Here is a 65180-nt window from a genome sequence, read left to right on the forward strand (position 1 = left end):
TGAGCCTCAGACAACCCCCAGGACTTAGCAGTATCTACTAGTCATCATCACCCATGGCTAGGAAGTCCCACTTCCTTCCTACTCAAGACTTCCTGAACTGAACTATTTCTTGTCACCTTAGGTGGTCTGACTTGGGCTTCCTGCTCTAGGTGGCATGTTTTTCTTGGGGGCCTCGTCATGGTTGTCTGGTCTCTAGCCTGGACAGGAGAGATAACTCTGAAAGTGTCAGGGTCCTACTCACTCCCAGCTCAAGTATTTGAATACCTCAGGAGACAAAAACTGACATCACTGTCTGTGAGCTGGTTATAATAATCCACTCTCAGCTCCCAGCCTCACCTGCTTCTCAGGTGCACTCTCCATGGTCTTGGACCTCTCCTCAGGCTGCTGACTGACTCTCTGGGTCTTGGCTCACTTTCCTGTGCTTTCCTCTTCTCTCCCTGGATGCTCTTTCTGGGAACCTAAATGTCTTTTCTAGAATTTGTTCTTAGTCTTCTAGATTCATGGATCAAAAAGCAAAGTTTTCAACACTGCCCTGTAAAATGACCCACTCCTGGGGTTTGTAGAGTTTAATGTTGGAAGGTGACCCTCTCCTTTTGGATAGGGGGGAGCAGAGAGCCTTTTAGCCTCCTGTCAGCAATAAAGCAGGAGATGTGCATGTGTATATGTGTATACATGCATTTGTATATGTGCACGTATGTGTCTTTGTATATGTATGTGAGGGCATGTGTATGCGCATCGTGTGTCTGTGTGTATATGTGTATTTGTGTATATGTGTGTGTATGAATGTGTATATGTACATATGTGTGGGGGAGGAGAGGGGAAATCTGTTCTTGACTCAATTGCTTTTTTTGTTTTGCTTGGTGCTGCCAGTCTGGTGAAGCCCATGGACTCCTTCTCAGAATGTTTTAAAATGCGTGCAATAAATAAAGAAGATTAAAAGGAGTAGAGTGAAGTCTTTTGGAAATATGTACATATATATATATATATATATACACACACACACACACACACATTGTATTTTATATTATGCGTGCATGCATATATAAGTTCATAGACACCCACACTAAGAACTCTTTTAGGATAATTCAGAATTTCTTTTCTCAAAGATTTATTCATTAACATTCCAATGAACTAATTGAAAGGTGTCATCATCCAGACAACAGGAACAGATCCAGACACTCAGAACATGCTCTGGAATGAAAACCTTACCATGCATGCCAGGAAGCCCCCAGGGGCCTGGGTTCAAATCCTGGTTTGGCCACTAAACAACTGTGTAACTCTAGTCAAGTTATTGAATTTCTATGAGCCTCCATTTCCTCTTTTTTTTATAACCAGGAGGGGGTGAACTAGGCCATTGTTCTGATACTCTGTGCCTGACAGGCAACTCAGGGTAGTGGAGAGAGCCCTGAACTCAGACCCTACAGTAGCTACGCTCACATCTCGTCTCTTCTAGTTACTGCTGTGTGACCTTGGACAAATTATTTTACCTTTTCCTAATGCATAAATGAAGCTGCAGTTCTTAAGGGCTTATTATGTTCCAAGAAAGAGGCTAAGTGCGAGGCATACCAATACATAAGCAAACTCAGCCCCTGACCTCAATTGGAGATGACCCACATAGGAAAGTGGTGCCCAAGAGAAATATTTACTTTGGCAATTATGAGAATGGCGAGTGCAGCCATAAGAGAGCCAGTTGACTTGCCATGGGAGTCTTGATTGGGTTCTGCAACTGGAATGTGTGGGGAGGGGAATGTTGGGTATGCACTTGGTTGAGATGTTGTCTGGGATGTAGAGTGAGGCATGACTGGGGCTGGCCTAGATTTAGTGGGCAAGGAACTGAAAGGTTCAGGTATTCCAGGCCATGAACTTTGGTGCCATCTTGGCTGCAAGAGGGGGGAAACATGACATGGGAGTTAAATGAGAGGGGTGGACTAAAAGCTCTAAAATCTCTTTCCACCCTGGAATGCTATGATTTTAGGTTCATTCATGTAGACAAGTGCACAATTAACAGCTGCCAAATGGGAAGGCAGGGGGAGTGTGGAGGAAAAAAGCATTTATAAAGTACCTACTATGTGCCAAGTGCTTTACAAATATCTCATTTATTCCTCACAATAACCCTGTGAGGTAGATTCTCATCCCCATTTTACAGATGGGGAAACTGAGGCAGAGATGTGAAGCAGCTTATCCAGGGTTACAGAAATAGTAAGAGCCCGAGGCTAGATTTGAATTAAGATCTTACTTAATGTTCTATCCACTGCACCACCTAGTTGCCACTAAGCAGGAAGAGACTTACAAGAAGATGGAGGTTTGCAGATTCTCTGTGAGTGCCATGAAATCTCTTTGAGAAAATTCGATCTCCTTTTATATATAATGTCCTTTTGTGGTATGAAGTTGTGTGCACTTTCTGTAGTTTAACCTACATCCCTAAGCCCAAGATGGAGCCCCCACACTACTGCAATTCTGGTTAAAAAGTGACTTTTGCAGAGAAGACCCACACTGGGTTCTTGTGATATCAGATGTCTAATTGACTTCCTGTGGTTACATGCTTGTTAGATTAATATCAGGAGCTTATTTCAGTTACACAAGAATTCTTTTCAGGTCCTGTTTTCATTGGATTCATTATCAAATAGCCTATCAACATACAGTTAGGAGTTGTCCACTCTACCAGTCACTGTGTTAGGCTAGGGAGATAGAAAAACAAACAAAACAATGAGAGTTCCTCTCTTCAGGGGGCTTGTATTTTCTCAGAAGAAACAGGACGCACACGTAAAAATAACTGCAAAACAAAAGCCAGGGAAATATGAAGCAGTCTGCAAGGAGACGGCAGCATGAGCAGCTGTGTGGCACCAGACAGGCTTCCTGTAGGAGGTGGCCTTTGAGGGCAGCTAGGGGAGGGTCAGGAGAAGGCACACATCAGCTCGGCTGGTCATTGTCCTTCCTTTTCAGAGAGTCCAGCCCTCAGGAGGCTGCTGGGTGAGATGGAGGTGTCGCGGCTCCACTGATTGGGCTCCACAGGGAGTGCCATGCTGGCCAGGCTCCACCCTGGCCAGGCGCATGCTGGGCATTCCAGGATTCTTTGAGACGACTTAGAGTGGGAAAAAAGAAGGAAGCCTAGACTGGCATGGATGGTGGATGGAAGGATACCTGTGTGCCATGTTGACTCTCATTTCACATGGGGAATCAAAACAATTCAATGTCTGTGAAGCGTTAGATTGCACAGCCCAGATGATGGACAGCTCCACTTACAGATGAACTTTAAGGAAGACTTACAGTTTAAATCATTCCATGAACGGAGCTCTTTACTCCCGAAGTGGACACAGTGTTCATTGTCTTTATCGTTGTTTGGTTCTCCTGCTTTCCAAAACCTAGAGAAAGAAGGAAAGAGAGGGAAGGGGAGGAAGAGGGAGAGGGAGGGAGGGAGAGAGGGAGAGAGGGAGAGAGGGAGAGAGGGAGAGAGAGAGAGAGACAGAGAGAGAGAGAGAGAGAGAGAGAGAGAGAGAGAGAGAGAGAGAGAGAGAGACAGAGAGAGAGAGAGAGACAGAGAGAGACAGAGACAGAGACAGAGAGAGACAGAGACAGAGAGAGAGAGACAGAGAGAGAGAGACAGAGAGAGAGATTGAGAGACAGAAAACTTCTCCCTCTGTCCCTGGAGCCTAGTAGCCTCAAGGTGGCCTGGCCTCAAGTGTTATACCAATATAGCTTCTCAAAAGGGCCTTGAATTCCCAACCCACAGCTAGATCCCGGGAAGTGAGTGGCACAGGAGACCTCTAGGGACATTCTATCCTGAATTCTTTCAGAGACATCCTAAGTGATCCCATGTGCCCCCACCCCTTGCCAGGGCCTTGATAAGCACCTGAAGAACCCCATCACACTCAGGGCTCATGTCTCATTTTTATCTCAGTGTTTCTTGAGGCCAGGAGAGGATCAGACATATGTGGATGCAGACAGAGCCTCCATGTCCACAGAGAGCAGGGTAGAGATAGAGGTCCTTCCTCTGACTTGGCCCTCAACCTGGGCTTCCCCTGAAGAAAGCTCCCTGAGTTTTCAAAGGGCCATTGGCAGATGGGAGACCTAGGGGTGACAGAGTGGGCTGGACTCACTCTTTGGTCTTGGCGTCATCATACAAGGTCCCATCTGTCCAGCTGAATGTCTTTTGGTCTTTTCTTCTATTCAGGCCATTCCAGTGATCAATACCATTAGTTTTCTCAGAAAGAAATTTCTAGAGATTGAGAAGAGAGTGCTTTGAAGGGAGCATAAATGAATGCTGGGGCATAAGTGTGCACCCAAATGTTGATTGTGTTTGTGAGCATTCTGTGTATATGTATGTTTCAGGCACAAATCCGTCCAAACCATTTCCCTCATCAATAAATTTCAATAGCTTTCTCTTACCTCTAGGATCAAAGACAAACTCTGTAGGATCTCAAGCAAGTCACTTAATTTCCCTGGGACTCAGTGTCCTCATTGGTAAAATGAGGGGTTAGTGTTCATGGCCTCTGAGGTGCCTTCCACTTCTAAACCTATGAATTTCTCTTTGGAATTTAAGCCCTTCACCTCCAGACTCCAACCTACTTTTTCAGCCTTATATCCATTACATCTTCATGCATTTTTGGTTTAAAGTTTCATCTTTCTATTCTTCTTTATATATTATGCTACAGTTCCTCTCTCTGAACCTTTGCATTGGCTCTCCCCTGCCTGGAATGCCCTTCCTCCTCACTCCTACCACATAGAATCCTTAATTTCCATATGTACCAAATACATTTAACAAATCCTTTTTGTAGTAGCTCCAAACTTGCAATCAAGGAGGTGCCCACCTATTGGAGAGAGGTTAAACCAATGATTGTATACGAATGTAATATGACATTACTATTCCACAAGAAATGACCAGACAATTTCAGAGGAAACAGGGACAACTTCTATGAACTGATGCAGAGTGAAGTGAACAGAATGAGGACAATCTATAGATTGCAATCCTAGCTCCACTGGAGAGAAAAACAACTTTGAAAAATTTTAGCTCTCTAATTAATACAGTGATAAACCACGATGTTCACGAGATTGAAGGTTAATCATGTCACACACCTCCTGCTAGAGAGATTATGGACTTAAAATACAAAATTACATTTCTGGACTTGGTCAAGTGAGATAGAGGAATGGTTTGGGAGCTCTCTTTTGAACATGTTGGATTTGAGATGTCTTTGGGACATCTAGTTCAAGATGCTCAGTAGGCAGTTGGTGATGCAGGACTAAGGAGATTATGACTAGATACATAGATCGGAGGTTATAGCCCTAGTGATGATAATTACGGGAACTGATGAGGTCCCTGAGAGAGACTGAAGAGAGAGAAAAGGACTCAGGATGGATTTTCGGAGGACACCTATGCTTAGGAGGTGGGACATGGAGGCTAATCCAGTAAAGGAGCAGTCAGACATTTAAAAGGGGAGCCAGTGTCATGAAAATTCAAGGAAGGGAGTGTATACAGGAAGAATAGGTGGTTCAAAGTGTAAAAAACTGCAGAGGATTTTGAAAAGGTCATTGGAGTAGGCAATGAGGAGATCTTTGGTACCATTGGAAAGAGCAGGTTCGGTTGGGAGATGAAGTCAGAAGTAAGGCTATGCGGGGTTGAGACGAGAGAGGATGTGAAATTGAGGCATTAAGTGAATGGCATATGGAGGGTCTCCTTACCAATGCCAAACTCTCCAAGTGTGCTTGAGCTCATCACCACCTGTCTTCAGTACATTGTAAACTCTCATATACTTTCCTTCTTTATTTTTAGTCCCTTCCCATCTATCTGTTTCTTCTCCACTTCCCAAATCTCAGTATCTTTAAAAATCCTTCACTAGATCCCACCATCTCTTCAAGTTGTCATTTTGTATTTTTTTTCCTTTTCTCAGATGAACACTTGGAAAAAGCTGTCTACACTTAATTATTCCAGTGTCTTTCCCCTCACTCCTCCACTCTTGGCAATCCAGCTTCAGAAACTTACTGAAATGGCTCTCATCAAAGTTACCAGTGATCTCTTAATTATCATGTCTGACTAATTTGCTGTATTTGAGACTGGTAAGCATATCTCCTCCTGGATACATTTTTCTTTCTGAGTTTTCATTATGCTACTCTTTCTTGGTTTTCCTATTACATGACTGACCTCTCTACCTCCTTTGTGATCATACCATTCCTAACTATGAATATTCTCCCTAAGCTTTCTGCCTGTCTCTTTCCTTCTCTGTCCCTGTCTCTCCCTCCCTCTGTCCCTTAACCCCCTCCCTCCCTCCCTCCATCTCCACCTCTGTCTCCCTCTGTGTCTCTATCTCTGTCTCTCTGTCTCTATATACAAATGAATCACAGATCTACATATCCATCTTCTTCAGAGCTTTAGTCTTACACCACCAATTGCCCATTGGATATTTTGAATGGTGTGTCCTGGGAACATGATAAATCCAACACATCTAGAACAGAATGCCTTATCTTTCCCTTCTGCCAAAGACACCACTAGTTTTCCAGTCTCTTGTGTTGTGATATTGGTATTATCCTTGACTCCACATATCCAACTCCCCTCTGTGTTCAGACCTTCATACACTGTCTAAAACTATTGCAATTGCCTTCTAATTGGTTTCCACACCTCAAGTATCTCTGACTGCAAGCCACCCTTCTTCCAATGGCCAAAGCAATTTTCCTTAGGCAGAAATATGACCATGTCACTCCCGTACTCAATAAAATCCAGCTCCCTGTTACTTCTAGGATCAAAATAAACCCCTCCGTGCTGAATCTTTCTCTACTGCCTAGATGTGCCAAGATCTACCACATTCTTACAAAATCTTCACTTGACTAACCTTATTGGATGTTCATCCCTCTCCTTCACCTTGTGGTCCAACCACATCCTTTCTCTGTTCCGCTAAGATGACATTCTAGCTCCCATCCTGGTGGGATTTTGCTTTGGTGGTCCCCCATTCCTGGGATGCCCCCCCACCACCCCTCAGCATCATAGAATCCACCATTTGCTTCAAGATGAAGCTTAAGCACCATCTTCTACATGACCACTTTCCTGATGCCCCAAATGCTAAGAAGTTCTCTTCCATGCTATTTTGTAATTAGTAATCTTGCAATTCTTTTTTATTAATTCTTTTTATATGTATTCGCAATATCTGTACCTATATATGGCTCCCCCCCCCATTAGAGCATAAGCTTCTTGAGACCAGGGATTATTTTATTCCTTATATTTTATATATTTACTGCTAAGCAATGGGGACCCATGATTTGGCAGTAAAAAAATGAAGTGGTTTGCTCATGGACACAACTTGCGGAGATCTCTGCTTCCCACTCTTAGTCCCCTCCCTGGCCCCCACAAAGGCACTGACCTGCTCATCCTCTGAGGTCACTGAGGTCAGATGGGAGCCTTTTGACACACAGATCTTCTCAGCCTCAGCCCAGGGCTTTGTCGCACAGGAAAAGTAGTACATATTTCCCTTGTAGATGGTGAAAAACTCTGACAGTCTCTGCATTAGGATTTCTTGGGAAGAAAAGAGGAGTAAAAATGAGTCAGAAACTGAGCATATTTCAGCACCAGCTTCTAGCCTCAAGATGTCTGGAATCAGGGAAATGAGCAAAGTTTGGCATGTGGTTGATCAGAGTTCCCTAGACTTTTTCCTGGGTAGAGAGAGGGCACTCGGTGCCTTAGGAGGGAGGAGTGACCCAACCAGAATGAGGGAGCATCATGAAGACCCCAGCACAGAGATCTGGCAGACCTCCCACTGGGAGAGCTGGAGTGGGAATGAGGGTCAGCATCAAGGTTGAAGGTGCTGGAGAACTCACTGTTTTGGTCCCCCAAGTCTGCAATGGAATTATTGGCTCTCTGCGAATGAGCTTTCCACATTTCCACTTCTGAAGTCATGTCAACAGCTTTCAGTTGGAGATCTAGAACCAAAGGATTAAGGAATTAGAAAGAAGCCTGAGGTATCAGCTCAGCTCTGGTATTTTATGGCTTCTATGACAATATTTCATTTGTACCTCACAAGGACTGAGGGAGGTGGGGATTACAGCTATTATGATACCCATTGTACAGATGAGGATACCAGGTTTGAGTGGTTTGTCCAGAGACACACAACTAAAAGGCATAAAAGGCAGTATTTGAACCAAGACCAATGTTCTTTTCACTGTTCTAGGAACTATGGTTAGATTTTGGAGATGCCCACCTGGTACCAGTGCATACAAATGCCCCCTGCACTCTCTAGTGATCTCTGCTTTGAGCTCCTGTGTCCAAATAAAAATCTTCCTCTTCCTGTTGCGTGAACTTCTCTGGGGATGACCTCCTCCCTCTCCTTCCCCCCTCCCAGACTCATTCGCTAGCCTGGCATCTGGACAGGGGACATACTGTCCCTCATCCAGTCCCATGCAAGGTTCTCCCAGCTTGGAAGCACTTGCCCCACTTTGTGCTGGAGGGATGCAGCCTGGGAGGACTTTGAGTCAACTTTAGAATGCCATGAAACTTTGCAGGAGGACTTCTCCTTTATTTTAGACCAGTGTTTCTTATTTGTATCAGACTCCTTTGTGCTCCTGAAAATCATTGAGGATCCCAAAGAGTTTTTGTTTATGTAGATTACATCCAGTAGAATGCTGAGAAATATTTAACAACTGACTTTCCGGGAGAAAATGTACACATGATGCCCTTTGAAGTTGAATCATCATTATTGACCTTTTCACCATCACTTTCTTAGATCTAGACACCCAACACAACAATCAATTAGCTCGTTTGTAGCATTTGATGACTTCTGAGATATTAACGCTCTCTATGAAAATTTAACAGTTGGTTTTCTCCAGCCTGAATGAAACGGCTCCAGCACTCTCCTGAATATAGCGATCAATATTTACTATTGTGGAAATGAAAACACATTACTATTGTTATTATTATAAAAATTGCCTTCCTGATCTTCAGACCACACTTTGAGAACTGTTGCTCTGGGCTGATGCAAAGGTAGCCAAGGACAATGGTTATAGATACAGCTTCAGAGTCAGGAAGTCCTGTGTTCCAGTCTTGCCTCAGACACACACGGATGTGAGGACCCTGGACAAGTCTCTTGTGGAGGAGGATGGCAGATTTAGAACTGGGATGATCCCAGAGGCCATCTAGTCCAGTCCCCTGGGAGCATGAGCTTTTGTCTTTGCATCTTCAGGATATGTGGAAATGCAAATTAAAAGGACTGAGTTGGAGTGCTCCTCCCCCACTACATAGTTCAACATAATTGGTTTTCTTTATAACCCTATATATTCTATTTTGTACGTGTAAAATATTATTCTTTTTCAAAATGTTATTTATTTTAAATATTCTTTTTTTTTTAAATTTTGAGTTCCAAATTCCTACCCTCTACCTTTCCCCCACCCACTGAGAAGGCAAACAATATATCAATTTGACATGTGAAGTCATGTAAAACATATTTCTACATTGCAATAAAAAACCAAAAGAGTGAGAGAAGCAGACTTTATATCAGACTTCATCAGTTCTCTCTCTGGAGGTAGGTAGCACTTTTTCATCATGAGTTTTAAAATATTACTCTGAGAAGGGGGCCATGGACTTCACCGGACTCTTCAATGGGTCTAGGGCATGCAAAAAGCAAAGAGCCTCTGGTCTAGACTCCAGACTCTTCTCCCTGTCATTTTGCTCTTCTGTTTTCTCCCCATCTGATGAAAGAATGAGGACCAGAGCCCTGTAGGTGCGGGTGGTGGATGGTGAGGGCAGAGTAACTCACACAGGTAAGTCACAGCTGACAGGGCAGCAGCCAGGGCCAGAACCAAAAGGATCAGGGCAGCGTAGATGATCCTTGATCTCCTGTTGGCTGGACAAAGGAAAGAGAGGACAGAGTATTCAGAAAGGCATGGGGAGGGTGTTGTGACGTTCATAAGGGATGCAGAGCACTTTGGAAACATTAACCTTTCATATAAGTGCCAGTTACTTTTGTAATTATTGTCAGCTTCCAGTCTGGGGATAAATTTCATTCCTTGAGTCTTCTACCGAATTCCTGCTGAGCTCTAGCATTGTTTTTAGATCAGTACAGGGGTGTGGTGGTAAATGTTTAACAACCAGGCTCTGGTATTGTTTGGTTTTTTTTGGGGGGGAGGGTGAATTTATATACACACTTTTAAGTTTAATTTAATTCAGATTTTCTTAAGCCCAACCAATCAACAAAACAATCAATTAAGCCTTGATTTGTGGCTCAGCTTGATTAGAGCTGGCTCCAGCATAGGCCAGGGCACAGCCTACCCAGCTTGCATAGGATAGATTCAGGAACAGAAATGTTCTTAGAGGTCAAGGGGACTGACCCTTCCTTTACAGATGAGACAATTGAGTCCAGAAAAGGGGACACACAGGGAGTCACTGAGAGAGGAGGTGTTTGAAGAGATGTTTTATTCAAATCCAGTGTTCTCTCCACTGTATCATCATGTGTCTAGTACTGACGTGAGATCTGGGCCCTGACCCTTCCAAAGGTGTTATGTTTCCTATTTATACTTGTAGCTTTACTTATTTTTATTATAGCATAATCCCATTAAATAAATTTGGTCATGTCCTTGCTCTGCTCAAAATTTTCAGAGGCCCCTGTTGCGTCCTGTGTCAAGACTTTTTGGCATTAATTGCTCTGTCATCTCACCTTTGTATCCTCTCCACCCAGGTCCCTGGCTCTGAAATCTAGCTTTCAGCTTATCTTGTTAGAGCCAAGGCCTCCAGACCTTCCAGAATTGGAATCCACCTTCCACCTCCCAAGTCCCCTTTACTTGTCATGTCTCTGTTTCTTTCTCTATCTCTTTCTTTCTGTCTCTCAATCTTTCTCTGTCTCTCTCCCCTTTCTCCTTCTCTCCCTCTCTATTTCTGTCTCATTCTGTCTCTGTCTCTGTCTTATTCTCTGTCTCTGCCTCATTCTCTATCTCTCTCTTTCTTTCCTTCTCTCTCTTTCTATCTCCTTACCACTCTCTATTCCTTGAAATTAAGGGTCATAAGTCATGGACTAGGTTGTCATCTGTCTCTCCAATGTCATTCCTTTGTAGCCTCAAGGCAGAGAGGCAAAACCAGGCCCAAACCATCAGCTCTGTGGGACTTTCCCCAGGGGAAAGCAAAGGAGATAGGAACAGGTCAGACCCTCAGGGTAGGTCAAGCACCTGACTCCCTAGGTTGCCCTGGGCAAGTCACCCAGGCCTCTAAATCCCTCTGCAACCTCAGTCTATGATCATACCACCTTCTTTCAATAAAGACTATCACAAGGAAAAGAGGTAAATTAAAGTTAGTGGCTAGGGTCAGGCTCTAGGGTCAAAATGAGGTCCATGTTGACCTCACATGCTGTTTACCTGTGTGGCCTTGGGTGAGTCTCTGTGGCCCAGTTCCCTCACCTGTCTGACAAGCGAATTGGATTATATGGCCTCTGAAAAATTCTTCTAACTCTCTGTCTATAGTTAGGAAATCTCCATTAGGACCAGAGCAGCTTGGTGATGTCTCTCTCAGCTGCTCACTAGACTCCATGACTAAGTCCAAAGCCCAGATGAAGGTGAAGGCCAAAGAAGATCCAAACTCTTGCTTCTTTCCCCCAAGAAGCAAGTCTAGAACCCAGCTGCCAGAGTCTGATTCCCTCAGGAGCTCACAGAGTCCGTCCATCCATCCATCCATCCATCCATCCATCCATCCATCCATCCATCCATCCATCGCCTCATTCTCACTTACCCAAAGTATTAGAGATCTGACCTAGTTTGTAGGAGTGCTGGGCTAGACCTGAAGAGAGAAAAAGTACAAATCAGTCAGAGAATTCCTTGATTCAAGCCTCACCTGATTCCAAGGGGCAGCTAGGTGGTGCAGTGAATAGAGCACCAGTGTAGGAGTCAGGAGAACCTGATTTCAAATCTCACCTCAGACACTGGACACTCACTAGCTGTGTGACCTTGGGCAAGTCACTTAACCCCAATTGCCTCATCCTGGGTCATCTTCAGTCATCCTGATGAATATCTGGTCACTGGATTCAGATGGCTCTGGAGGAGAAGTGAGGCTGGTGACCTGCACAGCCCTCCCTCACTCAAAACAAAGTCAAGTACAAGTCATGTCATTATTTCTCTGATGGCATGGTCTTCTTCGGCAACAAAGGACAAACACACACCTGCTTCCAAGAAGAAGCTCTTTCTAGCTTGTATTTGTGCTTCACCTCTGGACAGTTCCCCTTTTTTCTAAAATTCAGCTTTTGAAAGTTTTTGGTTCCCCCTACTTGGTATCATAGAGATTTTCGGTGTATATCTTGTCCACAAGGAAGCAACATCTATGATAATGATAATAACAAGTCATAGTAATGGAGGGACTGGCAAATTCATCAGTTTCCTCACCCCTCAACATGGAGGTTGGACTAGATGGCTTTTGAGAACTCTTGCAGCTCTAGTTCTGTGATGAGGGAACCTCATTTGAATGTATGGAATGGAATGAATGGAATGAAATGGGGGGAGGGATAGGATTAGCATGCTGCCATGGGGCATTATGTATTTTGTGTTTGTGAAATAAATACTCCCTGCTCTGTTGAGGGCCAGGATGGAGTGCAATTGAGAAGTTCAGGATGGACCTTCGGGAAGCTGTTCTTTGAGACTGTGCTCTTTATCATCCAGAATGGCTCTCCATGCCCCTCTCCTCTCATGTTGCTGTCTCCGTGAGACAAACAAGAGAACTACAGAAAACGAGGGACATGTAAAATAGATGTCCTCTAGGCTAACAGTCTTTAAGACAATAAGACTGGCCAAATTACTAGGACAGCAGACGAGCAGAATATCATGTAGACCTGCAGTTTTTGTCTATATATACCCTGACCCTCAGATCAATAAACAGAGTTCATCTATCTTCTTCCGCCTGCCCGTCTCTTTCTTCTTCACCACATCACTGAGCTGTGTGGGGATGCAGGCCGTCCGCCACACTGCTCCAGCAAAGAGAATCTAAGGGAAGCAACATGGAAAATGTGAGTAGCTCTCTTTAAATAAATAAATGGATTTTCTTCAATTCTTTTTATCCATTTGCTTGTTTGCAACAGAATGTAGCTACCAAAGCCCAGAAGACAAAGACTGTGAATTTGCTCCAACCAGGTGTGGAGAGCAAGGGGGTTCTTGTGACTGAAAGAAAATGTGTTTTTTGACCATTTAATACCTACATACTTACAAAGTGCAAATTAATCTTCTTCCTAGAGTTGGAAGTGAGACAGATGCAGGAACAAACTTTTCCTTTGCAGTGCAGCACCCCTCTAGGCTCCCAACTCCCCACTCTCACTGGCAGGTTGGGTTCCCAGAGGGTGGCTAACTCATTCTACCCTCAGAGATAATACTGAGGAGATCAGTTTCAGTACTGCCACTCACAAGACCCTGCCCACTTGCTTCCCATTAATTATCAGATGGAACTAAGTAGCTTTAAGAAAGGATTTTTACAAAGGTAGTTAAGTAAGAACAGTTGGTACAGAATGTTCTCCCTTCCCCAAAGTCTGGGGCATACTCTTGCACAGAGTATAAGGGAAAGGGAGGAGGGGATTAAGCTTAGGTTATGATGATAGTGAGCCAACATGTGAAACCAAAGGATAATATCATAAGTCCTGGTTACTGGAAGTCCTTTCTTGAGTCCATGGTCAGGTGTCACAAACCGTGAAGCTGCTTCTTCCTTCAGGTGTGTATATTCTGCATCCATCCATGTCTGTGCTTTTCCATGTTTAAGGTCTCTCTGTTCCAAATTGGATGTGCTGTCTTTTTTAGTCTCTTCTCTAAGGACATCATCAATGGAAGGGAAGAGGAGGAGAGAGGAGAGAAACTGTTTTCCGCTCCCCCAATAACGATTGTCTCTTAGAGATATTTTTCAAACTAGAATCCTCAGCTCCAGAAGTGAAAGACCAGCACTTAACAGATTGAACATTAATCACCAATAGACTAACTGCATCCCCGGAGGAAGAGATCACATGATAAAAGCTATCTCTTTTACATATTTAAAAGTTCACTATGCTTGTTTGCATCCTTGATTAATTAGAGTGGGGGAGGGGAAGGAACTCCATCCTTACACCAGTTTATCAGGAAGAATGAAATGTTCCTTTAAGAAAAGGCAAGAAATGCTTTGGGAAAGAAACAAAATAAAAAGAAGACAATAAGGCAGAGGGAAATGTTCGGTTTGGAAGTCCATGCCCTTCATCACCTAGCCACCTCCTACCTTCCCAGTCTTCGTACACCTTCTATCCTATCATGTACTCTTTGATCCAGTGATGCTGGCCTGGCTGTTCCACAAAGAAAAATAGTCCTCCCAGCTCTGGGTGTTTTCTCTAGCTATGTGCCTCTGCCTAGAGTGCTCTTTCTCTTTTGCTCTGATTACTAACCTCCCTGGCTTTCTTCAAGTTCCCTCTTCTGTAGGAAGACTTCTCCAACTCCAATGCCTTGTCTCAGTCAATTATCTCCTATTTATCCTGTAAAAAGTCTGCTTGGCCTATGTTTCTTTGCATGTTATTTCCACCACTAGACTACAAGCTCCTTGAGGGTTGGGATTGTCTTTTGCCTCTTTTTGTATCCCCAGTCCTTAGCCCAGTACCTGGCTCATAGTAAACCCTATTGAGTGATTGAATTCTAATCTGTACCACGAGGCTGGAGGATGAGAGATATGACATAGGTAAGGAGGAAAAGAATAGAAGGTCCTGAACTTATGGACCAATGGAATACATCTGAAGCCTTTTCAGCAGAGGCGGGGAGCTGAACCTTTTCTGTAGGAAGATATTTCTTATGCTTGTGAGGATGTGGAATCACAAATGCTGTCAGAGGAGTAAGTATCCAATAATGGTGAGAGGGAGATTAGAAGAGTAGCAGAGGCCAGTGCCTCCATTCTGAGGAGTGCTGGGGTGACTATGTTTTTAATCTTACATAATCTGTGGAGGGGTCTCTTTTCTTCTCAAGTATCTGAGTCATGATAAAAAGCTTTTGGAAGTCCACCAAATTTAACAACTGCTATCTACATAAGAGTGTAAAAGCAAGGACACCAGCATACACAGGAGGGCTTGCTGTACAGCTTTGAGATCTGCTTTTCTATAGGGAAAGCAACTTTTGAGGAGTCAACAATCACTTTAATCAGGCACATATATCATTCACTTAGTTCCGGGGAAAAAGTCGGCACCCTGAACTTCAGAGAAAATACAAAGAAACAATGATCAACAGACAGGGCTTCCAACTGTCTGATTGTAAGCAATACATACATCACAGATCAACAGACAGAGCCAACTGTCTGACCATATATACATAGTTAGCAGACAGAGAAGCACCAACACCTGGGTTTTCAAAGCTGGGGGACTGCTTAATGGCTCCCAGAGTCTTGTCTGGCCAAACAAACACTTACAATGAGTAAATCCCAAAACAAAACCTCACCTCAGAGTATATATACACTTTTAAGAGCCAGAGGGCATTACGACCCTTGAGAACCAGTGCTTCATTAGAAATTAACAGAATGTATGGACCTTCCAACAAAAAAAAATCTCCTTTAATCAAGTTTCCCTTAATAGGCAGGTACATTAATATGTGGAGAAGGTCTTTAACTCTCATTAGCCTTACAGTCTTTCACTCAGGGACAAAATGAGAGCACCAGAAGGAAATGTTGCTATGGGAAAAATGAAGATGGTGGAATAGCATCCTTTTATTGGCAGCACAGTGAGCTCTCTCTCCTCCAACTCTTCCAAACAAATCTAGAAAATGAACCAGGCCAAATTCTGATGGTGAAATCCAAGAGGAAGTCATGATGAGTCATTTTCCTAGCTCAGGTTGGTAAAGGGATACAGACAAAGAAGTTTGTGGGTACAGGGGAAGAGGTCTGGGCAGAAGCTTGTTTTGCAGAGCAACTCAAGGAAGAGGTGGTCCTCAAGGACATGGTCTAATCCCACAGTCATACTGGGGCACCTCAACTTTGTGCAGCATGAGGAAATTGGTGCCATCTGGCAGATTTGTTGCGCACTACCCATTTCTAGGCCACAGATCCAGGATGGATTGAAGAGAGAAACCTGTGCCTAGTGGTGGCTTTCTGGGGTGAGGAGTGGATATGGGCTCCAGGCTGTCTACTAATAGGAACAAAGTCATAAGTCAGCAGTAGCAGTAGGGCACAGATTCCCAGGAGCAGAGAGGGGTCTTGGTTTCAGGTTCTATCCCAGGCTGAACTCTGAAGAATAAGCAGAGCAGGAATCCTCAGCAAAGGGGAGCCTGGATTTCTGTCCCCCTGAACCAACAGAGTTTCTCAGTTGACTGATAGAAACTGAGTCCAACAGCAGCATCAACTGCTTTTCAAACCCAAACCCAGGTCAGGAACTTCTCAAACTCAGACCAGAAGGACAACAGCAGTTGAGACCATAAAATGGTAAACCCAGGTAAAGAATCATAAGGGACAAAACAAGGATTAATTGCTTATGTTCAAAGATGAGGAAATGACACGCATTCCCCCAGAATGCTCTTAACATAAGGAGTCATAAAAGGAGTCTAATTAGGCAGGACCTGGGAGTGGTTCTGTTATATCTTGATGATTTGAAGAGTAGAATGGAAGGAGAGGGAAAGATAAATACACCAGGGTGGGGTGGGGTGAGGCAGGTAAAGTAAGGTAAGGGAAGAGAATCTTACATTATTGTAAAGGTGCACAAGCAAGGAAAAGGGGGACTGGGAAGCTGCTGACACTTGAAGTGAACTCACATTTCACCTGAACTGGTCAAAGTAGGGAAGGATGCACATACACTGTACACACACTTGAGTACAGGAATGTATTTCACTAAATAGGGAAGTAGGAAAGAAAAGAGAAAAGGGAGGAGGGACAATTAGAGAGAGAGTAGTTCAAGGGAGGTGAACCTTAATTAAATCAAACTCCAAGCCTGTACAAGAAATTGATAATTCTTTTTGAGGTGACAAAGAATTGCAAAATGAAGGGGTGTCCATCAATGGAGAAGTGGTGGAACAAGTTGTGATACTTAAATGTGATGGAATACTATTGTCTTGTAAGAACTAATGAAGAGAATGGTTTCAGAGAGATTGGGGAAGAGTCATGCACATTGACTCAGAATGAAGAGGACAGAAATACACAATGACAGCAATACAGTAAAGACTCATTACAATGGCCACCTACAAGTCCAGAGGATTCATGAAGCAAACTGCCTGCCTCCTGAGAATGAGGTGAAGGATACAGAGGTAGAATGAAGCAAATTGTTTTTTGGGACATGCTCAATACAAAAATTTGACTTGACTGTATATGTTTATAACTAGGGGCTTGATTCTCTTTCATTCCCCATTGGGAAAAGGTGGTTGGGATATAAGGGAGAAAAGGTAGATTTTTTCTGATTGTAAAAAATGATTTGAAAAAGAAATTGTTGCTAAGAATTATGAAATTCTGTTGGGGGAGACCAAAGACTTTAGGGGTAAAGGTTGCATTTTCACATATGCTGACTTAAAAGAGTTAATGAGTATTTATTTGGAACCTACTAGGATGTGAGGTACTGTGCTAGTCACTGGGGACATATAGAAAGAATGAAACAATCTGTATTTAAAAACCATCTTCTGAGGAAAATGTTGGCTTCACCATACTGAGTTCCAAAGGGGTTCAGGACACAGAAGATATCAAATCCCTGATCTAGAATGTAGTGCTTGAGTTCCATGTTGAAGAAAGAGAGAGATTCTGAGAGAGGGTGGAGAGGAGGAAGTGTATTTTAGGTGTGTGTGACAGCCTGTGCAGATGAACAGAGATGAAAGATGTAGGGTTTCATGTAAGGAATAGAGCAAGGAGGCTGATTTATCTGGCCCACAGAGGACAGGAAGGGGAGGAAGGTCCAATAAGGCTGAAAAAAATAGGTTAGGGCCAGGCTTGGAAGGACTTTACAAGCTAGACAGAGCTCATGTTTAATCCTGTGGATAATAGGGAGTCATTTCGTTTACTGAACGAAGGAAAAAAGCATTTATTAAGTGCCTACTATGTACTAGGCACTCTGCTAAGCACTTTACATACAGATATCATCTCATTTGATCTCAGAACAGCTCTATGAGGTAGGTGCTTTTATTATCCCCATTTTAGAGTTGAGAAAACCGAGCAGACTCTAGAGGTTAAGTCATTTGTCCAGGATCAAACCCTGGGAATACAAAAAAAGACAAAGAAGCAGTTTCTGCTCTTAAGAATTTCTCAGTCTGGGATCATAGGATCATAGATTTAGAACTAGAAGGAATCCCAGAGCCAATATAGACCAAATCTCCCATTTTACTTATGAAGAAACTGAAGTATAGAGAAGAGAGGTGACTTACTAAAGGTCACACCAGAAGCAAGTATCCGAAGTGAGATTTGAGCCTAGATCTTCCAACCTAAGAGGCAGGGGCTGAGAGGCCAATCAGGAAACCACTGTCAGGGTCTAGGCAAGACTTGGTGTGGCCTTAGTGGAAGTGGTGGCTGTCTAAGTAGATAGAAGGGGTCATATGTGAAAGCTCTGATGGAGATGGAAAGGGCTTAATTTGGTCATTTAGCTGATATGTGGAGTGAAGAAAGTGAGGGTAATGCTGGTATCAAGAATGGGGGAGATTGGAAAAATGGTGGTGATGCCTTCTGGAGAAATAGGAGAATGGGAGGGAGGTGTGTTTGGAGGGAACTACAATGAGTCTAGTTTTGAGTGTGCTGTGATAAAGATCTTTCTCTATCTCTCTGTCTCTATCTCTGCCTCTCTGTCTGTCTGTCTGTCTCTCACCCCTCCCTCTCTCTCTCTGTCTTCCTCTTTATCTCTATTTACAAAGAGATACAAATTACACCTATGGGAACTGATGAGGTCACAAGGAGTGACCTTTTAGAAGAGAGACTGTCACAAGGGTGGGATAAAGGGAGCATTGCAGCTGAACCCTCCAAGCATTCCCTTATAAACAACTTTAAAATAATGTATCAAATCAAATTCTCAAAGGACACAGCCAACAGAAGACCGAGGTGAGATATTTTTCCATCCCAAGACACTTCAAGAGGTTGGGAGGAAAAGTCTGTGACCCTGGGTAGGGATTGTCCCAGAGTACAACATACAACAAGTGGACCTTAGAGGCAGAGGCAGCAGTAGCAGTTTGGGGAGTTCTCAGCCCAGAGATGCTGAAGAGTTTGGACAATCGGTCAGAAAAAAGATTACAAAGGACTCTGGTGAGGGCAATGGATTCAGGGCCAGGTGCTATTTTGTAAGTCCATTGTTCATTACTTAATTTCAGATTGTAGTTCCAGGATGGAGACAAGCACTTGTGGTTCCAAGAGAGCAGTGATCCTGGTTTCTAGTCACAGTTCCAGGGCAGAAAGGAGTGCTGGGTTTTCAGTTGCAAGGGAGGAGGGTCTCTACCTGGGTAACGACCATAGCACAAACCAGGAGGGCAATGACCACACTTCTTCCTGGATCACACCACCTTGGAAACAACAAAAACTTACAGATACTCAGAACTAGTTGTGAAAACAAAAGTGCAAAAAAGTCTGAAGCTTGGGGAAATTTGTTCCCCTACTCCCCCCCACCCCAGGTGAATAGAGTCCAACATTAACACAAACCTCAAAACTAAAAAACAAGCTGGAAAAATGAAGAAAAAACAACAAAATTTTGAGCATAAAAAGCTACTATGGTGACATAGAAGATCAAGACAAACTCAGAAGAAAACAAGGAAGTGGAAATAGCTAAAAGCAAAGACTCAGAGAAAAATGCAAATTGGATACAAGCCCAACAAGAATTCCTCAAAGCGCTAAGAAAAAGGTTTCTTCAAAAGATGAAAAAAAGACAAATCATATGAGTGATAAAGGAAAAACTGACGAAAAATGAGAGCAATGAAAAATATTGTGAAAAGAGAATTAACAGTTTGGTAACTGTCAAAAATACTGAAGAAGACAACACCTTAAAAAACAGAATTGACCAAGTAATAAAATAATAACAATAAAATAATAATAATAAAAATGTCACAAAGATTCATTGAAGAAAATAACTTCCTAAAAAGCAGAATTGACAAAACATGGGAAAAAGAGGTATAGAATATCATAGAAGAAAATAATTTCTTAAAAATTTGAATTGGACAAGTGGGAGCCAATGACTTCATGAGAGATCAAGAAAAAAATAAAACAAAGCCAAAATAAAGAAAAAAACTAGAAGAAAATATGAGCTAATTGGAATAAAAATGGATCTGGAAAATAAATTGAGAAGAGATAATTCAAGAATTATTAGACTACTTGAAAGCCCTGATAAAATAGAACCTAGACATCATATTTCAAGAAATTATAAAGGACAGCTTCCTAGATATCTTAGAAGCAGAGGATAAAATATAAATCAGAAGAGTCCAGTGATCACCTTCTGAAAGAGATACCAAAATGGAAACTCCCAGGAATATTATAGCCAAATTTCAGAGTATCCAGGTCAAGGAGGAAACACTACAAGCAGCCAGAAAGAAATGATTTGAAATACCATGGGTGAATAGTCACTATCATGCAAAATTTTGCATCTATCATGTAAAAGGAGCATGATATTCTGGAAGGCAAAGGAACTAACACTGCAACTAAGAATAATCTACCTATCAAAACTGAATATAGTTCTTCAGGGGGAAAAATGGATATGTAATGAAATAGAAGACTTTAAAAATCCTGATTAAAAAGACCAGAGAAGATTTGACATTCAAACATAAGAGAAGCACAAAAAAGGTAAACATGAAAGAAAAATGAAAAGGGATTTAAGAAGGTTCAACTATATTCCTATATGGGAAAAGAGTACATGTTACTCCTAAGAACTTTATCATTATAAGGGCATTTGGAAGGAGTTTACAAAGGGCATAAGTATAAGTTGATTATAATGAATTGATCTTAAAAAATAATGAAAAGGTAAGAATGAAGAATGCACTGGGAGAAAGTGAAGGGAGAAGAAGAATGGGGAAAATTATATTAAAAGATGCACAAAGAAGAGTTTTTACAATGGAGGGGAAAATGGTGGTGGTGGTGGTGGTGGAGAGGATTGACAATGCTTGGACCTCACTCATCTAAATTGGTTCAAAGAGGGAAGAAGTGAAAACACACACACACACACACACACACACACACACACACACACACACACACACTCATATATATTGTACCCAGCAGAGAAGTGAGAGAGAAAGGTACTAAGAGAAAGGGAGTATGTGATAAGGAGAATGGATTGGGCAGAGCAGCGGTCAGAGGTAAAACAGAATTTTGAGGATGGACAGAGTAAAAATGAGAGAAAAGGAAAGATAAAGAGAAGATAAAAGATGGAGAGAAAAATGGAGTAATCACAACTGTGAATGTGAATGGAATTAATTTACTTATAAAATGGAAGTAGATAGCAAAATGGATTAGAAACCAAAATCCAACAATACGCTGTTTACCAAAAACACAACACAACACACACACACACACACACACACGTTAAAATAAGAGACTTTAGTAAATCAATTATGCTTCAGCTGATGTAAAAAAGTCAGGGATAGCAATCATGATCTCAGGCAAAGTAAAAGAAAAAATAGATCTAATTAAAAGAGATGTTCATGGAAACTAATTTTTGCTAAAAGGTACTATAGATAACCAAGTAATATCAATACTAAATGTATATGTACCAAATGTCATAGCATTCAAATTCTTAAAGGAAAAGTTAAATACTAAAACAGGGAGACTTCAGTTTAACACTCTTAGAACTAGATAAATCTAACCATAAAATAAATGAGAAAGAAATTAAGGAAATGAATAGAATTTTAGAAAAATTAGATATTATGAACCTCTTGAGAAATTTAAATGGGAATAGAAAGAACTATACCTGTTTCTTGGCTGTGTGTGATATCTTTACAAAAATTGACCCATGCATTGTGGCACAAAAATCTCACAAACAAACTCAGAGAAGCAAAAGTATTAAATACACCCTTTTAAGACCATAATACTATAAAAATTACATTCAATAAAGAGCCTTGTAAGCATAGATTAAAAATTAATTGAAACCTAAATAATGTAATCCTAAAGAACCAGTGGGTCAAAGAACAAATCATAGGAACAATAAAGTACCAAAATTTACATGATGCAGCCAAAGCAGCACTTACTGGAAAATCTATATTTCTAGACTTCCTATAAGGTTAAATAGACTTTCAATAAGGTTGAACTATTTATATTCTTACATGAGAAGATGGTACATGTGACTCCTAAGAACTTTATCATTATAAGGGAATTTGAGTTTACATAGACTAAGGGCATAGGTATAAGCTGATTATAATGAATTGATCTAAAAAAAGAATGGAGGGGGCGGAACCAAGATGGCATAGTAGTAAGATGTATATACTCTAGCACTTCCCCCACAGCCCACAAAATATCTGTAAAAAATGACTCTCAACAAATTCTAGAGCAGCAGAAGCCATAGAACAATAGAGCAAAAAGAGGTTTCCAGCCAAGGGTAACCTAGAAGCCCTACAGGGAAGGTCTATCTCATGGGACACTAAGTGGAGCAGAGCCCAGCCCTGGCCAGGTGGTACTGGGAGGAACAGGACTTGAATAGACCTCTGGGGCAGAGCTCCCAGCAGGGAGGGTCCCAGATACCTTGATACATAAGAGACAAAGAAAGATCCAAAGGTTAGTGTAGGAGGGCTTTCCCAGCTGGATGAGAGGGGAATGGGGTTCCTCCAGCAATAGCCCCAGGTGGCAGCAGCAACAGCAGCAGCAGACTGCAGGCAGCTACAATGGCTGGAAAGCAACATGAGTCCATTGTCCAGGCAGCTCAGCTTAAAGCCTCTGAGGATAGGGAGCAACTAATCTAAATCTCAGCCCTAAGTGACAGCTCCGCTCCCACCCAAAGCCCCAGGGAATTGAGCAGCTGAGTCTAATTTCAGCCTTGAACAGAGTACTGGGGAGAGGAGGGGTAATAAGACCATCCTCTTGATAAAGGATTCAGAAGTCAAGTAACTGACTGGGAAAATGCCCAAAAAAGGGAAAAAAATAAGGCCATAGAAGGTTACTTTCTTGGTGAACAGGTGTCTCCTCCCATCCTTTCAGATGAGGAAGAACAAGGCATATTGTCACAGGAAGTCAAGATCCCTGCCTCCAGGGCCTCTAAAGTGAACTTAAATTAGGCTCAAGCAATAGAAGAGCTTGAAAAGTGAGTTAGCAGCTTGCTAAAGGAGAAGCAAAAACATACTGAGGAAAATAACACCTTTAAAAAGAGGCTAACTCAATTGGAAACAGAGGCCCAAAAAGCCAATGAGGAGAAGGAGACTTTAAAAAGCAGAATTAGCCAAATAGAGGAGAATATTTAAAAGCTCACTGAACAAAATAGTTCTTTGAAAGAGAGAATTGAGTTCAGGGAAATGAAAGACTATGAGATAAATCAATCAGTTAAAAAACAAAACCAGAAGTTTGAAAAAAAAAGAAGGTAATGTGAAACATCTCAATCGAAAAATAACTTACCTGGAAAATAGATCCAGGAGAGACAATTTAAAAATTATGAGACTACCTGAGAGCCATGATCAAAAAAAGAGCCTAGAGGTTATCTTCCATGAATTATCAAGGAAAACTGTCCTGATATCCTAGAACTGGAGGGCAAAATAAATATTGAAAAAATCCGCCGATCATCTCCTAGAAGAGACCCCAAAAGATAAACTCCTAGGAATATTGTGGCCAAATTTCAGAGTTTCCAGGTCAAGGAAAAAATATTGCAAGCAGCTAGAAAGAAACAATTTGAGTATTGTCGAAATACAATCAGGATAACCCAGGATCTGGCAGCTTCAACATTAAGGGATCTAAGGGCTTGGAAAAGGATATTCCAAAAGTCAAAGGAACTGGGATTAAAACCAAGAATCACCTACCCAGCTAAACTGAGTATAGTACTTCAAGGGAAAAAATGGTCATTCAGTGATATAGAGGACTTTTAAGCATTCATGATGAAAAGACCAGAACTGAAGAGAAAATTTGACTTTCAAACACAAGAATCAAGAGAAACCTGAAAAGGTAAAGAGGAAAGAGAAATCATAAAAGACTTTCTAAAGTTGAACTATTTACATTCCTACATGGAAAGAAAATATTTGTAACTCTTGAGACTTTTCTCAGTATTTGGGTAGGTGGAGGGACTGTACGTGCACACACACATATAGACAGAGAGTACAGGTTGTGTTGAATCAGAAGAGATGATATCCACAAAAAAAAATAAAGTAAAAATTAAGGGGTAAGGGAGGAAAATACTAGGAGGAGAAAGGGAGAAATGAAATGGGGCAGGATATAACTCCTAAAAGAGATAAGAAAAATCTTGTTCAATAGAGGAGAAAAGGGAGAAGGGGAGAGGGGAAAAGTAAAGTTATTCTCTCCACACATGGCTTAAGGAGAGAATAACGCTCACTAAATTTGGTATGAAAATCTATCTATCTACAGGAAAGTAGGGGAGGAGGTGACAAGTGGGGTGAGGGGAATGATAGAAGGGAGGGCAAATGGGAGAAGGGAGTAGCTAGAAATAAATATTTTTGGGAAGGGACAAGGTCAAATAAAGGAATAAAAAAACAAAGGGGTATAGAGTAGGATAGAGGGCAATATAGTTAGTATTACAATATGATTATTATGGAAGTCTTTTGCAAAATGACACATATTTAGTCTGTATCGAATTGCTTGCCTTCTCAGTGGGTATGGGTAGGTAGGGAGGGAGAGAGAGAAGTTGGAATTCAAAATATTAGAAATGAATGCTGAGAATTATTATTGCATATAGCAGGGAAATAAGAAACACAGGTAATGGGGTATAGAAATTTATTTGCCCTACAAGAAAAGAGAGAAGATGGGGATAAGGCAAGGATGTTGTGTGATAGAAGAGAGGGTATGTTGAGGGAAAGGGTAACCAGAATGCAAGGTATTAGGGGATTGGGGGGAGGGGAGAGATGGGGAGAAAAATTGGACATGTTACAAAGTGATGTAAGAGTAATTAGTATTGAAACAATTGATTCAATTAATTACTGAGACTAAATCAGAGACATCTTCAGTTTGGGGAAAAGAATTTTAGTCTAAGTATCCTAGAAGCAGGTAACCTCAGGTAAAATTTGGCATTGATGGAAAAGTTAAGGTTTTAATGGTAAATTTGATTTTAGGATTGTTATTTAATTAGAAACTAAAACATGTATAGAAAGTCATGTAAAAACTTGCCTCAAAAGATGTTCCTTAGTCAATGTGAAATTATAGTCATATCTGAAACCTGGTTATTGGAACTTGATATTTTAAGATTCTATGGGACTATTAAGTGACTGTACTTCTGAGTCTAACTCCAGGTATGGATAGTAAGAAAGGTGGTCTGAGCCTCCAATTCATGATGCCAGTAAGCCTGTGAGACTCTGGTAGGAACAAACTGCAAAAGGTGATCTCATGGAAAGGGTGGGAGAGCGATTGTTCAGCCTGGGCTGAGGTAAGATTCTCCTGACTCAATTTCCCCACTGACATCTGGCAGACTTTAAGCCTGGCTGCATGCAAGTTGACAATCTCCTCCTGCTTGGAATTGACAAGTTGGGGAGATATTGTTTACCTGAAATGTCCTTTCTCTTAATGGCAATTTCCTGTAGGCGAAAGGTTTGTAAGCTTAATACCAGATCCATTAAATTATAGTTTGTTGGTAGGCGAACATCCAAAGTTAAGTCTAAAATTAAGCTATTAGGCTTAGGACTTTAGATCAACAACAATAAGTTAGGGTCCTTTAATTCTTAGTAATAGTGTGGGGACAATTAGGTCAACGGCTTGTGAAGTTAGCATACGTAGTTATTATTTGTGTCTCAGTTGGTTAATGTTAAAAAAAAATTCATTTGTGGTCTATATTGTAAATGCTATAAAAGAAGTATCACCTGACCAAAAGTTGGAATTGTTTTATGTGATATGAACTGTGTTAAAAATGAAAAATAAAAGAATGGAAAGGTAAGAATGAAAAATGCACTGGGAGAAGGGGAAGAGAGAAGATGAATGGGGAAAATTATCTCATTTAAAAAGATGCACAAGACAGAGTTTTTACCATGCAGGGGAAAATGGTGGTGGTGGGGAGGACTGACACAGCTTGGACCTCACTCTCATCTAAATTGGTTCAAAGAGGGAAGAAGTAGAAACACACACACTCATATGTATTGTACACAGCGGTGATGTGGGAGAGGAAGGTTCTAAGAGAAAAGGAGCGTATGATAAGAAAAAAACAGAAAAATGAATTGGACTTATAACTTAAAAAAAATCTAGAAAAAGTACAAATTAAATACCCACAATTAAACACTGGGGTAGCCAGGTAATGCAGTGGATAATGTGCAAGACCTAGAGTCAGGAAGACCTGAGTTCAAATCCAGTCTCAGACACTTAACTAGTTGTATGACCATGGACAAGTCATTTAACCCTGTTTGCCTCAGTTTCCTCATTTTTAAAATGAGCTAGAGAAGGGAGTGACAAATTATTCCAGTATCTCTGCCAAGAAGAACCCCTCACTCCCAAGGGGTCATGAGGAACCAGAATGACTGAAATGACCAAATGACAACAAACAAACACTAAAATAGAAATTCTGAAAATAAAGAGAGATTAATAAAATTGAAAGTTAAAACAAATCCCACCACTGAACTAACAAGTAAAGCTAAGAGGTGCTTTTGTGATTGGGGTTGGAGGGGAATAAATTGATTAATTTGATTTAAGAAATTACCAGTATAAAAAATGAAAAAGATGACTGTAACACCAAATGAAGATGAAATTAAAAAGCAACTATTAGTAGCTATTTTGCCCAATTATATGCCAATAAAACTGACACTGTTAGAGAAATGGATGAATATTTACAAAAATACAAACTTTCCAGATTAATAAAAACAAATTATAATATATAGATAGCACTATCTTAGAAACAATAAGCCATAAATGAGTTCTCTAAGGAAAAAAATATCCAGGATTAGATCGATTTACAAAGTGTATTCTACCAAATATTTAAAGAATGTTGAATTCAAATATTATATGAAGTATTTGAAAAAAAAGAGGTCCTACTAAATACCTTCTATGATGTGAATATCTAAACCACAAAGAGCAAAAACCAAAAAAGAAAACTATAGACCAATTTCCTTAATGAATATTGATGCAAAAATTTAAATAAAATACTAGCAAGGAGACTTTAGCAACATATCACAAAGATCATACATTATGACTAGGTTAGATTTATACCCGGGCTGGTAAAATATTAGGAAAACCACAATTATAATTGACTATATCAAGAACAAAAAAAAAATTACATGATTATCTTAATAGATGCAGAAAAAGCTTTTGATAAAACACAATGCCTGTTACTATTCAAACACTAGAAAGCATAGGAATAAACGGAACTTTTCTGAAAATAATAAGTAATAAAAGGACACACGTACAAAAATATTTATAGCAGCTCTTTTTGTGGGGGAAATAATTGGAAATTTAGGGGATATCCATCAGTTGGGAATGGTTGAACAAGTTGTGGTATATGAACATAATGGATACTATATTGTATAATGAAGATCTTGCAGACTTCAGAAAAACCTGGAAAGACTTACATGACCTGATGCTGAATGAAGTGAGCAGAACCTGGAGAACATTGTACACATTAACAGCAACATTGTGTGACAACTGACTTTGGTAGATTTAGCTCTTCTCAGCAACACAAGGATCTAAGACAACTCCAAAAGACTCAAAATGGAAAATACTATTCACATCCAGCGAAAGAGCTTTGAAGTCTGAATGCAGAAAGAAGCATACCATTTGCTTTCCTTTTCTTTTATTGCTTTGTTTTATTTTTTCTTTCTTGTGACTCTTCTTATTAGTTCTAATTTCTTTACATCATGAGTAATGTGAAAATATGTTTAATATCAATGCAAAAGTAGAGCCTAGATCAGATTGCATGCCATCTTGGGGAGGAAAGGGATGAGGAGAAAATTTGAAACTCAAAATCTTATGGAAGTGAATATTGAAAACTAAACATAAATTAATTTAAGAAAAGAAAATAAGTAATAGCTATTTAAAACCAAGATCAAGCATTATATGTGATAGGGATAAACTGGAAGCCTTCCTAATAGGTTCAGGGTGAAGCAAGGACATTCATTATAATATCAGTCAGTATTATACTACTAGACAATAGACAAAACAAAGAAATAGAAAGAATAAGAATAAACAACAAGGAAACAAAATTATCATTCCTTGCACATGATATTATGGTGTACTTAGAGAACCCTAGAGAATCAACTAAAAACTTAGTTCAAAAAATTAACAACTTTAGCAAAATGGCGGGATACAAAATAAAACTGCTTTAGTCATCAGCATTTTTATAAATTACCATTGAAACCAAACAGGAAAAGACAGAAAGAGAAATTCCATTTAAAATAAGTTTGTGCAGTATAAAATACTTGGGAGTCAACCTGCTAACACATACACAGAAACTATATGAACACAATTACAAAATGTTTTGTGCACAAACACAGATCTAAACAATTGGAGAAATATTAATTGCTCATGCTAGGCTGAGATAATTCTACCTACACTAATTTACTTGTTCCATGCCATACCAATAAAACTACCAAAGAATTATTTTATAAAGCTAATAAAACAATAGAATTCTTCAGGATGAACAAAAAGTGAAAAATATCAAAGGAATCAGTGAAAAAAATGTTAAGGGAGGTAGTTCTGCAAAACCCAATTTCAAACTATATTACAAAGCAGGAACCATCAAATATGGTACTGGATAGGAAATAGAGTGACAGGTCACCAGAATAGAATAGGTACATAATATGCTAACATAAAAGCTCATAATAATCTAGTGTTTGATAAACCCAAAGATCCAAAGTTTTGGTGCAAGATCTCACTATTTGACAAAAACTGCTGGAAAAACTGGAAAGCAGTCTGGCAGGAGGTTGTCACAGAACAACATCTCATACCATATACCAATGGATACATGATTTAGACATAAAAGGCAATATCATAAGCAAATTAGGGAAGCATAAAAGCATAAAAAACTACCTGTCATATCTATGGATAAGGGAAAAATATATTACTAAATAATAAAGAGAGGCTCACAGGAGGTAAAATGGACATACAATTAAATTAAGTTGTTTTTACATAAGAAAAACCAACGCAGAAAAAATTAGAAGGAAGCAAGAAACTGGGAACAATTTTTATAGCAAATTTCTCTGAAAAAGTTCTCATTTCTTGAATATATAGGGAAGTGATCCACATTTATAAAAAAGAAGAGTCATTCTCCAATTGATAAATTGTTAAAAGATATAAACAAGAATTTTTCAGAAAAAGAAATCAAAAGTATCAACAGTCATATAAAAAATTAGAAGTCATGAATAATTAGAGAAATGATTATTAAGACAACTCTCAGGCACCACCTCACACTTTTCAGATTGGCTAATATGACAGAAAAAGAAAATTGCAAGTGTTGGAGTGGATGTGGGAAATTTTGGGACAATAATGCATTATTAGTAGAGTTGTGAATGGATCCAATTATTTTGGGGAACAATTTGGAGCTATGTCCAAAGGGCTATAAAACTGGAATACCTTTTGATCCAACAATACCACTGCTAGGTCTGTATCCCAAAGAGATCAAAGAAAAAGGAAAAGGACCTATATGTACAAAATTGTTAAAAGTAGCTCTTTTTGTTATGGCAAAGAATTGGAAACTAAGGAGATGCCCATCCATGGAGGAATGACTGAAGAAGTTGTGATATATGATTGTGATGGAATATTATTGTGCTATTAGGAATGACAAGGGTGATGCTTTCAGAAAAATCTGGGTTGACTTATATGAACTGATGCAGAGTGAAGCGAGCAGAACCAGGAGAATATTATTCACAGTAACAGCATTATTGTAACAGTAATCGACTGTGAAAGATATAATTACTCTGATCAATACAATGATCCATGAAAGTTCCAAAGAACCCTTCTTCCAGAGAGAGAACTGATAAACTCTGAGTACAGATTGAAGCATATTTTTTCCATTATTTTTATTTTTCTTGCTTTTCTTTTGCAACATGGCTAATATGGAATATATTTTGTATGACTTCACACGTATAATGGGTATCATATTGTTTGCCTTCCCAATGGGTAGGGGATGGGCAGGAGGGAGGGAGAAAATTTGGAATTAAAAATAAAAAAAAATGAATGAGAGAGAGAGAGACAGAGAGAGAAAGAGAGAGAGAGAGAGAGAGAGAGAGAGAGAGAGAGACAGACAGACAGACAGACAGACAGACAGACAGACAGAGAGACAGAGAAGGTTGGTCCAGGACAGTGCCTTGAGGGACATCCATAGTTAAAAGCTGTGATATGGATGGTAAACTAACTGGAAAAAGTAGTAGTTAGGAAAAAGAGCAGTTAGTGATGATTCACTAAGAGTAAACATTAAGAGGATATATTCTTTTGAGTCTAGGAATGGGAGAGGAAGCAATATTGTTAGGAGTCTATCCTACAGACCACCTGAACAGGAGAAAATAAATGAATAGTTGGGGAAAAACATGTCAAATGTGTCCTGAAAGCTTGGTCTTTTAGTAATGAGGGCTTCAATTTTCCTCACAATTGCTGGAGTTCTGTCTTTGCAAAAGTGGAGCAGCTAATAAGTTTAAGGCTTTCTTCAACAATAATTTCATGCTTCTAAATGTGGAGCAAATAACAAGAGGAAGAGTGAATCTGAGAAATTCGTTGCTCAAACAGAAACAATGGAATTCAGGGGTACAAGTGTTTCACGGCTATCATGGTATTCATGACTGAGAAAGAGAGGTAGTGACACACACATATGTGTATATATATCTATATATCTATGTAAATAGTAGGTCTGAAAAGGGCAGATTGCAGTGTTCAGGGAAAGGACAGTTAAGTTCTGGGAAGTTGTGACTTTTATTTCATGACATAGCATTGAATCTAGGACTCCCCCTTCTCCTCCTCTCCCTTCCAGGATTTACGCCTCCATTTATGGGTTCTCTTGCCTAATCACCCTGCTTCCTGTGCTATACCGGGACCCCTGTATAGGGTAGAGCAAGCCCTTTGCTTTCCTGTGGTCATGTAATGAACACCCCTTTTTCTCTTTGTCTGGTCACATCTGCCTAGACAATGGGACTAACTTTGATGTAATCATTCAGCCTTCTCTACTTCTCTATTTGGATTCTATTGATGAATAATTATTGATTTTTCTGGTCTCCTTTTCATTTGGATCAAAGAGGAACTTCTAATTATGCCCTTAGATAATCAATTAGCCATTGGATCTTCTCTGAGCACAGTTTCCTCAACTGTGTGCTGTGAATTCAGCCCATTCCTCTCTTTCAGTGGCCCCTTGGTAGGCTGAAATGAACTCAACTGAAAATGAAAAATATCCTCCTTTAAATATTGACTTGTGTTGTTGAGAGGAATTGTAATCTTTCTCAGTACAGAAGGGGCTCAACATTCCACATATAATAAAGTGAATTCACAAATTGAAAAAAATAACAACCCATCTATGATATAGGATTCAGTTCCTGGCTTAGGATTTCCAGGATCCTTCAAAACTCCTATCCCACATGACTCTATCTCTTCCCTCCATGCCTTAGCATTGGCTGTGCCTCATGCCTGGAATGCTCTCCCCTTTCTTAACTCTTAGTTTTCCTGACTTCCCTTAAGACTCATTTCGGATCCCACTGTTTGTAGGAGGCGTACCTCAGGTTTGCTTCCCCCTTCTAGTGCCTCCCCTCTGAGATTACCTCCCATCTAGTCTATATGTACTTTATAGAACTGCTTATTTTCATTAGAATAACAATTCCAATAACTAACAATTATTTGGCACTTTAAGGTTTACAAAGCACTTTACAAACATTTCATTTGTCCTCTTAACAGCCCTAGGAGGAAGAGACTGTTATCATCTCCACTTTACAAGTGAAGAAACTGAGGTAGATAATGTGTTAAGTGACTTGCCTAGGGCAACAGAACTAAGATATATCTAAGGCTGCATTTGAACTCAGATCTTCCTGACTTTAGGCCCAGGGCTTTATCCATTGTGCTACCCAGCTGAGCTTTTTGAGGACAGAATTGTTTTTGCCTTACTTTATAACCCCAGCCCTTGGTGCCATGCCTGGTACAGAGTAAACATTTCATGAATATTTGTTGACTGACTTCATGGTACCCAGATCTGAATAAGATGCCCCAGATGTTGTCTGACCGAGACCAAATGTAGAGGTTTTCTAATCTCCATATTTACTGAAAGGGACTCCAGGATCATCTAGTCACAGAACCATAGGATGTTATAGTGAGAAGGGACCTTAGAGACCCTTTAGTTCATTACCCACTCCCTGCCTCTCTGTTTTACAAATAAGAAAACTAAGGTCCAGAGAAAGTCAGTGACTTTCCCAAGGTCACATAATTTGGAAGTGGTCGATACAGGATTCAAAGTAAGGATTTCTTACTCTGAGCTCAAAGCTCTTTCCGTTCTACTCGAGGGCTTCCTAGGCTGCTGATCCTGTAGGGACCTGTCTTGTCTCCTCAATCAGAGTATAAGCTCCTCGAAGGTACAGCCCCAGCCTCATCTTTCTCTTTTCTTGAGTTGCTGGTCCTTTAGAGTAGGAGGTCCTGGAGAGGAGGCATTACCTTTGTTTTTCTTTGGGTCTTCAGTGCTTAGAGGCGCAAGGCTTCTATCCAATTTGTAAATCTTAGCTCTTTTGCATTTATGAGGCACCTCAGCATCACAGTGGGTGGAGCGTTGGACCTGGATCTGAGAAGCTCTGTTATCAAATCCAGACTAAGATTCTTACTAGCTGTGTGATCCTAGGCAAGTCACAACCTTGTCTGTGTCTCAATTTCCTCATCAACTGAAGTAATGTAAAGTGCTTTGCAAACCTTAAGATACTATAAAAATGCTAACTTATTAGCATAGTGCTTGGTACATATTAGGCACGTAAGAAAAGTCTGTTGACTGACTGACTGGTACAGGGTACAAGTTGTACCTGAGAGAAGAGTAAAGGAGAATGGGGAGTTGATCAATAAAGTATTTTTTAGCAAGTAGCTTGCCAAGCCTTAGCCCCCTTTCTACCCCTGCCGGCCCTTTGGCTCCTCAACCAAACTTCAGATCTGTTCCATGGCTGAGGCTCAGATAAGTTAGCCTTGAGGCAGTGTCATATAGTGAGTAGAACACGGGACTTGTCAAGTAACTGCTTGGACAGTCAAGATGAATTGCTTTTGGATCCCACTTATTAGCCAGGTTAGAATGGATGCCTTTAAGGCCCCTTCCAGCTATAAATATAGGAGTCTTATGTCTAGGGACTTGACTTCTCCAGGCACGTCAGGGGTCCCAGTTTAGTCTGAGGGCTTACCTTTTCCAGCCTGAGGCGATGTATTGATTGGGGTCACATTTTCATAGACTCCATCTAATTCCATCCTGCTGGCTCTTCAGGGACAGTCTCGCATGTCTCTAGACACGGGCTGGGAGAAGAAGTGAAAACGTCTCACTTCATTACTTTTTTCCTCATTGTTTACTCAAGAGACTGTGTGAGTCAGTGGCCAGCACCCCCAAAGAGGGTGTGTTTTTTTTTCTCCCTCTTCCTCTTTTCCAATCTTTGTTAGTATCCTTCCTCTTTGTGGCTGAAGCCACAAGGGTAGTGTGATAAGAAGGAAAGGAGGTCAAAGATAACAGAAAGAGAAAAAGCACTTATATGATATCTATTATGTACCAAATACTGTGCTAAGCACTTTACAAATATCTGATTGGAACAGTACCATCTGAGGCAGGTGCTATTATTATCCTTATTTTAGAGATCAGGAAAGGCAGAAAGAAGTTAAACAATTTGCTCAAGGTTGCAGAGCTAGTAAGTGTCTGAGACTGGATGTGAATTCACATCATCCTGATGCTTTGTCCATTGGACCACCTAGCTGCCTCAGGACTGTGGTGGAGTGGCCATGTTGTACTGGTACTGGTGATTTTGCTTAACTCATGTGTAGGACATAATATTTACCTGTTGAGATGATTTTATTTTATTTTAAAAAATCATTTATTTAATATTTTATTTCCTCCAGTTCCCCCCCAACATTTGCTTTAAATTTTTGAGTTTCAAATTTTTTCCATTCCTCCTTCCTCACCCCACTCCCCCTCTCTGGGAAGGCAAGTGATTTGATATATGTTATACATGTGTAGTTGTACAAACCATATCCATAATGTTCATGTTGGGAAAGAAGGCAGATTCCCCCCCAAAAAGAAAGACAGCAAAGCACAAAAAAGTATGCTTCAATCTATATTCAGATACCATCAGTTTTCTTTCTGGGGATGGATAGCATTTTCATCACAAGTCCTTCAGAGTTGCCTTGGATTGTTGTATTTCTGAGCATAGCTAAGTGTTAGAAGTGAGCCTGTCTAACCAGCCCCCAACAGTGAGAAACATGCTCACCTTAAACAAAGAACAATGTCTGCTATGAAATCAGGACAGCTTTTATTAATCTTTACGTCCATTTCCCCTGAATTGACAGGTAGCATCCCCAGTAAGGTTACAGGAAGACTACAACACCTGCAGAAAGATGGGGTTTCTTACACTGTTTTCCTAACATTGGATCTCCTGTGACACCATCCCCTGGCCATGTGACTCCTCTCTCTGATAGGCCCTTCCTCACACAGCTCCTTGAACCTGCACATTAGTTTTTGACCTCTAACCTGGCCATGCTAGTTCACAACCCTTATCACCTAGGAATGTGGACGATAGAACTTTCTTGAGTGCCATACCAAGTCATTCAAAAATGATCGTCTTACAGTATTGTGGTTACTTTTTACACAGTATATTTCACTTTGCATCTGTCCATGCAAGTCTTTTCAGGTTCTTTTGTGAACATCCTGCTCATTGAGATGATTTTAGATCCAACCCTGATATCATAATATCGGAGACTTTTGGATTTTTGTGAAAGTACCAAATCCCAGTTATCTGAGATTTCCCTCCCCCCTTCTTTATATACTTGTATATGAACATGATTGACTGTAGTAGTTCACTGTAAAATTATTGAGAGTAAGCATTATGTCATTTTTTGTATTTATAATTCCAGAACTTAGCACAGTAAATGGTGTACAAAAGGTGCTCAATGTATGCTTTTTGACTGATTGTCAAAATAGGGACATTGTCATTGACTTAGGACTGTATAGTTTGGTGAAATGATATGTTGAGTTGGAGATGCCTATGGCATATCCAAGTGGAGATTTGCAACAGGAAAGGGGAAAAGAAGCTGCATTGCAAAGGATTGAGGAATGACTAAGAGGAGTGGAGGCAATGAATGGAGACAGCCTTTTCTAGCCATTGGGCTGATGTGAGGGCAAGCAAAGCAGAATCTTTTGCTTATACCAAGAAGTATAATGCCTCTGAATAATGTGAGTAAGGAGGATCTTTCCCACCCATTTTGGGCCTGGGAAGATTTGCAGGAAGGTCCACAGCTTTTGTTACTGAGGCACTGGTTCTCAAGGGATGTGATGCCCTCTGGCTCTGAAAAGTGTATAAAGACTTTCAGGGTGAGGTTTTACTTGGGGGCCTAATTTTTGGAAGAAGGATTGTGTGCTAAATGAGAGACTCTGGGATGCCACTAAGCAGCCTCCTGGCTTTGAAAATCTAGATGTTGGTGCTTCCCTCTCTGATAACTATGGTTAGACAGTTGGACCTATCTGCTGAATTGTGATGTTCATATTGATTATGGTCATACAGAGGAAGCCATATCACTTGATCTTTGATTTCTCTACATTTTCTTGGAAGTTCAGGGTGCTGAGTTTTCCCACTGAACTAACTAAATTATACACATGCTTGATTAAAGTGATTGTTAACTCCTCAAAAGTTGCATTTCCTTTTATTTAGAGAAGCAGATCAAAAAGCCTGTGATAGCAAGTCCCCCTGTGTATATTGGGGTGCTTACTGATACAACTGAGAAAGTGAAGAGGGCTGTAAGATAACATCTTGAGAAGATATTAAGGCCTAGAGAAGGATTTTTAAGTAGAAGGGTGCTTTAAAAGAATTTTTAAAAAAGAATTTAGCATATTTGAAGGGAGAAAGGAAGTAGTAGACACATCTAAGTACAAGAGAAGTTTAGTCAGCCACCACTTGTTGAAAGATTACTGCATTCTAGAATGTGATAATCTGCTGGGGAGAATGGAATGGTGGGTACCTATAGAAGGGTTGGCTTGGAAAGGATAAGGGCCTTTTTATTACAGAGACTGGATAAAGGAGGTGAGACTTAAGGATGAGATCAAGGATTTTGAAAAGAAGACAATGAGAAAAGTGGGATCTCATAGTGAATTGCCTCCATTTTCTCAAGAAAGTTAAGTTTCACAGTTGACAAGTGGGGAAAGGCAAGTGTGGAAGATTTGAGAAAAGAAGAGATCTGGAAGAGAATCTTGGGGGCATGAGATGGCACATGAATTAGAGAGAAAAGAAAGATGACCTTGCCCAGGGTGGGCCATATTGAGACTGAATGAATACATTAGTGTACAATGTCCACTGTCATCATTGTTGCCTGACTTAGGCTAACTCTTTTTGAAGGTATGGGGATAGAGTAGGAATTTTGGTGGAATAATTCTGGGCTGGGGTCTGTCAAGGAATACCACTGATAGAATAGTAGTCCAATGGAGGGTAAGGGACTCTGTGGAGCTGGCTTGATTGTGGCTTTAGAAAAGTCCTGAGAGGTAGGAGTAGAGGTTTTAAGGAGGGCAAATACTTGATTTAGGAGGATGAGTGAGAGGAAGAAAGTGGAATGATTAGAGGTAATGATCAGATAAAACAGTTGTGAGCAACACTGAGATCTGGGTTGTGACCTGTGGCTGAAGTGGAGTGGGGGAGAAGCTCATGACATTTGATCAGATAGAGGAAATCAGAGGTAGGTGCTTGAGGGAGCATCAACATGAATGTTGAATATGTCTAATGTGAAACCAGGAGATGAGGAGAAGAGGAAGATGGTGAGCTGGGCACTGTACTCCAGGAGAAAGGAGGGAGAATGACATAGGGGCCCAGCAAGCAGCAGCACCATGAATCTGTGGCAATAATATAGTGGACGTGATGTAATGGAATAATGGAGGAGCAGTTCCATAATGATGGAGGGAAAGGGAGAGTCAGGCAGTGGTCAGGGCCATCATTTTTCCAGTCATCTAGTCCCATTCTAGTCATATCCATTCTTTCTTCTTCCCCACCCTCCTCTTCATTTTCCAATTTGCTGTCAAGTCTTATCAATGCTTCCTCCAAAGTAATTTTCGCAACTTTTGCCTTTTCTTCACTCACTTGGCTCTCACCTTAGATCAGCCTCTCATTACTTCTTCTGTGGACTACTACACAGGTTCCTAATTGTTTTTTCCCACCTCTCAGTCTCTTGTTTTGTCTGTCCCAAACCTATCCTTCATAGGATTGTAGATTCAGAGTTAAGAAGCCCCTAATGGGGCTCTTAGAGTTTATTTAGTCCAATGTCCTATTTTTATAAATGGGGAGACTAATGTCTAGAGAAGATTAGTGACTTACCCAAGGCCACAAATTAAGTGGTAGAGTTGGAATTTGAATTAAAATCCTCTGACTCCAAATTTAGCCCACTTTCCCCAAACTATCCTTCTATCTCCATTGCTATTGTTCTAGAGTATTAGTCTGAGTTGGCCATCCTCTTGATTAAAACCCTGAAGGTCAGGAAAATGAGTGAATTCATGAAAGAATATGCTGGTAATTTGTATGTTTTTGAAAGATTAAGAGTAATAATGATGAAAATGTCATGTTTCTTTGGCAGTTTTAGATTTGCCAATGAGACTGAAGCTCAGAAATCTCAAGTAACTTAGCCATGGTCACACAGCATACATATAGCAAAGCCCAGACTTCCTCCCACACTGCTCATCAAGTTGCCACCTTTGGTCTCTTTTTCTTCTTACCACAGTCTCAGGGAGGCTTCAGGGTCATGACAGAGGGGAGGAGCAGCCTCTAATTCAAAGAAAGAGGAAGAGGGATGGCAAGAACCACCAATTCCCTGGTTCTGTCCACCATCAACTCACCATGGTGGTTCTCAGAGGGATGAAGTCATGGAGCCCAGTGTCTGAAGGTATTACTTCCTCTACCATTTCTCAGATGATATGAAGGGCTCTGTTCTCCCAGACAGGACCTAGAATTGGGAAGAGCTCCCACTGGTCAGGCTGCTCTAGAGGAGAAGAGAGGATGGAGAGAGGGGGAATCTCTGAAAATATGACCCCAGGAAACATGCTGCCCAAGAATGAAAAGGGTAAGGTATTGGGGGAGATCTGGAGACTCAACTGGGGTCCCTGGGATGGATGGTGCAGAAGATGAGCTCTAGAAAACCAGAATCAGAGATTTAGATGTGGAAGAGACATTAGAGGAGTCCAGATCTTTCATTTTACAGATGAAGAAACTGAGGTCTAGAGAGGTTAATTGACTTTCCCAGAGGTACACAGCTAGTAGGCAGTTGGGATCCAGAATGAAGTAGTCCTCCAATTTGCCCTGTTTCTATCTTATATATGCGTAATGGCTTGCATGTTGTCTCCTCTGTTAGAATGTTACTTCCCTGATGACAGGGACACTTGTCTTTCTTTGTATCCTTATCAACGAGCCATACGGTAGGTACTTAATAAATGCTTGTTGACTTGATCTGACTTGGCCAGACTCCATGTCCAGGGGTCTCTACTAAGTTGTGTCAAGGTGGACTTTTGGTTGCCTGATCAATGACACTATCAATTAATAGTGAATGAAGTCTGATCCAGGAGTCAGAGATCAGGAGGAATGCAGGGGGAGAAAAGAGACTGAAGTCCAGCAATTTGTCCTTAGCAGGTTCACTGGTCTCCCTGTCCTTCCTCTACCCCTCTTCACCTCCTCTTCTTTGGAAAGGTGCAGTTCAGTACTAAGCACCACAAAATAAGAAGGTCTCTAATAAGGTAGAGAATGTGCAGAAAAGGGCATCCAGGGTGCTGAAGAGTCTTGAGTCCACGTCATCTAAAGATCAGCTGAGAGAACTGGACATGGGGTTTGAGCTGGCCTCTCAAAATGGTCAGAACTTCACTGGGCAACAATGAAGAAAGAGGTGATTTGGGGCATAAGAAAATCATGAGTTAAGGCAATGAGACAGGAGACTGCTCTACAGATACAGGCAAAGAGCTGAGATGGTGGCAAAGAATGGTTCAGTTTTGTTTGGAAAATAGGGTGTTTTGAGGGGAGCAGTTAGGGCTGACTGGAAAATGAGGCTGGGGATAGATTGTAAAGGGCCTTGAATGTCATATGGATTTAACTTGAGAAGGGAAAGGATATTGATAAACTGATGGAAGGATTGAAGGTGACTCTTGTCTTACGTACAGTGTAGATCCCAATATAAAGAGGAAACGAGATATAATAATAGTAGTAGTTTAAATTTGTATTGCCTGTAAGATTTTCCAAGCATGTATAAATATGTTATCTCACTAGATAAATAACTTCTGGTAAGACCTTGATCCCGAGTCTATCTTAGAAACATTGTGAGGCAGTGAAAAGAGCTTTAGGTTTGAACTCAGGGGACCTGGGTCCAAATCTCACATACAACACTTATTTTCTCCATGACTTTGGGCAATATTCTTCACACATCTGGGCCTCAGTCAAATGAGGACCAGGTTGGCTAATTTTGCCTCTTCTAGACCTAAAGTTGTGATGTCATAGTCAGGACATCCAAGTGGTGGAGATTCTGGGTGGGTTCTGTCTCTGGAAGTCATAATTCCCAGGTTCTGCTAATGATTCTTTTCTCTCTCCCTTGTCCAGCCTTTAGGAAGTTAACCATCATTCAAGCTACCCTGTCACTCTTGGTCCTTGCTCTGGCTGCTGCCCTTAAAGTTGTGGTTATTCTATGTAAGTTCTCACCCTAATGCCATGGTCTGCAGGGCTCCATGCCTTAAACCTATTTCTCTGATCAGACTTGGAGAAAACACCAGACCAAATCTGGAGAGGGAGCAGACATAGGGATGGGGGATGAATGACTGGGGCTCCACAGACAGCCCTTTTGATCAGTCACCTGAGATGAAAAAAGTCAGAGGCATATGGAATTCTAATAAATTAATGACTTATTAAGTACCTATTGTATGCCAGGCATAGTGCCAGGTGTGGTGCATACAAAGTTAAAAATTGAGAATTCTTGTCTTCAAGGAGCTCATATTTAATCAGGAGAAACAACATGTATACTTACTAATCTATGCCAAACATATACAAAGTAATTTTGAATTGTATGTGTGGGAACCCCAAATACTTGAGAGCTGGGATCAGAAAACACCTCCTGTAGGACATGGCTCTTGAGTTGACCCTTTGAAGGGAAGTAAGAATTCTAAGAAGAGGGAATACATTCTAGGCACAGAGGATGGCCCATACAAAGACACTGAGAGGAGAAATGCCAAGTCATGCAGGAGGAACAACATGAAGGTTAATTTGGCTGAACAGGACCTGGGAACAGACCAACTGTGCAAGGATCCCAGAGGATGTCAGAAACCCCAGGCTGGAGAGGCAGTGTGGCATAGCAGGGATAGTCAGAAATGTTCAAATGCTGTCTCTAAAACTTACCAGCCACATAGGATTGGAACCCAGGAGCTCTGATTCTGCATCTTTCCATTTTTTTCCTGTGCCATGTTATCTCTCCTATCCATCTCCATATTTTTTCCTCTCAATAGACTGTAAAACTCATGGCTATCAGTCTTGATCTGAAGGGCATCATTATCAGACTTGTAATCATTACTTCCCTCTCCTTTTTATTGCTTTGTTTCTCAGCTTTTAATAAGCCACACAGTTACAGCTCTCTCTCTCTCTTTCTCTCTCTCTGTTTCTTTTCTTCCTCTCTCTTTTTATTTCTCTCTCTCTCTCCCTCTCCCTTCTCTCTCTTTTTCAATTTGGAGATACTGTAATGGTCTCTCAGGTCCCTGGAGTCACCTCTTCTGATGCTTTATGAAATTTAAATTGAATAAAGACAGAGGTTTGCATTGTTGAGGATTGTTAAGGAGTCCTTTGAACTTGTCTTTCTGACTTGCCACATTTTCCAGAACCAGAGATGTATGCAGGAGGCTGTATCAGGAGGAACCTCAAATTACACAGGAGGGCCTGGTACCACAGATTCTTTGATCTGCTTCTCTAAAAGGAAAGGCACCCTTTGAGGGGTTAACAATCACTTTAATCAAGCACATGTGTCATTCAGTTAGTTCAGGGGAAAAAGTCAGCACCCTGAACTTCCAAGAAAATGCAGAGGAATCAAAGATCAAGTGATATGGCTTCCTCTGTATGACCATAATCAATATGCACATCACAATTCAGCAGATAGGTCCAACTGTCTAACCATAGTTATCAGAGAGGGAAGCACCAACATCTAGATGTTCAAAGCCAGGAGGCTGCTTAGTGGCTTCCCAGAGTCTCTCATCTGGACACAAACATTCTTCCAAAAACTAAGCCCCAAAGTAAAACTTCACCCTGAGAGTCTTTATACACTTTTCAGAGCCAGAGGGCATCACATCCCTTGAGGGATGTGCCTCAGTAACAAAAGGTGTGGACCTTCCTACAAATCTTCCCAGGCCCAAAATGGGTGGGAAAGATCCTTTTTACTCACATTATTTAGAGGCATTACACTGCTTAGTATAAACAAAAACAGCAAAAGATTTTACTTTCCTTACCCTCACAAAGTCCTTCAATGCATCAAAGAGGAAACCCCTCATCAGAGCTGACATAATTTGTTATTTGCATCCCAAATTGAACTCCCTGTACGTTCTTGGGAGTCAGGTCCAGGACCAGTCAGTCTGCCCTAGATTAGAAAATTGCTTGTGCAGCTTGTAGATAGGCAGACCACTTCCATCTTTATAGTCTAGCAGTTCCCAAAGTAAAAGAATGCAGTTTTTACTGTCACTTTGACCCTCCCTTTCAGGAGGGGTTTTATCCTTTCCCCACCTTTACTGCATCTCTTCTGCTCTCATACCTTGCCTCTTTAGGTGGAAATTTGTGTTTTTTCCTTCCTTTATCCTATTGTTATGAATACACAAACTTCTCTATGGATCACGGACTTTTCAGGTTCCATTTGGATGTTCATTTCTCTTAATAAATGGAGTTTTCATGTAAGTTTCACAAAGTTGTAATTCCCTTGTTGATAATATCTCTGCCTTAATTTAAATGAATGCTTATCTGTAGCTAATCCTGAAGTCTCTATGGCTGAGGAAAAGTTCAGGTTACCAGAAACATAGAGGTAAAGAAATGAGTTGAACATGTTCCAGTGTCTGTTAATGGACAGGCACTGGGAGGGGAAGTTAGGAGAAGAGAAGACCTTTTCTGGAAACTTTCCTTAGTTATTGCAAAGATCAATACAAAAAGTATTTTCACCCCAAGGCTTCTGATCCAATATGCTGCTACAATTCTCCTTGATCTCTCCTCTGGGCTCCAGCTTAAGCCTATTTTTTCTTTTCTCTTTTTACACTATGTCTCTCTAGTACCACTTCTTGGTGGTTCCATTCCTAAGATCTTCCTTCCTCTCCTCTTGTCTCTTGAAGACTATTTGTGTCTTTTCAAAAACTCAAGAACTTGACTCAATTCCCCATTCTAATCAAAGATCTTCAACTCATTCTTAGGCCCCAAATGGAATGTTTTCCCCTTTTAGCTGCAAGTTCTAGGATGGCAGTCACTTCCCAAATCTCTGCTCCACAGGGTGGACTTCTCAATGTTTACTGAGTTGGACTATGCCTCCCCCTGAGCTTCTCTCATTCTAATGCCATGACCCTGTGATTCTAGATATTCAAGGAAAAAATGAGAAACTTGAGCAGGCTAAGGTGTCCAATGCAGCTCTGAAACAGCAAAACCGTGAGTGCCATCCCCCCCATGCCCTTTGCACTGATCCCCAAACTCCTTCCCAGTCCCTTCATCACTCAAGCTTCAGTCTTACTTGGAGAGATATTCAAGGGGCAGGCAGCCTGTTCCTCCTCTGCTAGCTTGTTCACTGTCCCCCTTCCTGGCTAATCAGAATAAGGGAGGGTGTAAAAAGTACCTCCTCCCTGACCCAACAAATATCCTCCCTCTCTGATGCACCTGGACCCCAAGAAGCTTCTGATCAGACAATAATAGCCTAATTCTGGTTCACACTGACCAAACTTTGATCACTGCTCTGTAGCCAGCTCCCTTTATGGTCAAGAGATAGATCTGAACCATGCTCAGCTCTGGTCTCCCCCTCTTCTCATCCTTGTTCCTCTTTCTTCCAGAAATTCTTGTTCAGAGAATCTCAGAGAGCAGAGATGTCCATGGTAGAAATGTCTACTACTTTTCCTGCGGCAACATGTCCTGGAATGATGCTGAACAGTACTGTGTGTCAAGGGGCTCTCACCTGACCTCTGTGACATCAATGGAAGAACAGGTCTGTGCTGTCCTTAGTGGCCCTAGAGGTGGGAGGTGATAGAGATGTCTTTAAGTGGGGTATTTGTGGGCAGCTCCCTTTTCATCTCTGCTAGTCTACAAGTGACCCAGACATTCTCACACACAGTTAAGACTTATGGATAACACAAAGAGGTGAAGAATTCAGGGTTGGGAAGGTGATTCTGTCCCATTATCCTCTGTCCTGCTCAGACTGTTTGTGGAGGATTGAATTCATTTCTGCTAAAAAAGGGCATTGGTAATCACTAGAAAGGTGAGGGAGCTGGAGCTCATGCCATACAAGAATTGGCTATAGGAAGTGGGGATACTTGACCTGTAGAAGAGAAGAGTTAGAGCAGATGTAGGCTTCCTGCAAGCATTTAAAGGACTGTCAGAAGAAGAGGGATTTGCCTGGTTCTGCTTGGCCCCAAAGGATAGAACCAGAAGCCATGAAGAGCAGGTGCCATAAGACAAGTAATGAGGGAAGTCCATCCTGCCCACATGAAAGAGGCTGGGAGCGTGCATCCAGAAGTTTGTAATGAAGTATAACTGAAGGACCACCACTCACAGTTTGGAGCATGTACAGACATTCTGTCATTGAGTCATCATTGCTGATCATGTGGTAAAAAGATGGATTGTTAAGTGTCTATTTAATGACATTGAGGCGCCAGATTTTCCCACTGATGTTCTATCAGAGCCATGGACCACTACCTCTATCAAGAATGAGAATTATGAATGCTGGTTATAAATAGACTATATCATATTGCACTGATGACATTCATTGGAAGTGGCAGAAAAGAGATCACCCGGGTGACTTGGAAAGGACGTGGGCATATCAGATTTAGAGTTCAAAAAGACTGAAGAAAACATCTCATTTAGCCTTTTCTTCTGACATGTAGGTAAATTGAGGCCCAGAGAGGGGAAGAAACTTACAATACATTAGACACCACATTGATCTCATACTCTTCCACAGCAAGGAATTCTGAAATGTCTCTGTCCCACAGTCACCTTCTATCATTCCATTCCTCCCTGTTCTTCATCCTTACTAGAAGTCTCTTTCCCTTCATTCTCAGATGAAGTTCTCCCAGGCTATTACCAGTGAGCAGGTCAATATACTTCCCTGTGCCTCAGTTTTCTCATTTTTATACATTAACTTCCTCATGTATAAAAATGATAGGATTGGATCAAATAATCTCTTAATTCCTTTTCAGCTCTAGACCAATTATCTTGTGAATCTATAATGACTGCTTTATCTTTATATGCTTCCTTTCCCTAACTTTATCCCATGAGTTCCACTATACACAGAGTTCAATTTTACATTTTTGCTAGTTGAGAATCCCTCATTCTCTCCCATACTGCCGCTTATGTCTTCCCAATCCTCAAGCTTGGATGACCTTCACCATCCACATCCTTAGTTCTTAATCATAAACTATTGGACAGTGTTAGGCAAGAAATTTGACTTTGCTGACTAGATCCACTATATTTATAGTACTCGATGGCAGCTAGCTCTTCATTGTACCAAGCATATCTTTTTATTCTCCCTTAACTTATTTGCTGCCTCACAAGAAGGGCTAGTCCTTCTCTGTTGAAAAGTAAACCACTTTTTGTGCACCGAGTAGCCAGGTGGCGCAGTGAATAGACCATGAGACCTGGGGTCAGGAATATGTGAGTTCAAATCCAGCTTCAAACTCTTACTAGCTTTGTACCACTGGACAAGTCACATAACCTCTGTCTCACTTTCCTCAATCATAAAATAAGACTAAAAATAACACGTGTCTCTCACGGCTTTTACAAACACCAGAGTTAAGCCTCACCACTCTGCCTCCAGGAAACACAGAGAAACAACAGCAAAGCTTTCACACACACACACACACACACACACACACACACACACACACACACACACACACACACACACACCGCTGAGAAAATAAGCATATCTACCAATATATACTGGCACATCTACACATATAAACATGCATATGCAAACATTTGTTTTTTGAATGTTTATTAAGAGCTTATCTTTTACCCAGACACTGTTCTAGGCACTGGGGTGGGGAGCAGGTTAAGGTATACCAAATTGAAAAGGAGACAGTCTTTGCTTTAATAGAAGCCTAAATTATATTAGAATATTCTACTGTGGCACGGTGGAAGGAGAGATGACTTGGGAGTTAGGAAGGTCCAGGCTCAAGGCCCTGGTCAAATCACTTAACTTGTGAGTATTCCACTAAACCCTGCAACGCTGTAAGATCCCAAGGAAGTGCTGACCCACATGTGTGGAGGCACTTTTCTCATTGGGGAGTTGTCTGCAATAAAATTGCAGACCCTTGTTTTCTATTCTTTTTGTCTTTGTCCAGTTCTTAGTTCAGTGCCTGGCATGTGACAGGAACTGGAGAAATATATATTGATTAATTTATTAATATGCATCTCTCTCTCTATATATATACACATACAGGCACATATATGTGCACATGTAAAACATAAACATACACACAGAGCAAGTACACCCTGGTATCATTCTTTCAGAGTGAGGTTGACTCTAATACCCCTTCTGGGTTCTAGGGGTACCTCTACAGGGTGGGGTATTTCTTTTCTAATGAGATTAGACCATCCCTTCATTTTGGCATGTGCTTCAAGGATACCTACAGGCATCAATGGAATACTTACAAACATAAACACAGGGTGCACATCTATGCACAAATTTAGACATATATTTCCTTAAAACCTCTCACTTCTCACTTCATAGGAATTTATTTACCAAAAAGGTGCTGATGCCACATTCTGGATTGGACTCAATAACCAGAAGAGCTCCAAATGGATCTGGACAGATGGGAGTCCATTCAACGAGACTCAGAGCAAGATGTGAGTGAGTTCAGCCTGCCCTCCTTCTTCTGGGTCTTCCTTTGGCAAACAGTTCCTTGGAGAACCTGGAGGCTTTGAGACCTTTCCTCACAGGAAGCACAAGCCTACAGCCAAGTCAGAGAAAGGCAGTTACCTGAGTATCCAGCCCTGTGCATGTCTCTCTCTTCTGTGAGCACATACTCTATGTCTGCACATGTATGTACATGTGCCCTCTCTGTGGTCTATGATCTCAGAAAGACAGAGGTGAGAGGGAAGCCTGGGCCTGGCTTTAGTGGAGCACTCTAGGGGCTCTGAGGGGTATTGGGGTGGGAGTGGGATGTGGAGCTCTTTTGGATTGTATCTAGCAGGAGGAGCAGTGGTGTCAAACTCAAAGAGTAATGCATCTACACAAATGAACATTATCCATATTTGATTGTATTTTTATTTAATTTGTCAAACAATTCCCAACTACATTTTAATGTGGTTCAGGTCATACTCTGGGGAGGTGCTGCTGCCTGCTACCTGTGGGCTGTGTGTTTGACATCTCTGGTTTAGAGCAATAGAGAGAGTGTCTCTGGAGGTCTACACAGGGGAAGGAGTTTCTTAATAATCCTTTGTATACACCTGGGAATGAAATCATTTGTAATAAATATTCTTTCTCCTTCCAGGTTTTGGGTACCAGGCCAGCCGAATAATAGGGAACAAACTGAGCATTGTGCCACTTCCTGGACAATTAATCACAGATCATGGAAGGCTAAGAACTGCCAGATGCATTTCAAGTTCATTTGTAAGAGAAAATGTGGATCATCTAGGTCATGCTCATGGCCCATGAACAACTCTTCTGACCACCATATTTTAAGCAAAGTGGAGAGACCAGTCAACAAATCAACAAGATTTTATTAAGTGCTTCCTACATATCAGGCACTATACAAACACCCTTCTACCTGCCACCTGCACCAGCTTTTGGGCTTCATTCTTTCTAACTTAACATTTTCCCAAACGAGCCTAGAACAATTTGTTGAGGTCTCATCAGCTGAGCCCAGTGATGGCTCCCACCCCATCAGGCAGATATAGACCATCCTCTCCAAATCAGCTTACATGTACTGGGCCCACATACTACTGTGGTATGTGATATTCCCCATCCACTGGAACAACAGGCTGGCTTGTTTCCCCCTCATGACAGTCCATGTCTTGATTCTAAGCCTTTCAATGGCTGACCACTCCCATGCCTCTTTTCCCCCCTTCTCCTCTCCATGTTCTGGCTTCTCTGGCTCCCTTCAGCTAAAGGCCCACTCCACTTGAAGTCTTCTCTAATCTTCCTTAACATTTATGCCTTCTCTCTGTGATCATTTGTAGTGTTTCCTCTATGTTTCCTACTTCTACATAGCTACTTGCATGTTGTCTCTCCCATAAGACTGAACTTCTTGAGGTCATGCAAACACACACACATGTATCTGTATCTATCTTTCTGTCTCTCTAGATATAGATATTACATATATATGATCTTGGGACAAGTCCTAAGACCAAGTTAATATCCTCCTTTTGTCCTTGCATACTTAATGTTCTATGTACTGTTGCTCAGATGAAAAAAATCCTGCTTTTTATAATTCAATAAAAGAGTTTGGATGTAAGATCATTTCTCATTTTGCCTTTATGTTGCCCAGGAGCTACCACTGTGCTGAGCACAGAGTAGGTGATTCTTAAAAGTCTGTTGAATGAATGAACTGTATGAATGAGTGAATCCCAATCCTTCATGGATCCTTTGTTAATTGACCAAAAGCAACCTCTCCTCTTGTCTTGACCGCTTATCAATGAGGTCATGTCAGTCTCTCAGTAGAAGTTCCTCCTGGACCCTCATCTAAAGCCAAGTCAGAACTGGAGAACTGGACCCATTGAGACACTAGTGTTTCTAACCCAGGTTGTCACCATGAGCATCCTGGGAGTGAGGAAAAGGAAAGGGAGAAGAGGGGAAAGGAGAGCAGGAATTACTTGTGGAATATTTAACTACAAGTATGTTTATCCAATGATTACTCCATGCTAGGCACTGGGAAGGCAATGACAAAAGTGAACCAGATTTTTCCAGAAGCAGCATTCATTCAAAGAAGGTGACAACTGGTTCACAGACTTGTAAAGACAGAGTAGACACACACACACACACACACACACACACACACACACACACACACACACTCCAGTATTGGGATGGGGGAGGGGCCAAGCAGTAGGGAAATCAGGGAAGGCATCTTGAAGGAAAGGGGATCTTGGGTTGAAGCTCAGGGGGATCTTGGGTATCCAAGAAAGGGAATATCTCGGGCTCAAGGAATAATCTGGCCAAAGGCAGAGGAGGCAGGGGATGGAATGCAGTAGAGAGGACAGAGGAAGTAACCAGTTTGCTGGAGCATAGTGCAAGGAGTAGCTCAACAGAGTAGAAAGCCTGAATGAATCTGAAGTCTGAAGACCTGGGTTCAAATGATGCTTCTGTCACTCACTGCCTATTCAAAGTCCTTTAACTTCTCCTTGCCTCAGTTTTCCCAAATGAAGAATGACCCAGAGCCTCTAAGGTCTCTTTCAGCTCTAAATCTGTGACTCCACTGCCTCCAATTCTGTGTTACTTTGGGACGGGTCTTCATCCATTTCATCACTACAATAACATATAATTGTTATGAACTGTGAAGAGATCTAAGTGCTGAACAGAGGCACTTATATTCTATTGTCCCCTAAAGGCAATTGGGAGCTATAGAATGTTCTTGGTCAGGAAGGTGACATGATGAGATGTTTTAGTAATCTGGCAGCTGTGTGGTTAGATTGGAGGCAGGAGGGAGGGACGTTAATCAGGAGTCTTTTGCAATATTCCAGGTAAGAAGTCTGTTCCTCATAGAGTTATAGGCTGAGCTGACCACTTACCACTTGTGAGACCATGTGCCTGCTGTGCTCTTCAGGGATGGAGGAAAAGCCTGCAGGTCTCCATCATCTCCTGACCTTATGTTCAAACCCTTACCTGTATTCACCTTGAGATTCTTCTGGAAGTCAATGGGGAATAGAAGGAGGAAGATAACCTGACAGCTATTCTTAGTTCACAATTGTTCAGATAAATCCCCTCTTTGATGTGGTTTCCTCATGGTACATCCTACTGGAGGTAAAAGGAAATTAAATTTCTTCTGAAATTGAAAAAATAAAATGATTTCACTTTTTCTTCTGGTCTGAGAATGAATTGGACCTATGAGGTAAGAGAGGGAAGAGGGAGAAAACAGGAATTTCACTCACATACCCAGCCTTACTGAGCACGTCATACACTGGCCATCCAAACCACCATCTGGTCTGGAAAGATGTAATCCATAAGTTTTATGAGTGCACATGGGGTCTCTTGGGGATAATTTTAGGTATATTCATTTGTGTTTTGAATACTCTTCCTAATAAAAATGATGTTGGAAACATTTCTTCTGCTAAGAATGATCATGAGATTGCAGATTTGGAGCTAGAAGGGACCTCAAAAGTCACCCCTTCATACCCCCTCATTTTAGAGATGTGGAAACTGAAGCTCAGAGAATTAAATGACTTGTCAAAGGCTCTATGGCTGAAGAGCATCAGAGGCAGGATTCAAAGTGGAGGGTGCCAGACTCCAAGTCTTGGGCTCTATAATGCTGTATCATCCAATAATTCCAAGATTTGTGATTTCATGTATGTGGAACCTTCCTCTCCCAATGCCCTTGCCATTCTCAATACTTGGAATGATTTTCAAAAAAATGGCTGAGGATGAAAAATTCTTTACTCTGCAAATGCATTGATGACCTTCTCTAGGCCCAGTGAGGTTTGCCAATAGATAAAGAACAAAAAGACATTCGAATAGAGTGACTGGATGGCCAGAATGAATAGTTGTCAATAGTTGTTCAATGTCAACATGGCAGAGGCCTTCAGTGGAGTACCCCAGGTATCAGGGCTTAACTGTTCTGCCAAATATTTCTATCAATAGCTTAAATAAAGGCATAGTTGGCATCCTCATCAAAATGGCAAGTGACACAAAGTTGGGTTGGGTAATGGTCCCCTCCGCAGATGACAGAGTTGGGATCCCAAAGGATCTAGATAGACTAGAGTGCCAGACTCAATCCAATAAGATGCAATTCATTAGAGATAAATGCAAAGTTTTGAACTCAGGTCTAAACATCAATTTTTATAAGAATAATATGGGGAAGATGTTAGATAGCAGTTTTTCTGAAAAAGATCTGGATTTCAAAACATTCTACAAGGTCAATATGAGACAGCAGTATAACGTGGTAGCCAAAAAATGGAATGAGATTTTGGTTGTCATTATTTTTAAATTGTGGTTCCTCCTTCATTCCTGAAGAGGACCAATGAATCATATCTTGTAATATCTTGACTTGCATGTGAATTGGGTAGCATTAAGAAAGGGCAGAGCTTCCCGAAATGGGGAAGTGATAGCAACATTGTTCTCTGACCACAAGGGAGAGTGACAGTTCTCAACTAATGACTTTTGCTTGGGTCTTGGTGCCAAGACTTGAGAGTAACATTGGTAAGTAGAAGGTTGTCCAAAGGAAGGTGAGGAAGTGGGGGAAGGGCCTTGAATCCCTAATGTATGAGGATCAGTCAAATGACATGGCCTTGGTTAGCCTGGAGAAGACTCCAGGGGGTCATGTCCTCTATCTTCATGCATGTGAAGGACTGTTACTTGAAGGAAGAATGACAGATATTTACTTGGGCCCATGAAGGCTGAACCATGAGCAGTGGGGGGAAGGGGCAAAGAAGGAAATATAGGCTTCATATTAGGAAAAAGACCTTGTTTGGCTCAGGTTCTGTGTAATGACGGATAGTGTCACAGTGTTAACAGCTGCTGGGCTAGTCTAGTCTACTCTTCATTTTCCTGAAGCACCCAGACAGGATGGGGTGGGAATAACTCAGGCAATGTTACACACAAGCATAATGGTGAAGCTGGGACCAGCCCTCAAGTCTCCTGATTCCCAGGCCAGTACTCTTTCCATCAAGCCATACCCATCATGATGATGGGACAGTGTAGGAAGAATGCTTGTGCTTGAGATCAAGAACTGGGCTTGAATTCCCAGCTGTGACACTTTCTAGCTGTGTGACCACGGACAAGGGCTAGTGAAGGTTTCTTTTTTGGCCTAGAAGGCCCATGGAGATCTCTTCCCACTTTCAAAATCTATGATTCCAGAAAGTCACTTTCCTACTCCAGGCCTCAGTTTCCTCATCTGTAAAATGGGCATAATAACACATGGCAGGTGTGAGCTAAGAGCTTTTGAACCCTGAGTGAATGTAAATAGTGGGTATTACAGAGCAGTTCTCTCTGCTGGACTGGCTCCTTTGCCAACATGTCAGGGAAAGACCGAATTCAGCTGGCAAGGCTCTACCTCCCTACAAGGATTCTTCTGGCCAAAGCCCTGTTGTGTCCTCTCAGCCATCTTCACTGGTTCCAAGTTGAACTGTGATTCCTGGCTACATAATAAAGCCAAGTTATCTAATCTCATTAGGACCCTCCTGTAGCAGGACCTTCCTTATCTTCTTTTTTCATTTCTTCATTTTAAAAAAATTTTGTTTAATTTTTCGGAATACTTTATTTTCCCCCAGTTATATGTAAAACAATTTTTAACATTTGTTTTTAAAATTTTGAGTTTCACATTCTCTCCCTTCCTCTCATCCCACCAACCCTCATTGAGAAGGTAAGCAATTCACTATAGGTTATACATGTGTAGTCATGCAAAACATATCCATAATAGTCATGTTGTGAGAGAAAACATAGATAAAAAGAGCTTAAAAATAAGGTAAAAAAGTGCGCTTCAATCTCTTTTCAGATCCCATCAGTTCTTTCTCTGGGGAGGGATAGCATTTTTTATTGTAAGTCCTTTAGAGTTGTCTTGGATCTGTGTATTACTGAGAATAGGTAAGTTGTTCACAGCTGATCATCTTACATTATTGTTGTCACTTTGTATACAGTATGTCTCTTTTCACCAGCCCATGCAAGTCTTTCCATGTTTTGGGAGCACCTTGCTCATCATTTCTTATAGTACAATAACATTCCCTCATAATGACATACAACAACTTGTTCAGCCATTCCCTCATTGATAGGCATCCGCTTACTTTCTAATTCTTTGTCCGCAGAAAAGAGTTGCTATAAATTCTTATGTTCTTCTAAGATCAAGTCTGATTGAGTCATCCTTGTTTGACTTTGGCTGAGGGACTTGGCCTGGGACTTGGACTAAAAGGCTTCTGAGGTTTGTTCCAGCCTTAGCTCTATGATCACACTGTATCTATCTGCACTAGCTATTCCAAACCCTCTCCTCTTTCCTCCAGCCCCCTGGTCATCTCTCACCAGCATCCTTTAGCAGATCATCTTCCCTGCAACTTTACTGAGGATGTTAGCTCTCTTTGAGGTCAGTGACTGCTTTTGCTTTGTATCCAATTGCTTAGTGCAGTGGCTAGGACAAAGTAAGTGCTTAAATGGTTACTGGTTGGTTTATCACCTTTTACTGAATTAATCCTGAAGTCATCTCTTCTGAGCTCTCCCTGCCTGCAAACTCATTATCATCACCCATTCTTTTCAGGACAGGGAGTCCTTTTTCTTATCAAAGGGAATCTTTGTACTTATTCAAACCCTTGAATATTCAACCCTTGATTTCATTCTCACTGCCCCCCTCTCCCCCAGTCTAGAGGGAGGCAAAGTAGTGATTCAGGAGGGTCAGGGCAAGAAAGATATGGAATGAGAGGAGATAATGGTCAGAAAAAACCACACTGTAGTTTCTGATGAAGGAAGTAAAGTATTTGTAAACCAGGGTGAGTGTTCTGTGTCTGAGATGAGATAGAGGAGAAGCTCATGACATGAGTAAATTGAGGAAATGGGAGCATAGGGCTTGAGTGAATATCAACATATTTTTTGAAGGCCCCAAGGGTGAGAGCAGAAGTTGTGGTGAAGATTCTGAGTCAGGTGTTGCAGTCCAGGAGAAAGAAGGGAAGAGCTGTGGACCAGCAGCAAAAGTCACCATGATCTGTGGAGGCCAAAATATTGAAATGAAGTGAACTTGAAAAGGGGAGGGGGTTCTGAGTGATGGAAAGGAAGAGAGAGGCAGGTAGTGGTTATGGCCATCTTTCTTCCAGTCATCTGGGTCCCATTCTAGTCATTATCCATCTTCCCTCTTCCTTATTTCCCACTCAGTTGTCATGTTTTCCCATTGCTACCTCCAATGCAATTTTCACATCTTTTACCGTATTTGTATACACTTGGCTCCCATTTTAGATTATCCTCCCTTTACTTCTTTGCACTATGATCTCTCAGCCTCATGTCTCTCCTCTTCAAAAATCATTCTTCCTAGGATTGTAGGTTAACATTAAGAGGCCTCTAAGTGGACTCTTAAGATTCATCTAGTCCAACCTCCTCTATTTACAAATGAGGAAACTGAGGCCTAGAGAGGACTTGTGACTTACCCAAGACACAAAGTAAGCAGTAGAATTGGGATTTGACTCCAGTAGCCCCTTTTCCCCTGGGTCAGTGCACTGAGTCTAGGGCATTAGTCTGACTTGACCTTGCTCTTGATAGAAATCCTTCAGTCTCTAGTGTAGAAGACGAGGGAATTGAGTGAGCCCGTTAAAGAATTAGGTTGGTCATTTGTGTATTTTTGAATGATCAAGAATAATAACAATATCATATTTCTATGGCAGTTTTAAGATTTCCCAGTGAGGGAAACTTAAGCCATGTCACACAGCACACGTATACCAACTCTCAGACCTCCCCCAACCTCCTGACTCTAAGACCAGTGTTCTTTCCACACTTCCCATCAATTTGCTATGTTTGGTCTCTTTTCATTCAACCACAGTACTGGGGAAGCTTCAGAGTCACAGTGGAGAGGAGGAGCAGTCTTTAATTCAAAAAAGAGGAAGAGAGATGGCAAGAACCACCAACTCCCTGGTTCTTCCCACCATTGATTCACAGATGGTTCTCAGAAGGATGAAGTCATTGAGCCCAATGTCTGAACCTGTTACATCTTCTACCATTTCTATGATGATATGAAGGGCTCTGTTCTTCTAGACAGGACCTAGAGTTGAGAAGAGCTCTCACTGGTCAGGCTGCTCCAGAGGAGAAGACAGGATGGAGAGAGGGAGAATCTCTGAAAATATGACCCCAGGAAACATGCTGCCTAAGACTGAAAAGGGTAAGGTATTGGGGGAGATCTGGAGACTCAACTGGGGTCCCTGGGATGGATGGTGCAGAGGATGAGCTCTAGAAAACCAGAATCAGAGATTTAGATGTGGAAGAGACATTAGAGGCATCAAGTCCAGATCTTTCATTTTACAGATGAAGAAACTGAGGTCTAGAGAGGTTAATTGACTTTCCCAGAGGTACACAGCTAGTAGGCAGTTGGGATCCAGAATGAAGTAGTCCTCCAATTTGCCCTGTTTCTATCTTATATATGCGTAATGGCTTGCATGTTGTCTCCTCTGTTAGAATGTTACTTCCCTGATGACAGGGACACTTGTCTTTCTTTGTATCCTCATCAATGAGCCACACAGTAGGCACTTAATAAATGCTTGTTGACTTGACCTGACTTGGCTCACACTCCATGTCCATGGCTCTCTGCTAAGCTGTGTCAAGGTGGACTCTTGATTGCCTGATCAATGACACCATCAATCAACAATGAATGAAGTCTGATCCAGGAGTCAGAGATCAGGAGGAATGCAGGGGGAGAAAAGAGACTGAAGTCCAGCAATTTGTTCTTAGTAGGTTCACTGGTCTCCCTGTCCTTCCTCTACCCCTCTTCACCTCCTCTTCTTTGGAAAGGTGCAGTTCAGTACTAAGCACCACAAAATAAGAAGGTGTCTAATAAGGTAGAGAGTGTGCAGAGAAGGGCATCCAGGGTGCTGAAGAGTCTTGAGTCCACGTCATCTAAAGATCAGCTGAGAGAACTGAACATGGCATTTAAATTGTCCTATCAAGATGGCCAGAGAACTTCAACGGGCAATAGTGAAGAAAGAGGCTATTTGAGGCATAAGAAAATTATGAGTGAAGGCAGTGAAACAGGAGACTGCCCAATAGTTTAGATGCAGGCAAAGAGTTGAGGTGGGGATAAAGAATGGTCTAGCTTTGTTTGAAGAATAGGGTGTATTGAGGAGAGTAATTTGGACTGACTGGAAGATGAGGTTGGGGATAGATTGTAGAGGACCTTGAATGCCATATGGGTTTAACTTGAGAAGGGAAAAGATATAGATAGACTGATGGAAGGATTGCAGGTGACTCTTGTCTCATGTACAGTGTAGATCCCAATATAAAGAGGAAACAAGATATAACAGTAGTAGTAGTTACATTTATATTTCATTGAAGGCTTTCCAAACATTTCTAAGTATGTTATCTCACTAGATAAATAACTTCTGGTAAGATCTTGATCCTGGGTCAATCTTAGAAATATTGTGAGACAGTGAAAAGTGCTTTAGATTTGGACTCAGGGGACCTGGGTCCAAATCCCACATATGACACTTGTTTTCTCTATGATTTTGGGGCGAGATTCTTCACACATCTGGGCCTCAGTTTCCACATCAGTCAAATGAGAATCAGGCTGGCTTATTTTGCCTCTTCCAGACCTAAAGTTGTGATGTTCTAGTCAGGACATCCAAGTGATGGAGATGCTGAGTGGGCTCTGTCTCTGGAAGCCAGACCCCCACATCCTGCTAATGATTCTTTTTTTCTCTTTCCCTTTTCCAGTCTTCTGGAAGCAAAGGATCATCCAAGTTGCCCTGGTACTCTTGCTTCTTGCTTGGCTGCTTCCCTCAAAGCTATGGTTATTCTATGTAAGTTCTCACCCTAGTGCCATGATCTGTAGGGCTCCAGGCCTTAAACCTTTTTTTATGATCAGAGAAAGCACCAGACCAAATCTTGAGAAGGAGCAGACATGAGGATGGAGAGTGGGCTTACTGGGGCTCCATAGACAGTACTTCTCATTCTCTTGAGATGAAAAAAGTCAGAGGCATATGGAATTCTAATAAATTAATCACTTATTAAGCACCTATTGTATGCCAGGCATAGTGCCAGGCATGGTGCATGCAAAATTCAAAATTGAGAATCTATGTTCTCAAGGAACTGACATTTAATAAGGAGAAACAACATGTACTTATTAATGCATATCAAACATATATACAGTCATTTTGGTGTGTGTGTGTGTGTGTGTAAGCCCCAGGTACCTGGGAGAAGGGATCAGAAAAGCCTCCTGTAGGATATAATAATCCTTGAGTTGAGCCATTTAAGGAAACTAAGGATTCTAAGAAGAGGAAACACATTCTAGGTACAGAGGATGGCTCATTTGAAGCCCTTGATATGGGAAATGTCAAGTCATGTTAGAGGAACATCCAGAAGGTCAGTTTGGCTGAACAGGACCGAGGAACTGACCAACAGTCCAAGGATCCCGTAGGATGTCAGAAAACCTTGCCTGAAGAGGCAATGTGGCATAGCAGGGAGAGCCATAAAGACCCAGGTGCAAATGCTATCTCTAAAATCCACAGGCCACATAGGATTGGAAGCCAGGTCCTCCAATTCCCTACCTTTCCATTTTTCTCCTGTGCCACATTGTTTCCTCCCAACAGAGTGCAAAGCTGGTGGTTACAGGTCTTCATTTGAAGGATGGTCAGCCTGGTAATTATTACAGCTGTCTCCTTTCTATTGTTTTATCTCTCAGTTTTCAATCAGTCACTCTGTTATAAGAATTCTCTCTCTCTCTCTCTCTCTTTTAAATTTGGAAATGATGTAATGGTCTCTCAGGTCCCTGAAGTCCTTTCTCATGATGTTTTATGGAACTTAAGTTGAAGAAAAATTTAGCAGTATATACACAGTAGCTCAGAACCCCCAGTCAGAAAAATTATATCCATTTCAAGAGAGGTTTATATTATGGAGGAAAATTAAGGGGTTCTCTGAATTTGTCTTTTGAATTGCCATATTTTCTAGAGAGGGTGTTGAGTATGCAGGAGGCCCTTAATTGGTCAAGAACAAAGACTGAGCTGACATGATTTGTTATTTGCATCCCAAACTGAACTCCATGTGTGTCCTTGGGAGTCAAGACAGATGCCAATCAGTCTGCACTAGACTGGGAAATTGCTTGTGCAGTTGGGACCCTTGTAGAGAAGCAGACCACTCCCATTTTTATAGAATAGTACTTCCCAAGAAAAAGGACACACCTTTTGCTATCAGCTTGATTCTCCCTTTCCAGAGGGATTTTATCCTTTTCTCAACTTTACTGCAGCTTCTCCTTTCTTATGCCATATTCCTTTAGGTGGTGATTTGTGTTTTTTCCTCCTTTTGTCATCCTAAAGTTATAAATATTCAATCTCTATGGATGGTGAACTTTTGGGCTATACACGAAGGTTCATTTCTCTTTTAATAAATCTAGTTTTCACAGAAGTATCATGAAGTTGAGATTCCCTGTTGACGCTATCTCTGTCTTAATTTAAATGTCCTCTCTGTGGCTGGGGAAAAGCTCAGATTGCCAGAAACATAGAGGTAAAGAAATCAGTGGAGCATGTTACATTGTCTGTTAATAGATAGGCACTGGGAGGGAAGTAGAGAGAAGAGAGGACCTTTTCTGGAAACTTCCCGTAATCCTTGCAAAGGTCAGTACAACAAGTACCTTCAGCCCAAGTCTTCTGATCCAAGATGCTTCAATGGTCTTCCCTGGTATCTACCTACTAGGTTCCAGGTCAACCCTATTTTTTTATTCTCTTTTTATACCTTGGCCCTCTGATACCATTTCTTGCTTATTCCATTCCTGGGATTCTCCTTGCTTCTCTTCCTTTGTCTTTTGAAGACTGTGTTTCTTCAAGTACTCAGCAACCTGATTCAATTCCCGTTCTAGTCAAAGATCTTCAAATCACTCTTAGGCCCCAAATAAAATGTTCATCTCTTCAGCTGCAAGTTCCAGAGTGGCAGTCAACTCCCAAATCTATACTCCAGGGGCTTCTCAATGCTTACTGAGTTGGAGTAAAACTCTCTCTAAGGCTTCTCTCTTCCTAATGCTATGATCCTGTGATTCTAGATCTTCAAGGGAAAAATGAGCAACTTGAGAAGGCCAAGATGTCCAATGCAACTCTGAAAGAGCAAAACCGTGAATGCCCTCCCTTCATCCACACACTTTGCACTGATCCCCAAACTCCTGCCCAGTCCCTTCATCAATCAAACTTCAGTCTCCCATGGAGTGATATCCAAGGGGCAGGTAGCCTGTTCCTCCTCTGCTAGCTTCCTCACTGTCCCCCTTTCTGGCTACTTCAGAAAAATGAAGTAGTAAAATGTATCTCAACCCTAACCCAAGAGCTGTGTCTCCTCCTCTGACACATCTTGACCCCAGGAGACTTCTGATCAGAAAACAATAGATTAACTCTAGCTCACACTGACCAAGCTTTGGTCACTGCTCTGTAGCCAGCCCTTTTCAGGGTCAAAAGGTAGAGCTAAAGTCTGCTCACCTCTGGATTCCCCCTCTGCTCATTGTCACTCATATTTCTTCCCAAGAAATCATTGGTCAGGGTATCAAAAAAAAGCATAGTATTTTCCATGGCGGAAATCTGTACTACTTTTCCTGTTGCAACATGTCCTGGAATGATGCTGAGCAGCACTGTGTGTCAAGGGGCTCCCATCTGACCTCAGTGACTTCTGTGGATGAACAGGTTAGTGTTGTCCTTGGTGGCCTTAGAGGTGGGAGGTGTTGAAAGTTATTAAGTGGGCTGTTTGTGGGCAGCTCCCCTTTCATCTCTGCTAATCTACAAGGGGCCCAGACATTCTCAAACATAGTTTAGACTTATGGATAACACACAGAGAAGGGAAGAATTCACAGTTGGGAAGGTGATTCTGTCCCATTGTTCTCTGTCCTGCTCAGACTGTTTATGGAGAATTGAATTCAATTCTAGACAAAAAAGGGCAGTGGTAAGCTAGGTCATGACCAGGAATGTGAGGAACCTTGAGCCCATGCCATGCAAGAATTGGCTATAGGAAGTGGGAATGTTTGATCCAGAGAAGAGAAGATTCAGAGGGGATGAAAAGTTCCTGCAAATATTTAAAGCACTGCCAGAGGAAAAGGGATTTGCCTGGCTCTGCTTGGCCCCAAAGGAGAGAATCAGGAGCCATGCAGAGCAGCTGCCAATGGGAGGTCTATTTTCACAGCCTGACATCTGCCCACATGGAAGAGGCTGGAGATATGCATCCAGAAGTTTATGTGGATGTATGACTGAAGGACCACAATCTACAATTTGGAGCATGTACTGACATTCTGTCCATGATTCTTCTTTGTTGATCATGAGATGAAAAGATGGATTGACTGTCTACTTAGCCACATCTGGGATGTCACATTCTGCCAGTAATGTTCTATCACTGTAAGCCATGAAATGGCTTACATGTCTGAGGACAGGTTTGAACTCAGGAAGCCTCTTCTTCCTGACTCCAGGGCTGACACTGTCTCCTCTGCACCACCTAATTGCCCTTTTCCAGGCTAGAGAATGTGGAATAAGTGTGATCCCCCTTCTGTCTGCCTGCCTCGGAGATGGTCTCAGTCCCTAGTGACCTCTTCTATATGGGAAACTGGCTCTTTCCTCCATGTCTTTGGGCAGTGTGTGAGGGAGGGGACAGCTCATGCCTTTGTGGCCAGAGCTCCATGGATATGTCAGCCCTTGTGGTCTGACCCTCAGGCCTGGGTTCTGTGAGTACCTGGGACAGCTTCATGGATGCTCCTGCCTCTTTCCTATATGAGTTTGTTTGACCTAAGGCAGCCTTTCTCTGCAAACTGCTGCAAACCCTGGAGCTAAGCCTCCAGCCAAACTTTCACACACACATACACATACAGTTGAGAAAATAAGGAAATCTATTGATAGGTGTTGACACATCTACACATATAAAAACACGCATAGGCAAATATTGTTTTTTGATTGAGTGTTTACTAAGAGCTCACTTCTTTGTCAGACAGTTCTAGGCACTGGGGTGGGGAGGGGGTTCTAGTTGAAAAGGAGACAGTCTTTGCTTTAAAAGGAGCCTGAATTATATTAGAATATTCTATTGCTGAACAGTGGAAGTATAGATGGCCTGGGAGTTAGGAAGCTTCACCTTCAAGACCCTGGGCAAATCAGTTCACTTCTCAGTACCCCAGGAGACTCTCCTGTGCTGTAAGCTCTGAAGGAGGTGCTGATCCACATGTGTGGAGGTACTTTTCTCATCTGGGAGTTATCTCTACAATGAAATTATGGATCATTGATCTCTATTCTTTTTGTCTTTGTCCATTTGCTAGTACAGTGCCTGGCATGTGGCAGGAGTTTGATAAATGCATATTGATTAATTTATTAATATGCATCTATCCATCTACCTATCATCTATCTGTATACATACAGTCACATACAGGTATACATGTAAAATATAAACATACACATATAGCAACTATACCCTGGCATCATTCTTTCAAAATGAGGCTGGCTCTAATGCCCCATCTGGGTTCTAGAAGTGCCCCTACATGGTTGGGGTATTTCTTTCTTAATGAGATTAGGTCATTTTTCCATTCTTGCATGTGCCTTAGGGATACTTACACACACTAGTGGAATACTTACAAACTTGCACAAAGGGGGCCCATCTATGCACAAATTTAGACATATATCTCCTTAAAACTTCTCACTTCTTACTTCGTAGGAATTTATTTACCAAAACGGTGCTCATGCCACATACTGGATTGGACTCAATAACCAGAAGAGCTCCAAATGGATCTGGACAGATGGGAGTCCATTCAATGAGACTCAGAGCAAGATGTGAGTGAGTTCCGCCTGCCCTCCTTCTTCTGGGCCTTCCTTTGGCAAACAGTTCCTTGGAGACTCTGAAGGCTCTGAGACCTTTTCTCACAGGAAGCCCAAGCCTACAGCCAAATCAGAGAAAGGCAGTTACCTGAGTATCCAGCTCTATGCGTGTCTCTCTCTTCTATGAACACATGTACTATGTCTTCAAATGTATGTGTACATGTACTTTCTGTGGTCTATGATCCCAGAAAGACAGGGGTGAGGGGGAAACCTGGGCCTGGCTTTAGTGGAGCACTCTAGGGGCTGTGAGGGGTCCTGAGGGTGGAGGTGGTATGTGGGGCTCTTTGGATTGTATCTAGAAAGTTTTAGAGCAGTGGTGCCAAACTCAAGTAGTAATGCATACCTGGGCAGGCCTTTGACTTTGAAAAATACAAATGAATGTTATCCACATTTGACTGTGTTTTACTTAATTTGTCAAACAATTCCCAACTACATTTTAATCTGGTTCTGGCCATACTCTAGGGAAGTGCTGCTGCCTGCTACCTGTGGGCTGTGTGTTTGACATCTCTGGTTTAGAGCAATAGAGAGAGTGTCTCTAGAGGTCTACACAGGGGAAGGAATTTCTTAATAGTCCTTTTTATATACCTGGGAATGAAATCATTTGTAATATTCTTTCTCCTTCCAGGTTTTGGGTACCAGGCCAGCTGAATAAAAGGGAACACAACCAGCACTGTGTTACTTCCTGGACAATTAATCACAGATCGTGGAAGGCTAAGAACTGCCAGATGCATTTCAAGTTCATTTGTAAGAGAAAATGTGGATCATCTAGGCCATGCTCAGGGCCCACAAGCTCTTCTGACCACCACGTCTTAAGCAACGTGGCGAGACCAGTCAACAAATCAGCAAGATTTTATTAAATACTTCTACCTGCCACCTGCACCAGCTTCTGGGCTTCATTCTTTCCAACTTAACATTTTCCCAAAGGAGCCTAGAACAATTTGTTGAGGCCTCATCAGCTGAGCCCAGTGATACCCTTACACCATCAGGCAGACATATTGTCTCCAAATCATCATACATGTACTGGGCCCACATATAGGAGCCAGTCATGGTATGTGATATTCCCCATTCACTGGAACAACAGGCCAAACCTGTCCTCTTCTTCCATCATGAAGGTCCATCTCTTGATTCCAAGCATTTTCAATGGCTGGTCATTCCCATGCCTCTTATCCCCCTCCTCCTCTCCATGCCCTGGCTTCTCTCTGGCTTTCTCTGAGGCTCAGCTAAAGGCCCACTCTAGAAGAAGTCTTCCCTAGTCTTCCTTGATCTTTATGCCTTCCTTCTGAGATCATCTCTAGTGCTTCCTCTATATTTCCTGCTTCTACCTAGCTACTTCTATGTTGTCTCCCCCATAAGACTGAACTTCTTGAGGTCATACGAACACTTACACACATATATCTGTATCTATCTTTCTATCTACCTAGAAATAGATATTACATATACAGGGTCTTGGGACAAGTCCCTGGGAACAAATGAATATCCTCTTCTTGTCCTTGTATACTTAATGTTCTGTGTACTGTTGCACAGATGGAAAAAAAATCCTACTTTTTATAATTTAATAAAATAATTTGAATGTAAACTTATTTCCATTTTTGCCTTTATATCATCTACAACCTAGCAATGTGCTGAGCACCAAGTAGGTGATTCTTGAAAGTATGTTGAATGAATCCACTGTAAGTCCCCAATCCTTCATGGACCCTTTATTGACTGACCAAGAGCAACCTATCTTCTTGTCTTGGCCCCTTATCAGTAATGGCATGTCAATCTCTCAGTAGAGCTTCCTCCTGGATCCTCATCTGAAACCTAGCCAGAACTGGAGAATTAGATCCCTCGAGATACTAGTGATACTAACCCAGGTTGTCACTGTGACTGATACTCTGTACCTTGTCCCTGGGAGCCCTAGGAGTGGGGGAAAGAGAAGGGAGAAGAGGGGAAAGGAGAACAGGAACTACTTGTGAAATATTGAACTATAAGTGTATTTATCCAGTGCTTACTCCATGCTAGGCAGTGACAAAAGTGAGCTAGACTTTGTGTGAAGGAGCTTTAATTCAGTGAAGGTGACAACAGGTTCACAGACAAGAAAGAGTAGACAAACACACACACACACACACACACACACACACACACACACACACACACACTCCAGTATTGGGATGGAGGAGGGGCCAAGCAGTAGGGAAATCACGGAAGGCATCTTTTTTTTTTTAATGTTTTTAAAAATTTTTTTTAATGGTTTACAATCGCTGCCATAAAATTAAGATTTTATCCCCCCCACACCTACCCCCCACTACCCCCCTCCCCCCCATGACCGCATACAATTCTGTATAGGTTCTACATATACTTTCCTATTGAGTACATTTTCACTATAGTCATGTTATGTAGTCGAACTAAAATAAATGGAAGAAATCATATAACAAATCAAAACATGATACACACAAACATGATCTGCTACATTCTGCAAATGTGGAAGGCATTTTGCCTTAGAAATCCACCATTGGGATTTTTTTTTAAATAAGTTCTTGAATTATTACAAAATTCCAAGTCTACCAGAAAAAACTCTCGCACACTGTGGTTGTTGCTATGCACAAAGTTCTCCTGGTTCTGCTCCTTTCACTCAGCATCAGGTCATATAAGTCCTTCCAGGCCTCTCTGAAGTCTTCTTGTTCATCATTTCTTATAGTGCAATGGTACTCCATTACATTCATATACCATAATTTATTCAGCCATTCTCCAATTGATGGGCATCCCCTTGACTTCCAGTTTTTGGCAACTACAAAGGGTGCTGCTATAAATATTTTTGCACATGTGGGACCCTTTCCCATTTTTATGATCTCTTGGGGATATAGTCCTAGTAGTGATATTGCTGGGTCAAAGGGTATGCACATTTTTGTAGCCCTTTGGGTGTAGTTCAGGGAAGACATCTTGAAGAATGGGGGCTCTTGGGTTGAAGCTCAGGGGGATCTTGGGTATCCAAGAGGCAGAGGTGTGGAAAGGGAATATCTCAGGCTCAAGGAATAACCTGGCCAAAGGCAGAGGAGGCAGGGGATGGAATGCAGTGCAGAGGGCAGAGGAAGTAGCCAGTTTGCTGGAGCATAGTGCAAGGAGTAGCTCAACAGAGTAGAAAGCCTGAATGAATCTGAAGTCTGAAGACCTGGGTTCAAATGATGCTTCTGTCACTCACTGCCTATTCAAAGTCCTTTAACTTCTCCTTGCCTCCGTTTTCTCAAATGAAGAATGACCCAGGGCCTCTAAGGTCTCTTTCAGCTCTAAATCTGTGACCCCACTGCCTGCAATCCTGTATTATTTTGGGATTGGTCTTCATTCTACTTCATCACTACAATAGCATATAATTGTTATGAACTGTGAAGAGATCTAAGTGCTGAACAGAGGCACTTATATTCTATTGTCCTCTAAAGGCAATTGGGAGCTACAGAATGTTCTTGGTCAGGAAGGTGACATGATGAAATTGGTCTTAGTAATCTGAGTCTGGCAGCTGTGTGGATAGATTGGAGGCATGAGGCAAGGACATATAGGAGGTTTTTGCAACATTCCAGACAAGAAGTCTGTTCCTCAGAGAGTTATAGGCTGAACTGACCACTTACCACTTGTGAGACCATGTGCCTGCTGTGCTCTTGAGGGATGGAGGAAAAGCCTGTAGGGCTCCATCATCTTCTGACCTCATGTTCAAACCCTTACCTGTATTCACCCTGAGATTCCTTCTTATCACTTTCTTCACACTCAGATTAGTTTATGGTTCTCATGTAGTAGTCAAATAGAATCTTCTCCTTTTGGTGGGGGGAGAGAAAGAGAGAGAGAGAGAGAGAGAGAGAGAGAGAGAGAGAGAGAGAGAGAGAGAGAGAGAGAGAGAAAGAGAGAGAGAGAGAGAGAGAGAGAGAGAGAGAGAGAGACAAAGAGACACAAAGAGACACAAAAAGACACAAAAAGACACAGAGAGAGAGACTGTTGCAGTCTTTTCATTTTTCAAGATGCAACCAATGGAAAGAAGTTGCTCCCGAGTATGAGGGAGGAGAATACAGGACCTTTCCTATCAGCAGATCGCTACCATCCCACATGGGTGCTTCCATCTTAGGTGATCTGGGCATCAGCAAAGTCCCATCATCATCACAACAATGTGACATTTCTGTGGCCTTTTTAAAGTTTCCAACGTGTTTCCTTCACATCAGTCCTGTGAAGCAGATAGCGCCACTGTTTTTATTCCATTTTACAAGTGAGGACAGCAACAAGGAGTTTGA

At 41.5% G+C, this 65180-nt stretch overlaps 2 protein-coding genes across 4 annotated transcripts; one reads left to right on the top strand and one right to left on the bottom strand.

Moving 5' to 3' along the window:
• Positions 1–2713: 2713 nt before the first annotated feature.
• On the bottom strand, positions 2714–43083 carry LOC140518265 (C-type lectin domain family 4 member K-like). 3 transcript variants are annotated; one of them, XM_072630362.1, is made up of 8 exons: positions 43010–43083; positions 33265–33373; positions 11690–11737; positions 9732–9818; positions 7801–7902; positions 7347–7498; positions 4098–4216; positions 2714–3362 (listed from the first exon to the last, which is right to left on the bottom strand). In XM_072630362.1, exons 2-8 carry the CDS (start codon positions 33326–33328, stop codon positions 3188–3190), a joined length of 747 nt encoding a protein of 248 aa, XP_072486463.1. In that variant the 5' UTR covers positions 33329–33373; positions 43010–43083; the 3' UTR covers positions 2714–3187. The 3 variants fall into 3 exon arrangements, with proteins under 3 accessions (XP_072486463.1, XP_072486555.1, XP_072486385.1); XM_072630454.1 differs by lacking the exon at positions 43010–43083 and adding an exon at positions 40462–40533; XM_072630284.1 differs by lacking the exon at positions 43010–43083 and having other exon boundaries at positions 33265–33418.
• Positions 38006–47109, top strand: LOC140518395 (C-type lectin domain family 4 member K-like). The gene is made up of 6 exons (XM_072630578.1): positions 38006–38155; positions 39673–39759; positions 42658–42726; positions 43122–43273; positions 46016–46131; positions 46779–47109. Exons 1-6 carry the CDS (start codon positions 38092–38094, stop codon positions 47011–47013), a joined length of 723 nt encoding a protein of 240 aa, XP_072486679.1. The 5' UTR covers positions 38006–38091; the 3' UTR covers positions 47014–47109.
• The last annotated feature ends 18071 nt before the right edge of the window (positions 47110–65180 follow it).

Source organism: Notamacropus eugenii, chromosome 1 (assembly GCF_028372415.1).
Source record: "Notamacropus eugenii isolate mMacEug1 chromosome 1, mMacEug1.pri_v2, whole genome shotgun sequence".
Classification (NCBI taxonomy): Eukaryota; Metazoa; Chordata; class Mammalia; order Diprotodontia; family Macropodidae; genus Notamacropus; species Notamacropus eugenii.

Coding starts and splice junctions, on each gene's coding strand:
- LOC140518265 (XM_072630362.1), bottom strand. CDS start 33,328: ATGGAATTAGATGGAGTCTATGAAAATGTGACCCCAATCAATACATCG. Junction 9,819..11,689: donor TCAGATCTCTAATACTTTGG/GTAAGTGAGAAT, acceptor TCCTTTGTCCAG/CCAACAGGAGATCAAGGATC. Junction 7,903..9,731: donor GTCAGCTGTGACTTACCTGT/GTGAGTTACTCT, acceptor CTTTGGTTCTAG/ATCTCCAACTGAAAGCTGTT.
- LOC140518395 (XM_072630578.1), top strand. CDS start 38,092: ATGGAGAGAGGGGGAATCTCTGAAAATATGACCCCAGGAAACATGCTG. Junction 38,156..39,672: donor GCTGCCCAAGAATGAAAAGG/GTAAGGTATTGG, acceptor TCCCTTGTCCAG/CCTTTAGGAAGTTAACCATC. Junction 42,727..43,121: donor AGCTCTGAAACAGCAAAACC/GTGAGTGCCATC, acceptor TCTTTCTTCCAG/AAATTCTTGTTCAGAGAATC.